At 34.7% G+C, this 72,089-nt stretch overlaps 3 protein-coding genes across 3 annotated transcripts; 2 read left to right on the plus strand and 1 right to left on the minus strand.

The window, feature by feature from the left end:
• The first annotated feature begins 2,398 nt into the window (after nucleotides 1-2,398).
• LOC120079549 (NHP2-like protein 1) lies at nucleotides 2,399-4,439 on the plus strand. The gene is made up of 5 exons (XM_039033770.1): nucleotides 2,399-2,557; nucleotides 2,650-2,770; nucleotides 2,904-3,007; nucleotides 3,950-4,081; nucleotides 4,183-4,439. The coding sequence occupies exons 1-5, from the start codon at nucleotides 2,555-2,557 to the stop codon at nucleotides 4,207-4,209; spliced, it is 387 nt and encodes a 128-aa protein (XP_038889698.1). The 5' UTR covers nucleotides 2,399-2,554; the 3' UTR covers nucleotides 4,210-4,439.
• Nucleotides 4,440-10,051: 5,612 nt separating this feature from the next.
• On the plus strand, nucleotides 10,052-14,369 carry LOC120079945 (protein NRT1/ PTR FAMILY 6.2). Its single transcript, XM_039034418.1, has 6 exons — nucleotides 10,052-10,202; nucleotides 10,294-10,396; nucleotides 11,312-11,529; nucleotides 11,621-12,165; nucleotides 12,341-12,681; nucleotides 12,918-14,369. The coding sequence occupies exons 1-6, from the start codon at nucleotides 10,200-10,202 to the stop codon at nucleotides 13,448-13,450; spliced, it is 1,743 nt and encodes a 580-aa protein (XP_038890346.1). The 5' UTR covers nucleotides 10,052-10,199; the 3' UTR covers nucleotides 13,451-14,369.
• Nucleotides 13,990-15,443, minus strand: LOC120079946 (probable sugar phosphate/phosphate translocator At2g25520). The gene has a single exon (XM_039034419.1). It carries the CDS (start codon nucleotides 15,353-15,355, stop codon nucleotides 14,309-14,311), a length of 1,047 nt encoding a protein of 348 aa, XP_038890347.1. The 5' UTR covers nucleotides 15,356-15,443; the 3' UTR covers nucleotides 13,990-14,308.
• Nucleotides 15,444-72,089: the final 56,646 nt, after the last annotated feature.

Raw genomic sequence — 72,089 nt, forward strand, 5'->3', positions numbered from 1 at the left:
ACTTCTCACGAACAAGGCAACAATGAAGACACAACAACTTGGAAACCTTGGTATTCTCGAAGTGAGAATCCAGGAGGTGTGGGCTCTGTTGGATTTGGAAGAAGGGAGGAGGAAACAACGACCGTTTAACACAACCAATCACGTAGAAGATATTTAAAGTCTATCGAATAGACGTGTGCTTTTGATGTTTTAGTAAAAAGTGCATGATCGTGTAGTAAAAAGGTCCTAATCGTTTAGACGATCGTTTAGTAAAATCGCTCAGACGTGCGATCGTTTAGTAAAGACTATGCGATCGTTTAGGTAAAACACACGTGTACACGATCGTTTAGTAAACTTTGAGCTATCGTGTATGCTCTCGTTTGCTAGGCAATGGGCAGTGTACTCAATCATGAAGCGATTATCTGATCTCTTTTCAAAATGAAAACCATTTTCATTTTATCCTTTAGTTACGAAAACTGATTACAACATCCCACTATCTCATTCGATTACGGAGAAAAAACCGCCACTAATTATCTTATAATTGTTTAATTATAAATAAATATAATCATATTATATTTATAACTATAGTTTAATATCACATCATATACAACATATAATCCATATTCCTTTTCTCTTCCACTAGATATAAACCATATTTATATATTTTTTCTCCAATTAATGTATCTCATACATCATGTCAACTATATCATATATATTTGACCCATTTAATTATATCGTATATAATCAAACTCCATCTTGTCAGTTTGAACACTCAAGCTGACCCAAAAACTGATTCTCAACTTGAATCCATTGAGCTACCAAGGGAACCTTATGAACCTGTGGCTCGAAGCTCCAACAGTATGTGAATAACCGACTAAACTCTTTAGCCACGAGATCCACCATCCGTTAACTGCCAAGCATTCTACTAAAGACCGACAGCTACACTTTTCTCACCACAGATATATTCCTGTGTCTATCGGATATACCAATCAACAACACGATAATCTTTCATTAATTACACTACGGATACGACCCATTTATAATTGCTCGTAAGTACAAATAATATGAACCATATTGTTCATGTAAAGACATGTGAGTGGAGATATCATGTATAAAGGAGTTTATACCCAAAATCATACTACACTGTAATTAATGATTGTTTGAAAATTGTGTGATTCATTAGTTAATTGCATTCTAATTTTAAAATGTCGTTGAAGAAAAATGGGTAACAATAAAAGAAAGAAGCAAGTAGTGACTATTTACTAGATAGTTGATTATTATGTGACATAAGGGACTAGAATTGCCGATAATAAAAAAAAAAAAAATTATCCTTTCATTATTTATCTTCCTTTTCATCTTCTGGCTTTAAATTCACAATCTCTATTTCGCCCCATCAAACCTCCATTATGCTATGTTCCTCGATGAGCCTGTTTAGAAAATATATGTTACTTCCTCTAAAACTCTCGATGGTCAGGATTAACGAGTTCAAAGTGATACGGTACTCATACGACTGAAGAATCACAACAACCATAACTCTAATCCTAATTTACAAAAGTTGATTAAGAAGGGAAAATACCACTATGGAGATTTTCTTTAGTGTTTAGAAATAAAGAAAAAAACTAACAAAATATCGAGTGTTCGTGAAATCAACATAGTTTTTTATCACTTGGATGAGGAAAATGAAACTCATAACAAACTCTAAACATAGTTTTTATATCTTCAACCAAATAAATCTTAAATCTTGCAATATATTGATATATGCGTAGCATATCAACTTACCTCTCCAATAAATATCAATATTAGTATCAAATTTTACCTTGTTTGATGTATACTCGTAACCATGAATCTAATTTGTGGGTTCGTTGCAACTATTCGTTTGCAAATGGCTTCGACAAATTTTCCCCCCTTAAACGTTGACATGGGTTTTCTCCATAAATTCTGAATAGGACATAACTAGAAAGATAGTATTAAAATTAAAAATTTGAATATTAGACCTAGATTTGATATTTGAAAAAGAAGATTGCATCTATTATTTTAATTTCATTTTAATTTCAAAACAATGTCGAGAAAAAACTTAGAAGAAAATGGACATATATGCTAAAAATTTGGCAGAACTAAATTAGTTACATGTTTGGTTGAGGCCATTTTGGATAATATGAAAGATCAACGTCACGTGCAGGAGGGTTTCTATATTTTTAAAAAGATTTAGTTCCTACCATATATCCAAAGGAAAGTTAAAATGATGCTTCATGTCCTAATTTCCCCATTCATAACCAAATGAGAATACATGGTGAACTTTACAATGATCTATTGGGCCGAGTGAGTCCAAACGTACAAATATATGGTCCAAGCCCATGTGTTGGGCCAGATCTAGGGCCAGCTTTTGTTAGATAATCTGGGCCTGGGCCGAATATAGACGTCAACGTCCAAGGGCCTCGGCCCGATGACCTTGAGTCTTCTCTATATCTTCCATACATATATCGTCGACAATTTACCAGTAGCTCTTAAACCCTAATTTTTTCCTTCAATTTTTGCAGTCGTTGCATTAAAACCCTACCTTTCTTTTTCATCTAAAATGGTACTGTGTGAAATTGATTTCGTTTGAAGAACTTATGATGATTTTGGTTTTATACGTTTGCATGAATTTTAATGGTGGTTGTGTTTTTGCAGACAGGAGAAGCTGTGAATCCTAAAGCCTATCCTTTAGCCGATGCGCAGCTTACAATTACCATTCTTGATCTTGTTCAGCAAGCTGCTAACTACAAGCAGCTCAAGAAGGGTGCAAATGAAGGTACCGTGCTTTGTTTTGTGTTGATGTCTTTCGTTTGAAAACGGTTTTAGCTTTTAAGAAGTATTGGCTTAGGATTTTGTATGGTGTTATTTGTTTCCCTTGGCTAATAGCTTTCTTTTGATGGATTTTTCAGCCACTAAGACGCTGAATAGAGGGATTTCCGAGTTTGTAGTGATGGCTGCGGACACTGAGCCACTTGAAATTCTTCTCCATCTTCCCTTGTTGGCTGAAGATAAGGTAACACTATTAATTTTTTGAACTTCAGATTGAAAATCATGGTTTTCTGCTGATACTTGTTAAGATAGATAGTTTGGCAAAAGGAGGAATGTACTCCCCTGCTATCTATTGTACTATTTTTTTTAACTAATGAAATCTTGGTGTAAACAATGTTAGGAATTAGCTTTTATACAGACGTGATAGTTAGCAGCACTATCTCTTATTTGTTTCTTCCTTATGGGACACTCTCAATGTGCAAGCCCCCGATGCTTTATTCTCTACAGCTCTAGTTACCATTTTAGCTTAGATATATCATATTTGTGTCGTGAAAACCTGATGTTATTTATTGGAAATAATCATAATGAGGTTGCAGAAGAGCTTCCAAAATTTTTATTTTAGCATATAGAGGATTAAATAGAAGTGGTAGGAGGCACACTCTCATAATGGTGGGCCAAAGTGAGCATAGGTTAGCAGCAAGTGGCATGTACGTACTACTTTCCATGAGTTTGGAGGTTCAAGTCTCATCTTCACATTTGTTGGGCTAAAAGAAATCAACTCATGACGGTGTCATAATGTCACATCACCATTCTTGTTGGATATTTATTAGATTGAGCAAATCCACAATTTCAGTTATATTCCTCCATTTCATCGTTCTGTCTGGTTTACTTCAAGCCAATGATCCCTATATTACGATTTTGCAGTTTGCTTTAACTTTAGTTGTATCCTTCTTCAGCTGCTTGATTCTACAATGCGAAAGATGAAATTCATCCTTTAGCATTGTGATCAAGTCTAGTTTTGGATGGAGATAGAACTGCCTGCTGATAATTATTCGATTGCATCTTTTGTTTGTAAAGATTTTGATTACATCTTTTCCAGACTTCAATGTAATAAAATCATGTGCCCTATAATGGCAACTAGTGCTTAATGCTATATAATATAACGGTTTTATGCTCGAACTTGCAGAATGTGCCTTATGTATTTGTCCCTTCAAAGCAAGCTCTTGGCCGAGCATGTGGAGTCACGAGACCTGTAATTGCATGTTCTGTAACAACAAATGAGGGAAGCCAATTGAAATCTCAAATACAACAACTGAAGGTAAAAAAAAAAAATTACTACCACCTCCTTTTGGGGTATAATCTTTCTAGAAGTATCATCAATTTCTCCTCTTGATACATTGTTCTTTCTTCTAAATGCAGGATGCCATTGAGAAGCTGTTGATCTGAAATGTTATATTCTATAATATGGCATTCGGTATGATGGGCTTCTTTGATCGTCATGGTCACTGCTCTGGAGGCTTTGACTGAAGTTGTTGTGCAATTAGGGAAAAAATGTCTTGGTATTAACCTATATATGGAGCTTCTTCTTTTTAATTTTGTTTCCATTAAGAGTGGGACAAAACACTCGTACAATTTAATGACAGTTTAAGCTAATGTTTCTTTATGAGTTTGCCTATATATGGTTCTTTTGCCTTTGCCCTTTCTGCACCATTCTGATAATACTTGATAGATGTGAAAACAAGGTTCAATTATTGACTTTGTCTCATGACATGAAAAAGTAGGCATTAGATCGATCAAGTCTACATTGTCTGCCCAATTATATAATAATTAGAATTTAACTAAATTCGTTTACTTATCTATTACAAAATCGTCATTAATGATTTTGTAACTAACTAACGTAGTTAATTAAAAAACTTAATGCGACAGGGTGAGAGGCTGTTTGAATTCCAACTTCATTGTGGGTGGATTGGGCCATATGCTACGAATGGGATTTCCAATTATAATAGTTGTGGGTGGTTTGAATCATTATAACCTACCGTTAATTTTAATAATACTATTTTGTTACAGTTTATAATACTCAATTTTGATGTTCACAAAGTACAATAATACTCGTAGTTTACCATTAGTTTATAATACTCAATTCAGGATGTATTGTAGCCACCTAGTGAGTAGAGGTAAAGTGCTATCATTTTAAAAAAGAGTTCAAGCTTTGATGTTCACAAAGTACAATAATTGTATTGTAACAAATTTAAGAAAAGAGTTCAAGTTATGATGTTCATCTATTTGAGCATTTAGGGGGCGTTTGACCCTTCAAGTTAGGTTAGGTTGTGTGAGTAAAAAACTCACCCACCGTTTGATTCACCAATAATTAAAGAGGTTTATTATCTCGTTATTCGTAACTCATGTTTCTCACTTCAGTATTCACCATCAACTTTCAATTACTCCCTTCTTCTAATAATTATCAACTCAACTCAATTCTTTAATATTTTACGAGCATACAAGTGACCTATGAATTCAAATAGATGAGTAATAATGTAGTAGAAGATCTCTCTTTTCTTCACTAACTTCTTTCTAGGATCTTCCCTTGATAAAGTTTTACTGATGTGGTCTTCGCATTTAGGGTTCAAAATCCTCTCATTTCAATGTTATATATCAAAGTATTCTCATCCAGCTCATATAACGATGTTGACATGAATACATAAATGACACATTTAAAAATGTTTTATGCGGAATCTCGTTCATGCTACCAATTTTTGGTTTTCTTTTTCTCTCACTTGATAATTGAAAAAAAAAAAAAAGTGAAGAAAAAAAACTCCTTTTGCTTGGATTCTTCTTCTAACTTCTTCCTCTCGTTCATTGGTCTCACGGCCGCTTCTTCCTCTCACTCTTTAGTTTCATTCTCGCTTTTTTCTCTTGTTAATTGATTTAAATGAGAGAGGGATTGGAAAAAATTGCATAACGAAGAAGGAAGGAGGAAAAATGTGGAGTGAAGAAGAAGAATATGAAATTGCAGAAGATCAAAAGCGAGACTAAACGTGAAAATGCAAAGAGAAGGAGAAAGAATCACGATAATTTTAGTTATTTCACCTAGGGTGATGTAAGCAAAAAGTAAAAAAAAAATGTTTGTTTTCAAAACCTAAGTTAAATTTCATTTAGACCTTTCATTTTGGGTCAATCATACTATTTTCTCATCAAAATTTGAAGTTTGTATGGATTGATTTTTCAAGTGTTTAAAAACATTTGTTTTGTAATTGAAAGCACTTTTGTAAGTATTTAGATTGTCGTTTTTTTAATAATTTTATAATCACTTTCAAACATATATTTAAATATTACAAAAATTAAATAGAAAACTCTTAGCTGGACAGATATTTTATTAGATACTAAAGGGCAAGGAAAAGGAACTAAGAAGTGTCCTTGCTTTGATTGTCTTGTTATGAACTTTGTCCGATTATTTCACGTTACATGTTTCTCTAATGGCATGAAGCTGTACGATGTTTCCATTTTTTCTGGTCTGTTGGTAATATACAAAGTGCACTGCACATTCAAAAGCTAAAGGTAAAATATTTGCACTGTGCAACTAAATAATTTTCCTTTTACTTTTCTTAATACAATAAACGAAATTTAAACCTTCAACCTCAAACAAAGAAAACATGTAAAAAAAATCTTGAAGGAGGTAATGAGAGGATAATATAAAATAATTTACAAGGTTAATTACATATTATATGGTGTGGTGTTAGTGAATTCTACCTACACTACTCTTTGTAGAGCAAGAGATTTGTATATTAATACCCTTAGGTTAAATTGTAATGTTATTATGATTTTCTTTTTAAATATCAATCAATACTCCTAAATTACTCTAGAAGTTTTATCAATTTAAACTTTCAACTAATAATAGAATTAATTTAAATCCTAAACTTTTGTAATCGTATAAATTTATACTCTCCTTCATGTTCTTTTTTTAAAAAAAACCTTGTGTAGATATTGAACCCATGAATTTTTATAAATGAATCAATTTAGACTCTTAGACAAAATTTTCTTTGATGTCTGTGCATTTATTCTAGTTGTCCATTTTGTCAAACCAATATTTGAAGAAGTTGAGAACTAATTTATAGATGATTTTCAAAGGTAATTATAATGAATTGGCTAGATTGGTTGGCTTATGATTAGAAGTTTAATTTACTTAAATTAAGTTTCGCACCATATTGGTCGGAGGATATAAATTGATACAATTATAAAAGTTTAAGGTTTAAATTGATACAATTATTAGTTTAGAATTTTAATTGATACAACCTCCAAAATTCAAGGATATAATTCTTTCCCAAGTTAGTTTATTAAAAAAAAAAAGAAAAAAAAAAAAAGAAAAAAAAAAGTCTCATAGCCGTAGGTCAAGATACCAAATAAACGTCTTGTTGCCAATTAAAAAAATAAAAATCTAGAGGAAGTATCTAACAACCATGTTTGTAATAGTTGTCACACACACAGACATAAATATATCACACATACATATATATCTTTGGATAGGTGTCATGTATATTGAGGTTTATAATGAGTGTCACATGCTAAACCTGTGAGGTATTTAAGGGTTTTGTAAACTTTATGAGTTTTTAATTACATTTTAAAAGGATGAGAGCATCTAAAAAGAAGATAGCCAAATCTTTCCCTTCTAATCATTGAGCCCAAATATTGTATATTTATTTTGCAATTGCCTCCATTTTATATCACATAACTATCAAGGATGTAGCAATTTCCTCAAGTAATTTTCTTTAGCATGTCATTACCTCCCTAACACTTTTCTAGGCTTAATTACAAAAACTTCCTTAAATTTTATCATTTATTTTAAAATATCATATTTGTTCAAAAATTTACAGTACATATTATTACACCCTCAACTTAACCATTTCGAAATCATCATTTAAATAGAAATCCATTAGAATGTTTGACCAAAAAAGAGACTTAAAACGGTGATTAATCTGTAACAAAAATTGAAACCTAAAGTCACACTATTCTAGATCATTGGTACACATTTTTCAAGTCTAAAATTCTAAAGGATTAACATTTATGAAAAATTAAGAACGGCAATATTAACAACTTATGAAAGAATACGGGTATTTTTTTTAAGCAAATGATAAGGTTTTTTTTTAAAACATATTAGTCCATTTTTCTTCGTCTTTTTATTGGTATCATGGTGTGTGCTTTCTTTTATTAATGAGAAAAAAAAACCAACAAGAGAATAAATTGAAATTCTTTCTTACCAAAAGAATAGTTAGAAAAAAAAAACATTAATACAGTAAAAAATTATAAAACCATTTTTCTATCACAGACAAAGCGAATTCCAAAACATCTTAACCTTCATTCATACAAATTAGAATGTCTCGAGATATATGATTTTTTTTTCTTTTTTAATACAATAACTATGAAAATGAAGGATTAAGCCGACCTTAAGAAAAAAAAAGTCATTTCAATTAAGTTTAGCTCAAAATATATATATATCAAAAGATAAGGATTTGTTGCTAATATATATATATATATATATATATATATATAACAAGACATTATCTATATATAAAAAAAAAAGATTGAGCAAATTATCTGTTTGGAAGAGGACTCCTAATTCCACTAACATGTTATGTTTGGAGAGAATTTCATCATTATGTGGCTGACTTAAAATGATATATATGATCTGATTCTCACATGGCCATAACAAACAATGCTTCCAACTGTCATGAAAAGATATACTTGTATACCTTGATATGTCCCTACATATATTTCTCGTTCTCATCACATACAACTTTTGAACTTTCCCTCTCTCTTCATATTTTATGTCATCAAAATAAAACATTCTACTACCTAAAGAAGTAAGACAAACAGTGTGAGCAGTAAACCTTTTCAAATGTGTAAGGAAAACAAAAACATCTATATATATGCATGTCCTCAATTATAGGGAGATTTGTATAGATGCCATGAAAAATTGCATCAAAATCAAAATTAAGTAGATAACATTTTGTTGACATTTGTAAATATTATTTCTTGTTCTCTCTCCTTTCTCTTTGGTCTGTTTTTCTCGATCTAGTTCTTTGCTCTCGCTTGTTTTTTTCTGCTACTAATCGTCCCAACATGGACAAGGGAACCTTCCAATTTTGAAAATTTTCCAAATCTCAATTTCCTTTTATACCAATGTCAAATCTGAAGTAAAGGGAGAAGAGTCATTGAGGGAGAAAATGAGGAAGATGACAAACTTTTTTTCTTTTTTTTTTGGAAGGAATTGATGAGCAAGTGAGGCTAAGAGGGATGGAGGAGAAATAATAAAAACAAATTATTTACTTATGCATGCAAAACCGTCATATAGCCTAGCCTTAAATACAAAAGTTGGGTAAAATCTCATTTTGACCTAATATTTTGGGTAAAAAATACAGTTCACTCTTGAATTATATGGTAGTCAATGAGGTGCTTCTAGCTATTTGATTTTTTTAACCTACTAACCATAGAGATATATGTTACATGAACTCAAGACTTATAAAACTTACACCGGTAACACGAACATTTCTATATAATTCAATTTTGAATTTTCCAACTCCATGCTATAGATTCGGTCTTACTAAGAAGATGTTTGAATTAATTTTTGGACAGATTGCAAAAACCATCCCTAATGTATGACAATAGTTGCAAGTGATTTTTGTAATTTGTCCTTTAAATTTGATCATTTCTAAATCAAGTACCCTAATGGCAAACTAAGGAAATCATTTTCAATCATGTAAAAAAACTTTGGAAGTTCATTGGCCCAAGAAACATGGGAATCAAATCAATATCAAGATTTTTGACACATTTTCCATGGGCAATAAATACTTGGTGGTAATAATTTCAATCAAGCTCAAGTCATAACCACTTGAGTGATCATTTTTACCTGCCGATGATTATTTGCTCGGCTCAGACAACAGAAGAAGAAAGCCAAAAGGATTTGGCTAGTGAGTGGGGTAGCAAGAGCACTCAAAGGAAGGCTTGATTGTCGTTGATTTCACAATCTGCAAAATCAAACCCAATCTTACCCGATAGAACAAACAGAGAAGGAAAAAGCTATGGGTTTTTCGTGTTAAGATTCCCATTGTCCTGTCCTCTAGCCTTTGCAATTAATCTCTCCTTTGCACATTCCCCTTGATCCTTTTTTATTTATTATTTTTTTTTTTGACAAAGATCATTCTTAAAAGAAACAAAGTTTAAACAAGCAATATGACGAAACTGACCTCCAACTTCATCATGACCAAATATGACCTGTCTCAATCTAGCAATAGAGGTTCATACTTTCAGTGATTATCTAATTTGCTAAGAAATGTCTATATAATAGGAAGTTCCAAACAATGCCTAAACAAACCGAATTGGAGAATAGCTGAAGCAGCAGCACCATAAGGCTCACTTCTTACCTTACATTCTCTACCAAAAGAATGGTTAGTTCTTTCCAATTTATTGTAGTATTCAAAATAAAATCGATAAGATTCAAATATTTCTCTTTCTAAGTAACTATCTCAACGGCTACAGGATGGCAAGCGGAGTTTGACAGTTGCTGATGCTGTGGACTACAAAGGGTGTCCAGCAAACCGGTCTAAAACCGGTGGTTGGGTCCCGGCTGCTCTTATCGTAGGTACTGCATTTTGTCTTACTCTGATACACCCTCCTTGAAGTGCTTCTGGGCTGAAACCAAAACCAGCTTCAAGAATGTAAATAAAAGGTTGTCTTAGAGAAGAGTTGGACATGTTCCCATATCTCACCTATCTATCTAGTTTGGACTAAAGGTAGTCTTAGATCATCAAGAACTACAAATTCTTCGTTTGTCTGAAACTGAAATACATAGCTAATCTAGTTGTGAGAAGAGTTCGAATGAGTTTCATGATCAATATAACTATTACGGACAGCTACATTTGCGGGTTCAAATCATGGTCATGGTACTTATGAGATGTTTTAGATGGATGACCCACCACGGTCAAGTTTCATAGAGAATCAGAGAAAAAAATGATGATTTTTTTTTTTTTTTGAAATTAAAAGAAAAAATGATGATCTTAATAATGAAAGATAATATTTTAGGTTTTATTAAGTTTTGATCAGTATACATCTTTAGAACATTCAGCATTCAGAGCCTTCTCAATCTCAGTTCAAATCAATATTTTTCCACCTCTTGAAGTGAGACGATAGGACCCTAAAGAGCAACCAAAGCCATAGACAACTTCAAATAATTCTGTTCGTAACATTATTATTCAGACAGCCGATAATGGGAAAAGGACAAATGCTCAAGCTGGATCTTTCACACATAATTAAATGTAACTGCCTTTACCCATCTTCAATTATACTCCACTTTCTACAAAAGAAAGAATATTCAATTCCTACGCACATTTCCCAGCTAAATAAAAAAATCTCCTTCTGGTGTGAAATTTGATTCTTGTTTCTCCAAGAAAACTCTTTAAAAAAAATTTAATCATAGCGGTACAAGAGATGAAATCTTTAAAAAGAGCAGATGGAAATTTTGCTACAGAATGAATCGAGTTCATTAAATCTTGGACAGGGATTGAACTATGTGAAAGACTTTCAACAATGGGAATAGCTGTAAATCTGGTGACTTACTTGGTGGGAACATTGCATCTGCCTAGTGCAACTTCAGCCAACATTGTCACAGATTTCATGGGTACATGTTTCCTCCTTTCCATGCTTGGAGGTTTTTTGGCAGATTCTTTCCTTGGAAGATATAAGACAATAGCAATCTTTGCCTCAATACAGACACTGGTAATGATAGATTTTCTTCCGTCAATTTGACATTTGACGACCTTATATTTTCTCTTTTCATAACTCAACCATGATTACTCAAATGAATTAGGGAACTGGAACTCTAGCAGTAATAACAAAGTTACCACAACTACATCCACCTCCTTGCCATCCTAGTGCCAGCAAGAACTGCAAGCAAGCAAATGGGTTTCAACTGGGAATGATTTATTTGCCTCTGTATCTAATTGCTCTAGGAACTGGGGGTATCAAATCCAGTGTTTCGGGATTCGGGACTGACCAATTCGATGAGAAAGATGACAAGGAGAAGGCTCAAATGGCATATTTCTTCAACAGATTTTTTTTGTTTGTCAGCAGTGGGACTTTGTTAGCAGTGACGGTGCTTGTTTACTTGCAAGATGAAGTGGGCCGCAGTTGGGCTTATGGAATTTGTTCAGTTTCAATGTTCACAGCAATTTTAACATTCCTGTGTGGTACTAAGAGATACAGATACAAGAAAAGCATGGGAAGTCCAATAGTTCATATCTTCCAGGTCATTGTTGCAGCAATAAACAAGAGGAAGATGGAACAACTCAATGCTACTTTGCTATATGAAGATTCTGCTGCAACCTCAAGAATAGATCACACAAATCAATTCCAGTAAGTGGTTTTTTGGCCTAACTAAACATACTTGAATCAACCTTTACACGTACATTCAAATGGAAATGTAATCTGTGACAACATGTAATAAGTTATTGATTTAAAAGGGGAACATTCTATAAATCAGACCTTGGACAAGAGTTTTCAGAGGCTATTAATTTGTTTTACTTTCTAGATTTCTGGACAAGGCTGCCATTGTTGCAGAGGGAGATTTTGAGAAATCTGTATGCTCAGCTCCCAATCCCTGGAAGCTCTGCACAGTAACAAGGGTAGAGGAGGTAAAGATGATGATGAGACTGCTACCAATATGGGCCACAACCATAATCTTCTGGACTACATATGCTCAGATGATCACTTTCTCAGTGGTGCAGGCATCCACCATGGAAAGATCATTGGGGGATTTTCAAATCCCTGCAGGCTCTCTAACTGTTTTCTTTGTGGCAGCCATATTGATCACACTGGCTTTTTATGACCTTCTTATCATGCCTCTTTGGAAGAAATGGAAAGGGCAACCAGGTAAATATGGAATCTTCATATTACATTATTATCCTCCATTCCCATTCTCGAAATTAAATCGGAGAAAAACTTTATTGAACTTCCATTGAATTATCAAAACTTTATTGAAGGTTGCAAAGTTTAAGAACCTATGCAATGACGAGGAAAAAGAAAACATTATATTAACTTCGGTTTAGGAAGCAGTTTATTTACCCATTAGAATTTTCGAGAACATGATTCATCCATTTCTTTCACAGGTTTTACAAACCTACAGAGGATTGCCATAGGTCTTATCCTGTCAACTTTTGGAATGGCAACTGCAGCTTTAGCCGAGATGAAACGGCTCTCAGTGGCTAAAGCTGTGGGTAGGTCCACCGCAACTTTGCCTTTAAGTGTGTTCCTACTGATTCCTCAATTCTTCTTGGTGGGTTCTGGAGAAGCTTTCATCTATACTGGCCAGCTTGATTTCTTCATAACACAATCCCCAAAGGGAATGAAAACTATGAGCACTGGCCTCTTCCTCACAACTTTATCGCTAGGGTTTTTTGTTAGTAGTTTTCTGGTTGCAGTTGTGAAGAGGATGACGGGAAGCAAGGATGGACAGGGATGGCTGGCAGACAACATAAATTATGCTAGGCTCGATTGTTTCTATGGACTTCTTGCCATACTAAGTGGCATAGATTTTGTAGCATTTTTAATTTGTGCAATATGGTATATGCCACAGAAACCCAAACAAGTTTTAGAGATGGAAACTAGTACAAATGGGGGATCTGCAGCTGAGAAATGCTAGTAAACTAAGCTTGGATTTTGGGTTTGTTTATTTTGTTTCTTGTATCCCACATTACTCCATAGTGTGGATTGATAAGGATGGGCAGAGGAAAGGGTGGGACATTAATAAGTACTCTTGAGTCTTGATTGACAAGGGATCATTTTATAAGGATAAGCAGATCCCAATTTCAATGGATACTTTCATATTGAATAAGCTAAAGCTGAACTCTTGATCACTTTTAAATCACCATTCCCCAATTTGAAATAAAGAGAGCGAAAAAACAAATGTAAGAGTTCAAAACGCTATAGTAGCAGAAAACAAAACTTGCAAATTAAAGCTCATTTTCACGTAACAGAAAACTGAAGACCAACGCAATTATGAGACGTCCCTCTTGATGAGTTTGAATTCCCCTCCTCCTTTGAATGTTCTATATAAGCATGGGTCTAAACACATAAATGTGTAATATATGAACTTCGCAGATTGCATCGAATATCAGCATGGTGCCTTGGGGTGGGGGGTGTTATGCTAAAAATGGGTATCTAAACAAAACCAAAAGAAGATCGTGAATAATAGTACATATTAGTTAAACACTCTGGACAGCTTCCTCCTAGAAGCTCAGTCCCATATAGATCCACAACAGTTCATTCTCCAGTCATAGAAATAGATTCTGTACTACAACATTAGGCAACTAAAATCAACCCCATAAACCCCACAATAAATAGATGAACCCAAAAAAATAATATATCTAAGAACGCATACCTAACTCAAAACTCCAAAACTTTGCCGAGATATGAATTCGATTCTTGCAGCTACTGTTAAACATCATCAATCTGTTCTCTTCTGCATGTCTCCTCGTACAAGCTCATGCATTTCAGTAGCCTAATTTTGACTATCATTCTTCCTATCATTCCCTTCTTCTCTCTCCTCCAACAACCTACCAGCTTCCTCGTCTGCCTGCTGAGCCTTTTTCTGGCCCTCTGCGGCTTTGAGTGCCTGCAACTTAGAATGGTTGTAATACGCAACTCCTAAAAAGGCAAGCCCATAACCGAACAAATTAATGGGCGTGACCGTATCCTTAATCACAGACCAGGAGAATGCAATCAATAGCCAATCCTTCACTACCCCAGCAACATTCATTGTCAAAGCAGATGTCTTGCCCACCAGTAAAAACACCGCAAGATTCAAAGCAAAAGCACAGAATGAATTGGTACCAAAAATCACGAAATCCAAATGGAAGCTCGAATTATCCCTCAACAAAGGGTATTCCATTATTAACCATGGTACAGATAAGAAAACCAAGCAACAGGGAGCCACATAGTAAAGCGACGTGATGGGATTCAACGAAATACCCTTGGAATTCAACAAAATCTGAATCATGACCAATCGTGTCGCCTCGAACGCGACCGCCAAAAGCTGCAAAGTCACACCCTTTGAATTGAATTTCGCTTCTCCATACGCAGCGACTGCAACACCAAGCGAGATCGAAACCATATTAGCCATAGTATCAGACTTAAACTTCTCCTTCTTAAGCGAAACTCCGATCGAGTACACAGCGACGGGCATCAAAGCCTTAAGCATCTGTATAAAAGAAACCGATAGATAGATATACGCGGAATTAGAAAACCAGAGGGAAAGCGAATACAGAGCTCCGATCGGAACCACAGATTTGAAGTAGAGCTCACGGGACATGGAGACTGGCTCCACAACTTTGAAGACGCTAACGAGAAGGTAAGCGATCGAGGAACAGAAGGCCATATGGATCATGGTGAGAGAGATCGGAAAGGGCCAATTGTACATCTTCTGATCTAGAATGTACTTGTTGTAGACGATGACGGAGAAGCTGAGGAAGATCCATATCGCGACGTAGGCATAAGAAAGGAGAACTTTCTTCAGGACACTCTCGGAGATGGCTCCGCCTTTCCCCATTTCCGATCAAACTGAAGATTTCAGATCGAAAACTGAAAACGGAACTTGAGGAAGAAAATGATGAAACCGATGGGATTTTGACGAGAATCTCATTGGATGGGTTTGGCCGGAAAAAAAGACAGTTACGGGCCGAGTCAAATGGGCTTTTGTTCTTCATTTTGTTCTTCTTTTGAACGTCATATTGGGCCTAGTGAAGCCTATTATGATGAGAGAAAATGTGAATTGGAATTTTGTTGGGCTTTGGATTCTAAACTTGATTGGGAAATTGTAAGTTGGGCTGACTAGACAAATAGCAAAATTTAAGTTTTCATTTAGATATATAGTAAAAACCTTTTAAGATTGTAAAAATAGTAAAACAGATTATAAAAATAGAAAATAATTATTAACAATTGCCAAAACTACCCCCACATAGAATTCTAAAGATGTGAGAGTTTCAAAACTGTTTGAAAACAACAAATACACTCTACCTAAACAACTATCACACACTAAGCAATGTATTCGTAAAAAGTGTGTCCGATCCACGTGTACAATAAATAAGCAGTTTTCTTCAATACAGGCTTCCTCCTAAAAAGTAAACATGCTCTGATGGGAATACAACATCAAAAGGAATCGAAATCTTGAAAATCAACGATTTCGGTGTTGTCCTCATAAGGTTGGGAAGAATGATCAATCTCTGCTAATTCATTATTCAAATACATTGTATTTCCAGTGTTCGGGACAATGGATGAGACATGGTCAACCACTAAACATAAATCAATTTGGGGGACTATGATAGAACTGACATCAACCACAAAATATCTTTATCTTCAACAATCCTAATAAGATTCAAATTGACATAACCAATCCAATACATTATCAAATTAGATATAATTAACTCATCAAAGAGGAGTCTAATCCGTTGTAAATCCATAGCAAAAACAATAGCTTATTAAAGAAACCACAACAAAACCTAAATTGATGAACACTTTGTGTGAATAACAAAAGTTACGACCATTTTTTTAGAAAATGATTTATTTTTTCCAAATCGTTAAAATAATAGCTAAAACAGTATATAAAACTAATTCATTAAGAATATGAGAATATATCGCTAATTTATTAAGAATTGATGTATAAAATTATGAAAAACAATTCAAAGATTTGAATAAAATTAAATACGTATAAATTAATGAAAAACCATTCAAAGATTTGAATAAAATATATGGATAAAATAAAATTTAACAACATATGGATATTTAAAATGTAATTTTGGTAGAAAAATATGGATATTTAATTAATATGAGATTAATTCGAAAAGTGGTTAAATATAATATAAAATAATAATAAAATAGGGAGATTATATTAACTACAAGTTGTCCTTAAGAATATCAGCGTTGTGTACATATCTCGACCCTGTTTTTTATTTACAACTACCTATATTTGTAATTTCATTAATTTGGGGGACTCTGATAAAACTGACATCAACTACAAAATATCTCTATTTTCAACAATTCTAATAAGATTCGAATTGGCAGAACCAATCTGGTACATTGTCAAACGAGATATAATTAACTCATCGGAGTGAAAAAGTTTACCTTTGATATATTCCAAAAATTGTTGGAACCATGAATTTGATGGAATACGCGCCTCAACATTTTGAAAATCATGGTAGTGAGAATTATCATCTCATCGACCATCAAAGAGGAGCCTAATTCGTTGTAAAGTCATAACAAAAACAGTAGCTTGTTAAAGAAACCACAACAAAACTTAAATCGATAACACTTTGTGTGAGTAACAAAAGTTATGACCATTTTTTTACAAAGTGATATTTATTTTTTCTAAACCGTTAAAATAATAGCAAAAACAGTATATAAAACTAATTTATTAAGAATATGAGAAATATACGGCTAATTTATTAAGAATGTATGTAAAAAATTATGAAAAACAATTCAAATATTTGAATAAAATATATGATAAGATAATTGCTAGTAATATATGTATATTTACAATATAAATTTGATAGAAAAATCTAGATATTTGATTAAGGTGAGATTAATTCGAAGAGTGGTTAACTAGAATCTAAAATAATAATAAAATATAGAGATCGTGTTAACTACGTGAGCAAAAATATGAGAGCAGTTATTCTTGAAGAATTATAGAATTATCTGGTTTTGTAGTTTCATCAACAACAATTACTACGAACCAGACAAGGGCAAATCAGGAATTTAGGAAATTGTGGCCATGTGCATGTCACATGAGTTGCCATAAATCTTATTAAATTTTATCATATGCTCCAATTTCCACGGTATGTTCGATCTGATTCTTATTTTAAAAAAAATAAAAAATTACACCTATAAATACTCATTTTGTTTCTAATTTTTTTGTTTTGTTATCTACTTTGTTACACTTTAATGTTGGCAATATTTATTTAAGTCAAGTTGATGTCATTAAGATTATCTCTGCATTTAATCTTGTTGGTTTAAGGTTGTCACATGGAAATGAAGTCTCTACAAAATAATTTCTTTATGTAGAATATACTGTTTACAATATTTTTTCGGATCTTTTTCTTCTCTGTGTGCAAGTTTTTTTGGAAGTTAGAGTTGGTCTTGCTTGCATCCGCTATATGTATATAAAGACACTTAGTTTTTGTTTGAGGGTTGGTCATTCCCACAAGAGATTTGGAGCCCCTGTTTATCTTGTGAAACTCTAATCACAAGTGTGTTCTTTGTCAATCTTTTCGAGTCGTGAAGATTGTATTGCTGTGAGGTTGGAGATATATCTGAGCCGTTTATGTGCTTCATCAATAGCCTTATTGAGAAGGGATTCAAAAGCTTAGGGAGAGCCTAAGCTAATTAAGTGAAATGATCTTTACTTGAATGGAAAAATAACCTGCAAGTGAGAGAGAGTCTCACGACTTAAGTGAAACTTAAGTCTTGCCAAGAGGGAGTTACTGTCTTAGGAGGAGCCTGGGACGTTCATCACCAATATCATTATTTAGAGAGAGCCTAAGTATTCGTGAGAGTGAGTATCTCATATAGGGGAGCCTAAGTGCAGGATTAAGTGGTTGAGCTCTATAGTGGTTACTAGGTTAAAGTTGTTAATACATATAAGTACTATGTTGTAATTACTTAACATTTGTATTAGTGAAGTTATTTTTCCACGGGCACATTGCCCCCAGATGTAAGTGTTAATCACCAAACTGAGTTAACAATCTCTAGTATTATTTTTTGTCATATTTAAGTTTGTTAATTGTTTTGTGAATTGTCGTGACACTGTTCGTAACATCCTTTATTGTGTGATAGGTACTTCCATATTAGTTTTCATACTTTTTATCAATATTTTAAAAACCAAGTCAATTTTTTTTACATCGATTTGAGCACATTGATTGAATTCTTAGTCAAATTCCAAAAACGAAAACAACTTTTAAAAGCTATTTTTTTTTACTATTAGTAAAAAAATAATAATAACAAAGTAAGAAATTTAAAGGTAGAACTAGTGTCAATGGTCTTAATTTTAAAAAACAAAAACCAACAAAAAAATATTTTTTTCTTATAAAGAATATGCAAATCATAGTAAAAAAGTGAGAGTAAATAAACCTGATTTTAAAAGACTAAAAATTTAAAACGAAATATCTATCAAACATGCGTCAAAAATTAAATCTCAAAAGCGAATCTATGCTAAATATTCGTCAAAATTTAAATCTCAAAAGCGAATCTATGCTAAATATTCGTCTCTCCTCGAATTTGAATTTTAAAAATCCACTGTATCGTTTTTTCGATTGTTCTATATATTTTTTCACTTAATCTTTTTTCCCCCGAATTTTCATATGTTTTTGTTCTTATTTAAATATACTTGTTTAAAAACAATCCAATATTATACGTGTTTTTTCAATTTCAGTTATATATTTATTATTATTTTATACCTTTTAATATATTTTTTAAGGAGGTATACCTTTTAAAATCCAGCTGGCGATACATTTTGGCTCTTAATAATGCTGGGGTCCTCTTTTCCAAACCATCAATATATTAAAGTATTGTTTATGCTAAAATAAGTATCAAATATCCGTTAATTTGTTTTTATCTTAAGTTTTGTTGTTACTTGGATAATTCAGCGAGTAAGACATTTGTTTAATGATGGATTGGATGAAAATTCTTATTATTTTGATTTTTGATTTCTTGATACTTCTATTCTAATAAAATTTATCATTTCAATCATGCGTGCATTATGATTAAAGTAAGCTCTCTCTATCACATAATTTCTCATTTGACCATGTATCACGATAGTTCTAACAAATTTGATTTGTTAGGATTTGAAAACGTTTTTTTGGATAAATGTGTTATTTATATCTTACATGTATTTTAGTCATCTGTTAATTATTAATTATGTATATTACACGGGATGGTTGGAAAGAATTATTTGAATAATATATTAGAAAAATTATGTATGTATGTATGTATAAAATACGTTATTGGCAAAGTGATTAAATAGAGATGGATGAATGGAATTTTGACACATGAATATATTATAAAATTGAGAATTGAAGAAATAAAATAATGTAAGCAATAGAAAAATTGACATAAATATTTACGCACTAACAGTTGTAATTTTATTATTAGAGGAAATGGGTGCCTGTAGGGATATAAAATTATACATAGGTACATCTTGTGATTGGTTATTCGTAGTGCCAAGTAATTGATCTAAGACATCAAATAGAATATATGGTGCATATTATGTAAATGAATATAAAAATAAGGAGATGTAATACATGAATTTTATAGTTTGAAATAGTGGATCTATACTCGGATATATTTTTTTATAATCCTAAACAGATATATATTTTTATAATCTAAATAGTTTACTCATGAAATTAGATGGCGATTAATTCTTTAATTCAAATACTTTATATGAATGGGATGGTGTTTAATTAATATAAATTGATCAATTGTTTGTAATATATATATATATATGTAAAAATGCATAATATATATTGATAAACATCAATACATTAGTTACTGAAGTCCATACCTTTATTGATATATTGCAAAGCACCTTATATCATTTAAAGTCTAGTAATCATTTTCACGGCAATAAAAATAAAATGAAAATTAAATTTAGAATGAAAAAAAAAAAGAGTGTTTATAACAAAGTTGATACTATAATTCATAATACCTCTCTTATAAAAGTATTTATTTGTAAATAATATATTTTTCTAAAGTTTTAGTTCTAGTAGGAATTTATGATTTGATGAGTACTTTTGTTGTTGACGACATTGAAATGCCTCTAGATGATGCTACATATAATTGTTCACGAGAGAAAACACGATCTGACAAATATATCCCAATATTTAGTATGGTTTGGACTTGTGCCTTATTTATTATCATCTTTTCCAACCTATTTGATATTGAATAAACATATATTGATTTAAGATAACACTTATGTGAGGAAAATACATGTATGTTGTATCACATATAAACATATTGAATGCTTAAAACAAAAGTTCATACCTTGAGTTGATCAAAATAGTCTTCCTCTTTTTAATGTTTCGGGCACCATTTCTTTACTTTTTATATTAATGTTCGGCTTCACAACAGTCACAATTCCAATGACATCTATAATTTACAGATTATTATTAAATATTAAATACAAAAAAATCATCTAGATAAAATAAATAAAGGAAACATGCCCATGTCTTTTTACCGTCCAACAATTTGATTGTCCTTAAAATTGATGAAATTTTACGTAAGTAATTTGATTGAAATCTATGGCAAAAATCTCCACGAATCCAGATGAAAAATTCTCGATTTGATCGAGGACGAGGAACATATCCCCACTCCGTCTTGATCCCGCATTATATATATATATATGAAATAAATTTAAAAAAATAAAAACAGTTACTTAAACTTAGTTACTGTTTATTTATATATTGTTTTTATTTTTTTTTTTAATTTTTAAAATTTTGTTTCATAATATAATTAACTTTTGACTTTTTATTAAATTTTAAAATAAAGAAATGTTAAAATATTTTTTTTTGTTATTAAGTTAAATAAATCAATCAATAATAGTAATAACTTGTTACCTAAAAAGTGTATCGTTTTAATAGAAATACAAAAAAATATTGATCTTAAATAAAAAATAAATAAAAAGAAAAACTAATGGGCGGGAAATTTTTCCCGACGGGGATTCTCCGGCCTCGACTTCGACTCCTCAAAACAGGGAATGAGGTGAGGATGAGGATTAAAAACCCCCGCAGGGACGAGGATGGGGAATACAATCCTGACCTCTCCCTGTTGCCAATCCTATTGGAATCACTTCACTGAATTCTCAAATTTCAGTAGTAGCTGATAAAGATAACTCTATATCTTAGTTGACATTTAGAGACATATTATCAACCGGTTTCACATTTCTCTTAATAATGTTTTTTTTTTTTTTTTTTTTTTTTTTTTTTTTTTTAAGTTTGGTCCAAGATTGAAAGGGGTTCGTAGAATATTAGAACAAAGTTAATTATTCTATACAAAAGCACTAAATTCTAATAAACTTCAACACTTGTGGACCTCTTTGGTTGGAATATGTTTCCACGGTTCCTTTTCGAATAACCTTAATCTTTATCGTCCATTCTTTTTTAAAAGGTTCCAAATTTTTTAGTAACATATAATTTTCTAAATACGTGTTGATGTGATGATTGAAAATTGGATAAAGGGGAAAAAATTGTTTGTGTCAATGGAGAATAGAAAATGGTGGAAAATGGTGAATGTTACTTTCAATTTTGGAACCATTGATATGTATGGTGGTAAGATGGGGATGGTGAAAAGTTTGAGAAAGATCATAAATTTCTGTAACGTTTGAAATATGTATTAATTAGGTATGTTTTAACTTAAATATATTGGGCTTATTAAAATTTATGTTAGAGTTTTAATTTTCTTTTTTTAAAAGAAATGGTATGTTTTGATAGATGGTGGGCTTAGTGGGGTTTTAATGATAGCGAGGAGAGTGAGCTAAAATCTAAAATAACCTTTTGAACACCTACACTCGGGAGAACTGAAAATAAAGGGGTGTTTGGATGGATGGAAATTGGATGTAAATAAGGACGAACATGAGTAAGGGATACAAATCCTCTTGTTTTGTACAAGTTTTGAAGTTTTAGGTATGAAAATAAACTATTCTAATGAATTTCTTATACTCATGGATGATACCTATCCAAAAGGATGGGTTTTCTCGATGTCCACCCTCCCTCCCCGTCCAATACATGAATTTATTCTTTTATTTTATAATATTAAAATTAATTAATATATGAATATTAAATTTATAATTTAGATACTTATATTAAATTTTAAATTATAATATTTGAATTTAACTATTCCATATTTATAAATAAATTAATTAATTATATAATAAACCATAAAGAACCGATGTATTAATACTATAAATTCATTAATAAATTATATATGTAGTTAACTAATTGTCATTATGATCCATATTTTATGAGATTATTTTTTAATAATTATAATTAGTTTATATTGATTAATTATAATTCATTTTTCTTATTCATAAAATGTTATATTTAATTTTTAAACTGATTTTGATTGTGTTATTAATTAATACATCATGTTTATATAAATTCATCAAATTGATACGTCAAATTATGTAATCAAGTAACTTTAATTCTAAATTACTCATTTTACAAATATTTGAAATTAATAATTTAATTAATATTATTATTTGATAGTTAAATAATTAATTTTGGTCAAAATCTTGAATTAAATTTATTGTTTATCAATTATCCATCAAAATTTTATAGAGGTTTCCATGATTAATTTTATAAATAAAATACAAAACTAATTAATTTGTTACCATAAATTTTTGATAATTCCTATTATGTACAATCAAATATCTTTAAAATCTTAAACCAGACGCACCTTAAAAGAGGTTAGTGAGCTTAAAATAAATAATAATAATAATTATTATGGATCTCAGTTTAGGAAGTGTTAGTGGGTGTGGGATTTTCAATGAGAGAGAGAGTGAGCTTATATATATATATAATTAAGAAAAAGAGCAAAATATTGTAGCGTAAGAAGTAGAGGGAAGTTTATGGATGTGACTTTAGTGGGGTTTTAATGAGAGAGAGTGAGCTTTAAATAAAGATAAATAAGAATAAGAAGTAGAGGAAAAAGTTGATCTTAACGTGAAGGTTAAATTAGGTATTTAAGAAAAATGCAAAGGTAAAATTGTCTAAGAAAGTTTCTTCCCACGTATATCATAGATGAAGCATTAAAATTTGTCATTTTCCTTGTCTTGCATTGGGTTTGATTTATTTTTTCTCTCGTCTTCCAAAACTTATTATTTTATTCTAAATTTTCCAAAATATATATTTTAGTGTTTAACTTTAATTCTTTTCATGGTTGTTATCATTATCGTGCTATAAATATCTATTTTTCAATACAAAAACAGCACAAAAAACACAAAACTATGAAAGTAGAATGTCCCTACGTAAAACATCAATGACCTAGAGTGGGTGGTCATCAATCAAAATTTTTAACGGTTGATGTCAAATTTTGACTAAGCTAGTGTAACTAATCGTCATTGGGCAACTACGGCAAATTTGTATTTTAGGGAAAAAGAGCTCACTTACAAGAAAGAGAAATCTGACATCGGTGTGGTGTAAACCACAGTCACTCTGATGTTTAAGTCAGAAGGTTGGAAGGAAAAGAGAGTATTTGATATTGGTCGGAGTACTTACTTGTCCATTTGTGTTGTGCTTTGCCTTATTTATAGGCTTTGACCATTATGCCATTCCTTATCTGATTAGGATTTTCAACTGAGCCGACTGTTCATGGATTTCCTTTAGGCCGAGATCGATCAGCACTACATTTTTACCTAGCTCTTTTAAGGTTTCATCCCTTTTTGGCTAAGCTTATGTTGGGCTCATCGTTCTCGGGCCATCATTGATGGGCTTAACCTCAGCCTCTCTTTTGTGCTTGCTCTTCCATCCTTTCTTTGTTGTTCGTTGACCATTATATCATTGATTCCAGAATCTACCCAAAACATTAGTCCCCACTCCCAAGTTAGGGTTCGTGGTTTTCGGGCCTTGTTTCACAAATTTTAATTCTCGAAACCTATCTTGGGAGCACAATCTCCCTTTTAAACTCCATGCACCCCATTGCAAAACTTAATTCAGACTTGCTAGGGGCTGTTGGGCCTATCAAGCCAAACTCTTTTGAGGTCCACCTAATTTCCCAATGCACTTCTCCAACACATGACGAAGTTATGTACCAAATCGTGCCAAGTTCACCTCTAGGATAGGCCCTAACAACAGGATATAACTCAACTGATCCTGAGTGGTCTTAAATCAGGCGTTGGCCTGTAATACTACCCAATTAAACGCTGGCTTCCTGACATTCCTTTTTTCCATAGCTTGCTAACTCTCATCTCTTTTCTGTTGCTTTTCTTGACTTGTTGTCGCTCCTTGTCTCAATCCGTTATGAAGATCTTCTTTCACTCGATTTTCATTGTTTGATTCAACCATCTTAAAGCCCCCTATGACTTTTATTTATGGGTTTTCTTTGGTCGGCCCAAACTATGAGCCATTATTTTCTTGAATGCAGTCATGTTGATTCATTACGTAGCTCTTTCTTTACCCGATTGTTGCTGTTTGATCTTGGTTCTTTTTTATTCCAATTTTCCATGTAGTTTCATCTCTCTAGTGTCATTTTGTTTATCTACGCTAACCATGTAGCTTTCACTTGCCATTTTTCTAGGGTCGTCCTCGACCAAGGCCGAGCGTTTTTTTTAGCTTAGGATGTCAAGTTATGAACTTTTTGAGCTCAATCCTAACCTTAGCTAGGATCGAGTGTGCTAGCTCGGGCCAGGATTTGGGCAAGCCTCATTTCCAGACTATTCTTGATTTAAACGTCTTGTTCTTTCCTTGAAATAGTGCTGAAAGATAAGACAAATTACTTTTAACAACTTGTCTGGTAGCCATTTTATTTACACTTATAGATATCTTTAACGATAATAAATTTTCAAGTGCTTGGCATTCCATGAGTGAGGGAGAGCCTTTTCATACTGATCTGCCAATGTGATGTGTCGGGTTTAACCACTTTAATCACTTGCATTTAAATCTTTGGTGTTTTGCATCACTTTCTTCAATACTAGATCTCCTTCTTTAAAGCATCGCACTCTCACTGTGGTGTTGTAGTATCTAGTGATCCTATTCTTGTACTCTGCTACACATAAATGTATTGTCTCACGGTATTCCTCCAATAGAAATAAGCTTAACCTCATTAAAGGTTCATTTTCTTGAGGATCAAACTGCTCTAGTCTTGGTGATGATATTCCAATCTCTACCGAGATTACTGATTCAACCCAAAAGAAAGAGAAAAATGGGTTTCTCTGGTAGAAGTTCTTATTGTCATTCGACATGCCCATAATATGTCTGGTAGTTCTTCTGCCCATAATCTTTTCAATCCTTCAAGTTTTGTCTTTAAATTTTCTTTGATGATTTTATTTACCGCTTCTACCTATCCATTTGCTTGGGGATGAGTTAGGGAGGAACCTCGATGTGTGATGTTGAGATCTAAGTAAAATCTTCTAAATGTTGAATTATCGAATTGTTCTTCATTGTCTGTAGTAATAGTGTTGGAGATCCCAAATCGACATATAAGGTTTCTCCAAATAAAGTTTGTAACATTCTTTTTGTTGGGGTTGATGCCCTAAATCTCGTAGGGTCCTATAGTTTGTAAACCTTGCATTAACAAACTTGTATGTGATTAATAATATTTGATATTTTATTCACTTTGTCTATAAAATATGTGATATTTTAGTTGCATTAATCACAAACCAATAAACTAACATCCAAGGTTATCGTTGTAACTTAAACATGTATGTAGAGACATATAGGTGGATCATGTTTAAGTGATAACCTAAATGGTATGTAGTATATGGATAAGGCTAGATACCTTATCCTGGTAACACTACGAGTATGACCCACTTTGTAGATGTTATAAATGTTGTAAAGTGCTACAAATGATTTGATCCTAATCATTCATGAATTAGACATGCGATCAGGGATATTCTATACAAAGGAGTTTGTATAAGACCGGACCACGAAATGCTTAGTCTTATTATATAACACTGTTCATAATAAAGACTTTCATTTCACTAGAATGACCATAGGTAACATGATTTTAATCCTGAGTGAGTTGTGAACTCCTGCATATGAGGACAGTCATTTAATTTATATGGGTGAGAGTGGCCAGATCGTCGACTCAACAAGCATACCATTTTGGGGATTCGTATGATTGGGGAACTGGGAACTCAGCTACACAAGATGGAATTCACTCATTCCTCGAAGCAGGGGTAAGTAGATAAATTGCTCCCTTAAGGGTTGATTCTGGGTCTTGAACAATGTGGCGCCACACCCTCTCCTTGCTCGATAGGGGTTTAGTCATAGTCGGAATATGATCTATTGTTCATTAGAAGGATTAGTGGTACTTAAGGAGTTAGAGGTAACTATAGGGACAAAACGGTAATTTTGTCCAACTGTACTTATGAGCAATTTGTGAAGGGTCATCATACTGTTGATTGGTTATATCCAATGTGTAGGATTGTATCAGCACGCAGCGGAAGGAACAAGGATCATTAAGCACTCTAATTCATTAATTTAGGCAAAAACTAAAGCATGCCCTTACAAAAACAAATGGGTTTCAAGTCATACCTTTGTAAAACTCTTGAAATCTCGATTTTCAGCTGCAAATTTCTCCAAATCTCATTGTAGACCACCCCAAGATCTTACCCACTATTCTTCTGATGCTCTATATTAGTTATGAGACTCAAAATAAGCTTGAATTAAGGGAACTTGGAGAAGAATTCACAGTAACAATCCACTTGAAGAACATCTTTTTCAACCCGAACTTTTCAGCAAAAATTCTACAGATTACATGCCTCAAATTTACTTCAATCTTCTCAATATATTACAGACAATCATGCAAAGAAGATGGATGCATGAGATGCAACTCATGCTTGGAGTAATTGAAGCCTCAAGTAATAAGTTTTGTGTGAGCAACTATGAAGGTGTAATGGAAAAAACTGAATTTCCATTTATGTGTTTTTTAACTTTTCCAATTTGATTTTAAAATCACATTTGATTTCAAAAATCAAAATTTGTTAATTCTACAAATAATTTTCTAATAAAATTAATAAATAATTATTTAAACAATTTAATCAATTCTAATTAATTTAATATCAAATATTAAATTAATTTTACACAAATCCACCTTCATATATTTAAATCATATTTAAATATTAATTCTCCTATTCCGTTTAATTCTTAAAATTAAATATGTAATTATATCTCATATAATTACTAATTTCTTTAATTCTAATTTGAACATTTCAAGTTAACTTATCACGCTACTCTAAAGCTAATCCATTTACGAGGTAGTAGGGGGACCTCGCGGACCTACAGATCATGGGCTCCAACGATCCGAGATTAATTAGCTAAACTCATTAGACCGAATTAACCCCTATTTTTTAACTAATGGGTCACTCCACTAAAGCTCATAGTTGCACTCCCCTCACTGTAGATATATTATGTCTACATGATTTAATCATGATTAGTAAGTCGACCATTCACAGGTTGTTCATAATAACGGTTAGGTCAAATGTCTGTTTTACCCCCGATATTACATCTTCTTCCTCCAGTTCCTACTGATCCTCTAATGAACAACTGGTTTGTGATCCAGTCACTAAACCAAAACTCTCTTAGCCCAGTGAGAGGGTGGGGCCCTTTGTTCAAAACCTGGATTTAGTACTTGAGAGAACAACTTTTCTCCTATCCCTAAATCGGTAGGCGTGAATTCCGTCTTGCACCCTATGTTCCCAGCTATCTATTAGGTCTTACCCCTGAAATGGGAGGCTTATTGAGCCCGTGCTATTGAGCCAACCCTCACCTATGCAAATCTAAGGATAATCCCGAATAAACAGTAGTTCATAGTTAGCTCAGGATTAAGATTGAGTTACCTAGGTCATCTAAGTGAAATAGTCAGTCTTATACAGTAAACAACGTTATAAAGTAAGAGTGACTTATTTCTTGGTCCGATCTTATGCAAACTCATTGCATGGGACGCCCACTTCTCATGTCATAACATGTACGAATTAGGATCACTTCGTTTGTGTCACTTTACAACTCTTTGTAACAACTATAGAGTAGGCCGCATCCCATAGTGTTACCAAAATAAGGCACCTAATCTTATTCATATACTATAGATCATTTTGACTATTTACTCGAACCTGATCCACGTTTATGTCTCCACATAAAGTTCAAGTACTCATGTAATAGTCATTGGTCTTAGTTTATTAGATTTAGACTTTTATGTATATAATTTATAAAATCAATAATAAGTTTATTGACTATAGAAAATGTTTATCTTTTTACAAACTACGATTTTTTGGACATAAAACCCAACAATACTCCCACTTGGACTAAAAACTGCAGTAGATCAATATATACAAATATATACAATGTTGAGTTTACACGGAGAGAACAAAACGTACAAATACAATAAACTAGGGCATTTTAATACCCATAAATTCTCCCACTTGCCCTAGTGATGAAAAACTTGTAGACCTAGTCTTACTAGGTGATTCTTGAACACTTTAGTTGAGAGGGCCTTTGTAAATGGATCAGCTAAGTTGTCTTGTGAAACTATCCGGGTGACAATTACGTCTCCTATGTGTACAATCTCTCGGATGAGATGGTACTTTTGCTCGATATGCTTTCCTCTTTTATGACTTTGTGGTTCTTTTGAATTTGTAACTGCTTCACTATTGTCACAGTAAAGAATGATAGATAGGTGCCTAAAGATACTTGAGAATGTTCTTAACAGAAGTCCAATGATCATATCCAGGATTGGATTGAAATCGACTTACTATTCCTACGACATAGCATATATCAGGATGAGTACACAACATTGAATACACTAAACTCCCTACTGCTGATGCATATGGAATTCGTTTGATGTCCTCAACCTCTTGAGATATCTTAGGACTTTGTTCCTTAGATAGGTGAATTCCATGTCTGGAAGGCAACAATCATTTCTTAGAATTTTACATTTTATACCCAGACAACATCTTATCTATATAAGATGCTTAAGATAATGCTAATGTTTGGTTCTTGCGATTCCAAACTATTTGGATCCCAAGAACATACTGTGTTTCTCCCAAATCTTTCATTTGGAATTGCGAAGCCAACCATCTCTTAACGTCAGCTAGAAATTCTACTTCATTCCCTACGAGTAGAATATCATCAACATACAATACCAGCAAAGCGAAGTTTTGCTAACGATTTTATTGTATACACAGGGTTTGTCAACATTTTGTTCAAAGTCATAAGATTTGATTGCAGTGTCAAATCTTATATTCCAGGATCTAGATGCTTGTTTTAACCCATAAATAGATCGATTAAGTTTGCAAATCTTTTACTCTTGATCCTATTGAATAAACCCTTCTGGTTGAGACATATAAATACTCTCTTCAAGATAGCCATTTAGAAAAACTTTCTTGACATATATTTGCCATATTTCATAATCATAAAATGTTGCTATGGACAAGAGTATCCTAATTGACTTTATCATGACAATTGGAGAGAAAGTTTCTTCATAGTCTACCCTCTCTCTTTGGGTAAACCCTTTTGCCATAAGTCTTGCTTTGTAGGTCTGTACCTTATCAACTTGGTCTCATTTTCTCTTATAGATCCATTTGCAACCAATGAGTTTTACCCCTTCAGATTGATCTACAAGATCCTGGACAGAATTAAAATACATAGATTCCATTTCAAGGTCTATGACTTTAATCCATTGGCCTTTATCCACATCATTCATTGTTTGGTTGAAAGAAATGGATCCTCTAAGCCATCATCTGGTATGATGACTTGAGCTTCAGTCAAACCCATGTATCGGTCAGGCCGTTGCACAATTGTTTCACTACGACGAGGCATTCTCAACTTTTGAGAAGGATGTGAAGTACCAGTTTCATCAACAACTCTTGTTGATGGACTTGCTCTATCAACAGCTCTTATTGATACATTTGTCGTTTCTCTGGACATTTCTTCTATTACTAACTTACTGCGAGGTTGATGATTCTTCATATGATAGGTTACATTTGTCGATACAAATACCTTGTCTTTCTCAGGATCGTAAACGAAACCACCTTTCATTTCTTTTCGGTAGCCTACAAATAGGTATACTTTTGAACGGTGTTCCAACTTTTTAGGATTTTGTACTAACACATGTGCTGGGCAACCTCAAGTTCTGAAGTGATGTAAATTTTCTTTATGTCCTCTCCAGAGCTCGTAAGACATTTCAAAAACACTTTTCAAGGGAACCATGTTCAAAATATACACTACAGTTTAAACTGCGTGTCCCAAAAAATAATTTGGTAACTGGGCATAACTCATCATGGATCGAACTATGTCCAACAAGGTTCTATTTCTCCTTTCTGCCACACCGTTTTGCTGAGGTGTGCCAGGGGCTGTGAGTTGAAACTGGATTCCATGTTCTATCAAGTAGTTATGGAATTCTAAGTCCATATACTCACCACCTCGATCTGATTGAAGTGTTTTAATCTTTTTACCTAATTGGTTTTCAACCTCGGCCTTATACTCTTTGAACTTTTCAAAAGTTTCAGACTTTTGGTGCATTAGGTAAATATGCCCATACTTAGAATAATCATCTATAAAGTTGATGAAATATTCATACCCTCCTCTAGCTCTAACATTTAGAGGGCCACAAAGGTGTGAGTGTATCAGTTCTAAGGGTTCTTTGGCTCTAAGACCTTTTCCAGAAAATGATCTTTTTGTCATTTTACCCTTAAGAAAGGATTCACAAGGTGGTAATGAACTATCTTCTAACTTATTTAGATGACTGTTCTTAACGAGTCTCTCAATCTTGTTGAGTTTTATGTGACCCAGTCTTGAGTGCTAAAGATAGGCATTTGGAGAAATTTTCCTTTTCTTATGAGTCTCAACAGTTTTAAACATCTCTATGTTCAATACGGCTTTAACCTCAGTCAATTTTAACATATACAAGTTATTTTCTAATTTTACAAAACAAATTTGTTTACTTCTAGTATTGATGAACACTTCATCATTTTCGAAATAAACTTTATAATGTTATTCTAGCAAACAAGAGATAGATATTAGATTCCTTTTCATAGAAGGATTGAAATACACATTTTTTAAATAAATGTACTTATCTCTTATAAATAACTTCATATCTTTCACTGCTTTAGTTGAAACAACCTCCCCGGTCCCTACCTTAAAGATTGTTTCACCCTCTGTCAACTGTCTCTAGGAACTTATTTCCTGTGAGAAAGTACAAACATGATTAGCGGCACCTGAATCAATTGTCTAAATTTTATCGTTTTTCACTAAACATGCTTCGATAACAAGTAAATCATATTTGTCTTGTTGTTCGAATTTTGCATTCTCATCTATATTATTCAAAATTTTAGATGAATTGGGAGATAGAGGACAATCCTCTATTAAAACTCTTTTGATGTTATCAACTGTTAGTAATTTGTTTAATGATTTGATTTTACAGTTATCTAATTCGGAAGTGAGTATTCTAAAAGAATTCGACATGTTGATAAAATTTAAACAAATTCTAATTAGTAAATTGTAACTAAATTCAAAATCAAGTTTTAGCAAAAATAGTAATAATGTACCTATAACCAATATTTATTTGCAACGATACTATAGTGAGTCAGAATACGTGCTACCGAGTGGCAGTCAGATACTCTTTCACTAAAGCAAACAATTTTGACCAAACACTATCTTCAGAATAACTCTTATTCCTATAGTCGTTTAGTTACCTTTTTCGGTCAGAAATTACTAACACTCTTAATAAGTTTGTAAGTGTAACCCTCCATTTTCAGACGCCAGAGGTCGGCCCCAACTATGCTACCGAAATGGAGAGTCAAGTTTGGGAATGGACCTAAGAAATCCTATCCATTTCTGGAGTTTGAGTTGTTTCGAATCCTATGTTACAACCTTCCGAGGGAATAGCCGTCGTTAAACGACTAGCAAGGGCCGCCTAAAGCAAACCAACAGGCGCAACATAGGAATCTCACGGTCCAAACTAACGGAAGAGACCGCAGGATATGTTGACACATATCCTTCACCCACTTACTATAAACAACTTCCTCCAGTCACCTTGTTATTGACTCATACAAACACTTTCCGAATGGAGGTCACTTTTAGGGTGACATAAAGCGTCATATGAATCTCACGGTGTGAACTATATGGAGACGTGACAGTTGAAATCTATATATCATATAATAGACTTATGTTTGAATCACTTCCTCTTCTTCACCGAAATATAGATTTATACTAAAAAATACTTTCCTAATAGGGATCACTTCCAGGGTGACACGAAGTACCACTTAAATATGGATTGTGAACTCTTAAGGATGTGAGAGCTAAAAATAACGTATCGTATATGTTATTAATCTCCCACTGAAGTGTTTTAATAACTTTATCATATAAAAGTTATTAAATTCCCACTGAAGTGTTCTATTAATTAGGTAAATTTATACTTAGGTCCATTTTGGCTAAACAAACTACCCTAAGTCTATGTGGTTTATCCAAGTATAACTGTTGGGATTGGTGTCCTAATTCTCTTGGAGTCTCGTTGTTTTATAAAGATACACATTGTTCAATGAATAAAATAAGTGTTATTTAATTCTAACATTTACTCATATCCAATAAACAAAGCTCCTTGGTTATCTTATGTGAACTTAAGCATGTGTTTGTGATATACAAGTGGATCATTCCTCGAGTGATAACCTAAATAGGTCTGTAGTATAAGGGTTAAGGTGGGATACCTGATCTTGGTGACACTACGGATGCGGCCCGCTTTTTCGAGGTTTGCAAGTGTGTAAACTACTACATTTGGTCGATCCTAACCATTCATGTGGAGACGTGCGAGCGAGGGTGTCCTATACAAAGAGTTGTATAAGACCTGGACCACGAGATGACTAGACTCTGTATATAACGCCGTTGATACTAAAGACTTACATCTCACCTAAACGACCATAGATGACACGACCTTAATCCTGAGTGTTTTGGGAACTCTTGTCATTGAAGGTGGTCCTTTGATTAGTTTAGTGAGAGTGACTAGATTGTCAACTCAACATGCCTACCTTTTTGGGGATTTGTCTGATCTGGGAGCTGGGAACTTAATCCACAAGAAGGAATTCACTCATTTCTCGAAGCAAGGATAAGTAGAGAGATTGTTCCCTTAACGGCTGATTTCAGGGCTTGAACATAGTGGCCACTGCTTATCTTTGGAAAAGAAGACTCAGTCATAGTGGACTATGACTTATGTTCATTAGAGGGATCAGTGGTACTTAAGGAGATAGATGCAACTACAGGGGCATAATGGTTATTGGCCCAGCTGTACTTTTGAGCGATCTGTGAAGGGTTGTCGCACTGCTGATTGGTTAAAATGGAAACATAATATATCTGTGGTAAGGGGAGTTCAGTTGTCGGTCTTTAGTGGAGTGCCTAGCAGTTAACGGATAGTGGATCCCGTGACTAAAGAGTTTAGTTAGTTATTCACGTACCGTTGGAGCTTCGAGCTACAAGTCCATAAGGTCCCTTTGAACAGTTATTCACGTACCCTTGATTCCAGAATCTACCCAAAACATTAGTCCCCATTCTGAAGTTTGGGTTAGTAGTTTTTAGGCCTTTTTTCACAAATTTTAATTCTTAAAACCTATCTTGGGAGTACAATCTCCCTTTTAAACTCCATGCACCCCATCGCAAAACTTAATTTGGACTTGCTAGGGGCCGTTGGGCCTATCAAGCCAAACTCTTTTGAGGTCCACCTAATTTCCCAATGCGCTTCTCCAACACATGACGAAGTTATGCACCAAATCGTGCCAAGTCCACCTCTAGGATTGGCCCCAACAACAGGATATTGCTCAATTGATCCTGAGTGGTCCTTAAACTAGGCGTTGGCCTATAATACTACCTAATTAAACTCTGGTTTCCAGACATTCCTTTTTTTTTTTTTTTCCGTAGCTTGCTAACTCTCATCTCTTTTCTGTTGCTTTTCTCGACTTGTTATCGCTCCTTGTCTCAATCCGTTATGAAGTTCTTCCTTCACTCAATTTTCATTGTTTGATCCAACCATCTTAAAGCCCCCTATGACTTTTATTTATGGGTTTTCTTTGGTTGGCCCTTGAACCGAGGTAAACCATGAGCCATTATTTTCTTGAATGTAGTCATGTTGATTCATTACGTAGCTCTTTCTTTACTTGATTATTGCTGTATGATCTTGGTTCTTTTTTATTCCAATTTTCCCTGTAGTTTCGTCTCTCTAGTGTTGCTTTGTTCATCTACACTAACCATGTAGCTTTTTCTTGCCATTCTTCTAGGGTCGTCCTCAGCCGAGGCTGAGCATTTTTTTTTTTTAGCTCAAAGTTATGAACTTTTTTAGGCTCAATCCTAACCTTAGCTAGGACCGAGCGTGCTGGCTCGGGCCAGGATTTGGGCAAGCCTTCTTTCCAAACTATTCTTGATTTAAACATCTTGTTCTTTCCTTGAGATAGTGATGAAAGACAAATTACATATAACAACTTGTCTAGTAGCCATTTTATTTACACTCATAGATATCTTTAACGATAATAAATTTTTAGGTGCTTGAAATTCCATGAGTGAGGGAGAGCCTTTTCATCCTGATCTGCCAATGTGATGTGTTGAGTCTAACCACTTTAATCACTTGATACGGTCCTTCTCGTGTTGGCTCTAGTGCTTCTAGATTTAAATCTTAGGTGTTCTGCATCACTTTCTTTAATAGTAGATCTCCTTCTTTAAAGCATCGCACTCTCACTGTGGTGTTGTAGTATCTAGTGATCCTACTTTTGTACTCTGTTAAAGATAAATGTGTTGTCTCACGGTGCTCCTCCAATAAAAATAAGTTTCACCTCATTGACTGTTCATTTTCTTGAGGATCAAACAACTCTACTCTTGGTGATGATATTCCAATCTCTACTGAGATTACTGCTTCAATCCAAAAGAAAGAGAAAAAGGGGTTTCTCTTGTAGAAGTTCTTATTGTCGTTCGACATGCCCACAATATGCCTGGTAGTTCTTCCGCCCATAATCTTTTGAATCCTTCAAGTTTTTTCTTTAAATTTTCTTTGATGATTTTATTTACCGCTTCTACCTATCCATTTGCTTGGGGATGAGCTGGGGAGGAACCTCGATGTGTGATGTTGATCTAAGTAAAATCTTTTAAATGTTGAATTATTGAATTGTTCTTCATTGTCTGTAGTAATTGTGTTGGAGATCCCAAATCGACATACACGGTTTCTCCAAATAAAGTTTGTAACATTCTTTTTGTTGGGGTTGATGCCTTAAATCTTATAGGGTCCTATAGTTTGTAATTCTTGTATGAACAAACTTGTATGTGATTAATAATATTCGATATTTTATTCACTTTGTCTATAAAATATGTGATATTTTAGTTGCATTAACCACAAACCAATAAACTAACATCCAAGGTTATCGTTGTAACTTAAATATGTATGTGGAGGCATACAGGTGGATCACGTTTAAGTGATAACCTAAATAGTCTGTAGTATATGGATAAAGCTGGATACCTTATCCTGGTAACACTACGAGTATGACCCGCTTTGTAGATGTTACAAATGTTGTAAAGTGCTACAAATGATCTGATCCTGATCATTCATGTATTAGACATGCGAGCGAGAATATTCTATACAAAGGTAAGATCAGACCACAAAATGCTTAGTCTCATTATATAACACCGTTCATAATAGAGACTTTCATTTCACTAGGATAACCATAGGTAACATGACCTTAATCCTAATTGAGTTGTATACTCCTGCTTATGAGGGCGGTCATTTGATTTATATGGATGAGAGTAACCAGATCGCCGACTCAACAAGCCTACCATTTTGGGGATTCGTTTAATTAGGGAGCTGGGAACTCAGCTACACAAGATGGAATTTACTCATTCCCCGAATTAAGGGTAAGTAGATAAATTACTCCCTTAAGGGTTGATTTTGGGTCTTGAACAATGTAGCGCCACACGCTCTCTTGGCCCGAGAGGGGTTTAGTCATAGTGGGAATATGATCTATTGTTCATTAGAGGGATCAGTGGTACGTAAGGAGTTAGAGATAGCTATACTTACGAGCAATTTGTGAAGGGTCATCGTATTGTTGATTGGTTATATCCAATGTGTAGGATTGTATCAGCACGGAACGGAAGCAACAAGGATCATTAAGCACTCTAATTCATTATTTTTGGCAAAAATTAAAGCATGCTCTTATAGAAACAAATGGGTTTTAAGTCATACATTTGTAGAACTCTTGAATCTCGATTTTTAGCTGCAAATTTCTCCAAATCTCGTTGTAGACCACCCTAAGATCTTCCCTACTATTCTCTTGATGCTCTAGATTGAGTTGTGCTGCTCAAAATAAGCTTAAATTAACGGAAGTTGGATAAGAACTCACAGAAACAACCCACTTGAAAAACACATTCTTCAACCCGAATTTTTTAGCAAAAATTCTACAGATTGCATACCTTAAATTCACTCTAATCTTCTCAATATATTACAGACAATTATGCAAAGAAGATGACTGCATGAGATACAACTCATGCTTGGAGTAATTCAAGCCACAAGTAATGGGTTTTGTGTGAGAACCTATTAAGGTGTAATGGAAAAAACCGAATTTCCATTTATGTGTTTTTTAACTTTTCCAATTTGATTTTAAAATCACATTTGATTTCATAAATCAAAATTTATTAATTTTACAAATTAATTTCATAAATTAATTTTCTAATAAAATTAACAAATTATTATTTAAATAATTTAATTAATTCTAATTAATTTAATATCAAATATTAAATTAATTTTACACAAATCCACCTTCATATATTTAAATCATATTTAAATATTAATTCTTCTATTCCGTTTAATTCCTAAAATTAAACTTGTAATTATATCTCATATAATTATTAATTCCTTTAATTCTAATTTGAACGTTTCTAATTAACTTGTCACGCTACTCTAAAGCTAATCCATTTACGAGCTAGTAAGGAGACCTCATGGACCTACAGATCATAGGCTCCAATGATCCGAGATTAATTTACTAAACTCATTAGACCGAACTAACCCTCATTCGTTAACTAATGGATCACTCACTAAAGCCCATAGTTGCAATCCCCTCACTGTAGATATATTATGTCCACATAATTTAACCATGATTAGTAAGTCGACTCTTCACAGGTTGTTCGTAATAATGGCTGGGTCAAATGTCTGTTTTACTCTCGAGATTACATCTTGTTCCTCAAGTTCTTACTGATTCTCTAATGAACAACTGGTTTGTGATCTAGTCACTAAACCAAAACTCTCTCGGCCTAGTGAGAGGGTGGGGCCCCTTGTTCAAGACCCGGATTCAGTATTTGAGAGAACAACCTTTCTCCTATCCCTAAATCGGGTAGGCGTGAATTCTGTCTTGGACCTTATGTCCCCATCTATCTATTAGATCTTATCCTTGAAATGGGAGGCTTATTGAGCCGGTGCTGTTGAGCTAACCTTCACCTATGCAAATCTAAGGATAATCCCGAATAAACAAGAGTTTATGGTTAGCTCAGGATTAAGATCGAGTTATCTAGGTCATCTAAGTGAAATAGCCAGTCTTATACAGTAAACAGTAAAGTAAGATTGACTTATTTCTTGATCCGATCTAATGCACACTCATTGCATGGACGCCCCCACTTCTCATGTCATAACATGTAGGAATTAGGATCACTTCGTTTCTAGAACTTTACAACTCTTTGTAACAACTACAGAGTAGGTCGCATCCCATAGTATTACCAGAATATGACATCCAACCTTATTCATATACTATAGATCATTTTGACTATTTACTCGAACCTGATCCACTTTTATGTCTCCACATAAAGTTCAAGTACTCATGTAATAGTCATGAGTCTTAGTTTATTGGATTTAGATTTTTATGTATACAATTTATAAAATCAATAATAAGTTTATTAACTATAGAATATGTTTATCTTTTTACAAACTGCGAGTTTTAGGACATAAAACCCAATACAATGGACACAGAAATATATCTGTAGTGCGAAGAGTGCAATTGTCGGTCTTTAGTAGAGTGCCCAACATTTAATGGATGGTGGATAATGTAATTAAAGATTTTAATTAATTATTCACGTACCGTTGGAGCTTTAAGCTACAGGTTCATAAGGTCTCCTTGGTAGCTCAAAAGAATTTAGTTGAGAATAAGTTTTTGGGTTAATTTGAACTGTTCAAATTAATAAGAGGGAATTTAATTATATATGATATAATTAAATTGATTCAATTATATATGATATAATTGACATAATGTATTTGATACATTATAATTTAATTGGAGGAAATAAATCTATGAATGAGAATTAAAGTTGTTAAATTTAATATAAATGTGATTTATATAAATGCCATAAAATAGAGAAAAAGAACTATAGTTTATATTGTATATGATGCAATATTAAAACCATAGGTTATAAATATAATATGATAAGTTGGTTATCATATTTATATATATTATTAATTATTTGGATAATTAATCCCTTTCTCTCTAACCACCTTAGTGGGAGGTTAGTTGGTTTTTTATGGAAAATGGAATAAATAAAATATGATTTTATTATTCCAAGTCTAACTTACACAACTTGTGAGAATCTACACGACAAACAAACAGAGCCTATACGATAGACTTTAAGACTGCACAATTTGAAGAACTTGGCTATACAATAGAGTGTGTTCTTCTTCAATCGTCGTCCTCCTCCAATCTCACAAATTCCTTCCTAACCAAAATAGCCAGAGCCCACCACTTCTTGGTTCTCACCCTGAGAATACTAAGGATACCAAGTGGTAGTGTCTTCACCTTTTGGTTTGATTCTTATTGCTGTTCATGGAGTTCATGACTGTTTGAGGAGTTTGTGATAGTTCGAGGGATTTACATGAAGAAGTGTTCTTCAAAGGTATAATCTCTGAACTTTATTTCTTGTTCAAAAGCATCTCTAATTTTTGTTAAGATGCATAATATGTATATTCATTGTAAATGTTTGTTTTCAATCTAAATGGAATTTGGACGATTCGTTTCCGCTCACGAAGCTCTTATAAATCGAGTTCCTTCACTTTTCTGTTATAGTTGCACGTGTTTTGGCCTCGTTGCCCATTTTGTATGGTGATCCATTGCTACCACGAAAAACTTTATCTTGAGGGAATGCCCCAATAAGGTCTATTCCCTATTGTGCAAAAGGCCACATGTGGTTGTCTTAGGATTGGTGTGTACTATTAGCATTGGTCACATGTTCTCACAAATTCTTGTGCATCTCAAAGCATGGTTGGCCGATAGTATCCATACCTAACAATTTTGTGACATATAGATCTTGTTCTATAATGATTTTCACATATCCCTTTGTGAATTTCTCTCATCATATATTCTGCCTCACTAGATGTGAGGCATTTTAGTGTGGGTAATGAATAACTTCGTTTATAGAGCTTGTTTTCCCTTAGAATGTAATATGATGCTTGCCTCTGATATCGCTTGGCCTATGCTTTTTTTTAAGGTAACTCTCTATTTTTTTAAATATTTGATTATCAGATCCATTCAAGTTAAACTTCTTTCAGTTTTATCATCATCTCTTTTTTTTAAGGTAACTCTCTGTTTTTTTAAATATTTGCTCTGCTAAACTATGTCTCATATGTTGCTGCTAACTGTGTTAATGAATCGACGTTTGCATTCTACAACCTTAAAACTTGCTTGATCTCATGTTTTCGGGAATGGAGCAAGTAACTCCTTAACCTTGGTTAAATAAGTTGCCATCCTTTGTTCTTTGGCATAGTACTGTGCTGTTACTTGCTTTACCACTAATTTTGAATCACTCAATTTCAAAAGGTTAGAAAAACCTCTCTCTCAGGCAACTTTTAATCCTATAATGAGTGCTTTATATTATACCTTATTATTTGATGTCAAAAAATTGAATCTAAAGGTGTATTCGTGTTATTTACCATCAAAGGATTCCGACAAATCCCCACACCACAACCTTTCATGTTGGATGATCCATCGACCATTAAGGGTCTAAGCCCATCATAGTCCAAAGCTACGTGATCGTTACTACACGATCGTTTATAATCGACGCTCGTTGTTTAACGATCAGGAGATTTGCTACACGATCAAGCTGTAAAGCTTCAAGGCAAGTGGTTCAAGACCCGGTTCACCTGTTTCGAACCAGAGGACTCAACTTTTGTAATAGTTTAGCCTTTTCTTTTCCGGTTTTAAGATTTACTATCTCGGTCTATCAACTTTATTTAAATATGCATGTGATGTATGTCTATTATATATGCCATAATGTATGTCATATAGTTTTAAAACCCACCATAGATATATGTATTTATATTCATGCATCATTTATATTATAAGTGTTATAATATATTAGTATGCATGTTTAAATTACATTAAGCATGCTCATACATCATATAATATAAGAGTTATAATATATGCATGCATTATAGTATATCCATGCATCATTTATATTATAAATGTTATGATATAAGGTTGTATGTTTGTATGGATTGTGTGCTATAGTTTAATTTATTACTTGTTTATATAAAAGTTATATATTAGTAATGAATGAACATTGTATGAAGCATGACACCACCTTAGGTTAATTTATAATTGTTATAAATAACTTATATATGTCTAGCTTGCAATGTTGTTTAGTTTTAATTGTTTCATTTTTTATAAGTGTAATAATTAATGAAATTAGAATTAAAATCAATAGTAAAGAGTTACATGCAAACCTTAGGCTTTAATCATTTTTTAAAAGTGTTTTAAAATTTGATTGAGATAGACCTAAAATCACATTTCTAATAAGATTAGAAATCTAAGTTTAATCTTTTAAATCGGTTTAATAGAATGAAATTGATTCCTAATAAAAGATTAAATATGTAACAAATGTATCTATAAGGGATCTTTTGACTAAGGTTGGTTCTAGGTAGGCTGGGGTACTTAAGTCGATGGAAACATCGGCACCCTTACCTAGAAACCTACCTGAAAAGGTGAATTAGATAGATTTGTTACATGCATGTGAGTTTGATGAAAGTCTGTTAAAGAGTTTAATAAGACTTGAATCAAAGTTGTTTAATCATCAAAAGCAAGTGTTATTTTTTAGCAAATTAAACAGATCACTTAGATAAAATTAGTAGCCAGATTTTCTAAGTTAATGAACCCTAGGTAGAACATTCAGTGGGAGGAAAATGGAGTATATGATACTTCACTTTTACCTCTACACGTTTCTCCCTAAAAGTTCACACCGTGAGATCTATCCTCGGCCTCGAGGCACCATGGGTGTCCCACTATGGTAGGTTAATACTATGGTGAAGGAGAGAGTGTTCATAGTATGTGGGAGCGGGACGTGTGACAACATATCCCTTGGTCTTTCTCATTAGGTTGGATAAAGTTTTTGTGCATTGCCTCGTGGCATCGTGGGTGTCCCCCATCCCCCTAAAGGATGACAGTTTTCCACAACTCTTTATTTGAACTCCAGAAATGGATTGGGTTACTTTAGTCTCTTGTCCTAATCGGCTTTTTCCTAAGGTTGACTCATTAGGGCAGGACTCTAGGACTTAAAATGAGGGGTTACACTTACACAAAATTGTTAAGGATGTTAACAAATTATGGACCGAACAATGGTAACTATTAGATTCAGTTACAAGGAGTTGTGTTCTGTCTAATGATTGAGAATATCTCATTTCAGTGAAAGGGCACTTGATCACCCTACGGTGACTTTTGTCCTGCCTCATTGAAGCATCATTGCAAAATAGATGTCACTTAGGATACACTAGATTATTTTGCTAAAACTTGATTAGTTTTCTAAAACTGGTTTAATGCAAGTAGACTTAATTAAGTTTGTTCATATTTCAAGAATTTAATTATGCCTACCGCGACTTAAAGCTGACTTGTTTTCGATAAGTTAACTGAAGAAAATTACACTAGTTGGAAAAACACCATAAATACAATTTTAATCATCGATGATCTTTGCTTCGTCCTTACGGAGGTATGTCCTCCTATTCCACCTCCTACTCCTGCTCGAAATTTCGAAAAGCATATGAGTGATAGACACAGGCGAACGAGAAGGCCCGAGCATACATCTTGCTCATGATTTGTAGGTCCACTAAGTCTTTCTACTAGCTCACAAACGAATTAGCCTTAGAGTAGTGTGATAAGTTGATTTGAAACGTTCAAACTAGAATTAAGGGAATTAGTAATTATATGTGATATAATCACATGTTTAATTTTGGAATTAAAAAGAATTGGAGAATCGTTTAATATTTAAATATGATTTAAATATTAAATTCATGAATAAAGATTCATAATGATGGAATTTGTGACGAATTAATTTAATATTTGATATTAAATTAATAAAATTATTTAATTAATTTATTAATTTTATTATAAAATTAATTAATTATTTAATTAATTTTGTAAAATTAATTATAATTTTTTATTAATATGTTTATTTTGGTTTCGGAAATGGAAATTGTGGGATATTCCCACTAAGGAAGCAAGTTTCTTAGTCATATTTGCATTTCCAAATCCACCTCAAATTGCAAGTAGGTGTTGGATCTCATGCAACAAATAAGTTTGCATGATGATCATGCAATATAAACTTGAAATATGAGTGGAAATGAGGAATGTGTTGGGTTTTATGTCCTAAAACTCATGGTTTGTAAACAATAAAACTTATTCTAAAAATTCAATAAGTTGTTATTGAATATATGAATTTCGATAAACCTAAAAAACCCATAACTATTACATGAATATTTGAACTTTATGTGGAGACATAAAAGTGGATCAAGTTCGAGTAAATAGTTAAAACGATTTATAGTATATGAATAAGGTTGGATGCCTTATTCTGGTAACATTATTGGATGCGACCTACTCTTTAGTTGTTACAAAGAGTTGTAAAGTGCTAAAAACGAAGTGATCCTAATTCATACATATCATGACATGAGGAGTGGAGGCATCCTGTGCAAATGGGTTTGTACAAGACCGGGACACGAAATCAGTCACTCTTACTTTATACGTTGTTTACTGTTTAAGACTGAATATTTCAAAGCAATGACCTAGGTAACTGGACCTTAATTCTAAGCTAACTATGAACTCCTGTTTATTCGGGATTATCCTTAGATTTTCATAGATCAAGGTTGTCTCAACAACGCCGGCTCAATAAACCTCCATTTCAGGGGTAAGATCGGGTAGATAGGTGGGGACATAGGGTGCAAGAAAGAATTCACTCCTACCCGCTTTTAGGATAGTAGAGAGGTTTTTCCTTCAAGTGCTAATTCTGGTTCTCGAACAAGGGGCCTCATTCTCTCATTGGATCGAGAGGGACTCAGTTTGTTGATTGGATCACAAAACAATTGTTCATTAGAGGATCAGTGGGACTTATGAAATAAGAGGTAATCTCGGGGGTAAAACAGATATTTGACCCAGTCGTTATTGCGAACAACCTTTGAAGGGTTAACTTACTAATTATGATTATATTTAGTGGACATAATATATCTACAGTGAAGGGAGTTCAACTATGGACTTTAGTAGAGTGACCCATTAGTTAATGAATGGGGGTTAATTCGGTTCTCAGATCATTGGAGCCCATGATCTGTAGACCCATTAGTTAATTTGAAACGTTCAAATTAAAATTAAAGGAGTTAGTAATTATATGAGATATAATTATACGTTTAATTTTAAGAATTAAACGAAATAGGAGAATTAATATTTAAATATGATTTAAATATATGAAGGTGAATTTGTATAAAATTAATTTAATATTTGATATCAAATTAATTAAAATTAATTAAATTGTTTAAATAATTATTTATTAATTTAGAAAATTAATTTATGAAATTAATTTTGCAAAATTAATAAAAATTTTCATTTTTTTGAAGTCAAATTGATTTTTGAAATCATTTGGAAAAATTGAAAAATTTAGAAAAACACAAAAATGGAATTTTGGTTTTTTCGAATAACAACTTCAACTTGCTCACACAAAACCCATTTCATTTGGCTTCAATAACTCCAAGCATGAGCTCATCTCATGCACCCATCTTCTTTGCATGAAAGATGTAACAAATAAAGAAGTTTGGAGTGGAATTGAGGCATGCATCTATAGAATTTTTGTTAAAAAATTCGTGTTGAAGATGTGGTTCTTTAAGTGGGTTATACCAGTGAAATCTTCTCCAAGTTTCCTTCATTCAAGCTTATTTTGAGTCCCACAACTCAATCTAAAGCTCCAAGAGAATAGTGGGGAAGATTTTGAGGTGGTCTACAGCAAGATTTGGAGAAGTTTGCAGCTGATAATCAAGATTTCAACAAGTTCTACAAAGGTATGGCTTAAAACCTTCTTGTTTTTGTATGAGCATGCTTTAGTTACTGCCAAAATAATGAATTAGAGTGCTTATTGATCATAGTTGCTTCTGCTGCTTGCTGATATATTTCAACAATTGGTATCAGAGCATCATTTAAGCACTCAATTTGGTTTAATTTTGGTGTGGTGGGTGTTTTTTACGAGTTATATGAACATGGTGCGCTGATATAGTTTTCTGAGATTTGACATTTTATTCCTCTTTGATTTCTCGATTAAACTTATAATTGGCTCTTGATTGATGAGCTTATATGTGTTCTCAAGAGTCTGTAATTTATTTGGAGTCATTAGAGTAGAAATTAAGTTGTAATTGAAGAAACAAGTGAAGAAGGCCGAGCTGCAGATTCTAGTTTTTCAGCCTCTGATCAAATATCATTGTTGAGGTATAAACGCTAGACGATCGTGTAGCTATGGGTGTTGAATGATGTGAAGAAATGCTAGACAATCGTGTAGCTACGGTCACTGAGCGTTGAAATGTTGTGCGTTAGGCGATCGTGTAGCTATAGGCGTTAAGTGACATGAATAGGTGCTATACGATAGCACTACACGATCGTGTAGCTTTGTCTAACGCTAGACGATGGCAATACATGATAGTTGGAAGACACTAGGTGATCGTGTAGCCTTGTCCGGTGCTAGACGATGGCGATACACAATAGTTGGAACACACTAGGCAATTGTGTAGCTTTGTCCAGCGCTAGACGATGGTGATGAACGATAGTTGGAAGATGCAAGATGATGATGCTACACGATCAGGCAAACATTAATCGATCGCGCTAGACGATAGTCGTCAGCGCTACACGATTAACCTCAAAGAGATTTTGAGCATAGAGCGAGAGCAGCCAGTACGACCGGTTTTCTTGAGGTCCCGTCTGGTTCGGCTTTTGTTTGCTATTACTTGTTGTTTTATAATAATTAGGCTTTTGTTTGCTTGTTTATGCCAAAACTAAAACCATATCAGTTTGTGTTTAATTATTTATGCATTTGATGTATGTTATAATTAAATAAATCTTATATGAGCATACAATATGCCATGTAGATTTAAAATCCCACCATAGGAAGTATGTTACATGCATTGAAAGTATGTTATAAAATGTTATAGTATATTGTATGCATGTTAGGGTTTCTTTTATTTAATATAATTGTTATATTATATATTGAATACCTTTGATGTATGTTGTGGATGTTTAGCATGTTTAAAGTTTTGTAAGTTGTTATAAAATTGTGTTAGACGTTTAAAATCCATAATAAAGAACAACATCATGCTCACGTAGGTTAATCACTCGTTTTAATAGTTAAAATAGATCGTTAAACTTATAAAACTCGGATTACAAACTCAACAGGTATATAATCCTATCTAAGGCTGGAGGTACTTAAGTTGACGTTCTATAGAACACCTCCTGCCTGGGGATTATGGCCAAATTATTGAGTATTGTTAACCTGTTTTATGAGCAATGCGTGAGCGATGTGAGGTAATAACACAGTTCATCACCTAGACATTGTAGGTTTAAATCCATTTATAAGTGTTATACTTGGATAAACCACATAGACTTAGAGTAGTTTGTTTAGCCAAAATGAACCTAAGTATACATTTACTCAGTTAATAGAACACTTCAGTGGGAGTTTAATAATTCCTATATGATAAAGCTATTAGAACACTTCAATGGGAGATTAATAACATATATGATATGTTATTTTTAGATCCCACGTCCCTAAGAGTTCACAATCTAGATTTATGCGGTAGTTCATGGTTCCCTGGGAATGACCTCCATAAAGAAAGTATTTTTTAGCATAAATCTAGATTTCAGTGAATAAGGGGAAGTTTTTTAAACGTAAATCAATTATATGATATATAGATTTCAACTGCCACGTCTCCAAACCATGAGATTCATATGACGTTTCGTGTCACTCTGGGAGTGACCTCCACGGAAAGTGTTTGTATGAGTCAATAACAAGGTAAACCGGGGAAGTTGTTTATAGTAAGTGGATGAAGGATATGTGTCAGCATATCCTCAGTCTCTTCCGTTAGTTTGGACCATTAGATTCCTATGTTGCACCTGCTGGTTTGCTTTAAGCCGCCCTTGCTAGTTTTTTAACAATGGCTTTCCCTACGAAGGATTGTAACATAGGATTCGGAACAACTCAAACTCCAGAAATGGATAGGATTTCTTAGGTTCATTCCCAAATTTGACTCTCCATTTCGGTAGCATAGTTGGGGCTGACCTCTAACGTCTGAAAACGGAGGGTTACAGTTGTAGAATTATAAAGTGTTAGTAATTTCTGACCAAACGCGATAGCTAAATGACTATCGGAGTATGAGTTATTCTGGAGATAGTATTTAGTTAAGAATGTCTTGCTGTAATATCATTGCAAAAATAATTTTGGGTATATTATTACTTTGCTAAAACTTGATTAGATTTAAAAAGCAATTCATTTATATAATTTGTTTATATTTTTAGAATGACGAGTTCACTAGTACAATTATTGGCGTCTGATAAACTGATAGGGGATAATTATGCAACCTGGAAATCAAATTTGAGTACTATACTGGTGATAGACGATTTATGGTTCGTATTAATAGAAGATTGTCCTCGTGTTCCGAGCTCTAACACAAACTGAACTGTTCAGGATGCGTATGATAGATGGATCAGGGCAAATGATAGAGCTCGTGCTTATGTCCTCGCTAGCATATTTGATGTTTTTGGCGAAGAAACATGAGGATATAGGTATTGCCAAAGGATTATAGAATCTCTACGGGGGATGTTTGGGTAACTGTTCTTCTCCCTAAGGCATGATGCTATAAAGTACGTTTACAACTGTCGCATGAAAGAGGGGGCCTCTGTTCGTGAACATGTCCTGGACATAATGCTCCACTTTAATGTGGCAAAAATAAACGATGTTGTTTGACGCGAGAAGTCAAGTCGGTTTTATTCTAGAATCTCTTCCGAAGAGTTTTCTGCAGTTCTGCACGAATGCACGAATGAATAAAATTGAATACAGTTTGACTACTTTGCTGAATGAGCTACAAGCTTACTAGACTGTTGAGAACTAAAGGTCTGGAATCAGAAGTAAACGTTACTACCATTGAGAACGTCCTCTAAAAAGCCCAATATTTCTTTTTTTTCACAAAGTAAGAGTATTCCTACTAAGAAGAGCAAAGGGAAAGAGAAGAAGAAACTAGTTGGAAAGAAAGGCAAGAACAACGTTGCAGACAAAGAAAAGTGTTTCCACTGCAACGAAGAAGGGCACTGGAAGAGAGATTGTCCTCAGTACCTTGCTGAGAAGAGAGTAGAGAAAGCAAAACAGGAAAACTAGTTCCTGAGGACCGCTTGCTCTGCTTAATCAGTGTGAGATGTTGATGTCTGATGATAATCTTACTTGCTTTTGTTATTTTGTAAAGAACAAAATTTATATATTTTTGTTGTAAATGAAATGTCCATTTTCGAAAATTATGCTTGTTCTATCTCATAGCAATTTCTGTTAAGAATCAAACTAGTTAAAAGCCATTTATAAATATTAAGATATTTAAAATGACTACAAATCAATTAGATCAAAGTATACAAAGTTTAAAGATTTCTAGATCTATTTAATTAACACTGTTAAGAAGAGTTGTTAAGACAGGTCAATTGCGTCTTACTCAAAGAGTTGAGAGTTCCTCGATGTAGTGGGAGGAAAGTATGACTTCTGCGTCATTATCGAGAATAAGATGCATTCTCTATATAGTTTAATAAAAAGTCTATTATACACTAACATGTTTACATTGATTCTCTCGGCTAAAGCGTTTAAGAATCACCTAGTAAGACTAGGAATACTAGGTAAATAACCTAGGGTAAGTGGGAAAAATATCGGGTATGGGATACCAAATAGTAAACCATGGATATGTGATGCCCTACTTTATTGTATTTCTCTATCAAATTTAGAAACTTAGTCTTATATATTCGTATATATGAGTTGCCACTGAAGTTTTAGTCTAAGTGAGAGTTTGTTGGGTTTATGTCCAAAAACTCGTGGTTTGTAAACAATAAAACTTATTCTGAAAATTCAATAAGTTGTTATTGAATATATGAGATCCAGTAAACCTAAAAGACCCATAACTATTACATGAGTACTTGAACTTTATGTGAAGACATAAAAGTGGATCAGGTTCGAGTAAATAGTTAAAATGATCTATAGTATATGAATAAGGTTGGATGCCTTATTCTGGTAACACTATTGGATGTGGCTTACTCTGTAGTTGTTACAAAGAGTTGTAAAATGTTACAAACGAAGTGACCCTAATTTGTACATGACATGACATGGGAAGTGGGGCATCCTGTGCAAATGGGTTTGTACAAGATTGGACCACGAAATCAGTCACTCTTACTTTATAACATTGTTTACTGTTTAAGATTGACTATTTCAAAGTGATGTCCTAGCTAACTTGACCTTAATCCTGAGCTAACTATGAACTCCTGTTTATTCGGGATTATCCTTATATTTGCATAGGTAAGGGTCGGCTCAACAACGCCAGCTCAATAAACTTCCATTTCAGGGGTAAGACCGGGTAGATAGCTCGAGACATAGGGTGCAAGAAGGAATTCACTCCTACCCGCTTTTAGAGATAGTAGAGAGGTTATTCTCTTAAGTGTTGATTCCGGGTCTTGAACAAGGGACCCCACTCTCTCATTGGTCCGAGAGGGACTTGGTTTGTTGGTTGGATCACAAAATAATTGTTCATTAGAGGATCAGCGGGACTTAAGGAACAAGAGGTAATATCGGGGGTAAAACAGACATTTGACCTTACTAATTATGGTTGAGTGGACATAATATATTTACAGTGGGGGGAGTTCAACCATGGACTTTAGTAGACTGGCCCATTAGTTAACAAATGAAAGTTAATTCGGTGTAATGAGTTTAGCCAATTAATCTTGGATCGTTGGAGCCCATGATCTATAGGTCTGCGAGGTCCCCCTACTTGCTCGTAAATGGATTAGCTTTATAGTAACGTGATAAGTTAATTTGAAACATTCAAATTAGAATTAAAGGAATTAGTAATTATATGAGATATAATTACACGTTTAGTTTTAAGAATTAAACAGAATAGAAGAATTAATATTTAAATATGATTTAAATATATGAAGGTAAATTTGTGCAAAATTAATTTAATATTTGATATTAAATTTAAATTATTTATTAACTTATGAAATTAATTTTGCAAAATTAATAAAAATTTTCAATTTTTTGAAATCAAATTGATTTTATAAATCATTTGGAAAAATTGAAAAAGTTAGAAAAAACACAAAAATGGAATTTTAGTTTTTTCCAATAACACCTTCAACTTGCTCACACAAAACCCATTTTATTTTGCTTCAATAACTCCAAGTATGAAATGCATCTCATGCAGCCATCTTCTTTGCATGAAAGACCTGTAATAAATAAAGAAGATTGAAGTGGAATTGAGGCGTGCATCTATAGAATTTTTGCTGAAAAATTCGTGTTAAATAAGTGGTTCTTCAAGTCGGTTATAGCATTGAGTTCTTCTCTAAGTTCCCTTCATTCAAGCTTATTTTGAGTCCCACGACTCAATCTAAAGCTCCAAGAGAATAGTGGGAAAGATCTTGAGATGGTCTACTCCAAGATTTGGAGAAGTTTGCAGTTGAGAATCATGATTTCAAGAAGTTCTACAAAGGTATGGCTTTAAACACTCTTGTTTTTGTATGAGCATGTTTTAGTTACTGCCAGAATTAATGAATTAGAGTTCTTACTGATCCTTATTACTTTAGTTGCTTGTTGATATATTCCAACAAGATGCAATCAGTTGCAATTTGTTGGAAAAAAAAAGTGATTGAAGAATTGTTCTTCATATTGTCAAAACCAGGAACTTTCTTTCCTTATTCCCTTAATCCAAGCTTATTTTGAGTCTCAAAACTCAATCCAAGGCATCAAGAGGATAGTAGGGAAGGCTTTGTGGTAGTTCACGAGTATAAATTAAGGAGATTGCAGCTGAAGATCGTGAATCAAAGGTACTTCGAATGTTAGTGTTGAAATTCTGGTTTTAGTTTATGAGCATGCTTAGTTTGAAGCCAAAATTAGTGATTTAGAATGTTTAATGATCATGTCTCGCTTCCACTGTTTGCTTCCGGGATCCAACTACAAGTGGATCATGTCTTAAGTGATAACCAAAATGGCCTGTAGTATATGGATATGGGAGGGAAACCTTATCCTAGTAACGTTACGGATGCGGCCCGCTTTGTGGAATGGTCACAAGTGTTGTGATTTGTTACATATGGTCTGATCCTGATCATTCGTATAGGGGACATGCGAGCGAGGGCATCCTATACATAGAGTTTGTATAAGACCCGACCACAAAGTGTTAACGTCTCGTTATATAACACCATTCAAGACCGAGACTTCACTTCACTAGGATGACCATAGGTAACATGACCTCAATCTTGAGTGAGTTGGGAATTCTTACCATTGAGAGTGGTCCTTTGATTTGCATGGGTGCAAGTGGCTAGGTCGTTGACTCAAACCTACCATTCTGAGGGTTCGTTTGATTTGGGAGCTGGGAACTCAGCTACAAAAGACGGAATTCACTCCTTCCTTGAAGCAGGAGCAAATAGATAGATAGCTCCGTTAAGGGCTGATTCCAAGGCTTGAACGATGTGGCGCCACACAGCTTCTCTTGGCCCGAGAAGTGTTCATACATAGAAGGACTATGTTGTATTATTCATTAGAGGAATCAGTGATACTTAAGGAGTGAGATATAACTACAGAGGCAAAATGGTAAATTGGCCCAATTGTACTTATGAGCATCTGTGAAGGGTCATCGTACTCATGATTGGTTATATCCGATGGACATAGAAATATATATGTGGTAAGAAGATTTCAGTTATTGGCCTTTAGTGGAATTCCTTGCAGTTAATGGATGGTGGATCTCATGGCTAGAGAGTTTAGTCAACTATTCACGTACCATTGGAGCTTCAAGCCACAAGTCTATAAGGACCCCTTGGTAGCTTGGATGAAGTCGAGAATCAGTTTTTGGGTCAGTTTGAAATGTTCAAATTGACAAGAGGGAGTTTGATTATATATGATATAATTGAACTAGTTAATTATATAAGATATAATTGACTAAATGTATGAGATACATTATTTTGGAGAAAATTAGATATAAATATGATTTATATAAAGTAGAGGAGAAATTACTAAAGTAGATATATGATATCAAACTATAGGTTAAGAATATAATATGATTATATTCATTAATTATTTAAATAGGCGGTTATAATATAATTGGCTGAGAATTTCTCCTAAATCGTGCGATAGTGGGAAGATTGATTTCGGTTATTGTAACTGAAGAATAAAATGGAAAATATTTTCATTTTGTAAAGAGTTCGAAAAATTTAGCTCACGGTGTGAAAACTTCACGATTGCTTAGTTGAGAGCCTATACAATAGTGTCCATCGCCTAAACAATCACACACCCGCGCACTAAACGATCGCCTGTGTTCTTTAAACGATCGCTCACCTTCTCTAAATGATCGCTTAGCGCGCCAAACTTTCCTAAACGATCGCTTAATATTTACTAGACGATCGCTTAGTAAAACCTACCCGATCATGTACCTTTCTCTAAGCGACAAGCACTCGACTATACGATAGTCACCTACTATCTCCCACTTGCTTGTCATTCTACACGATTGTCCTTTCCTCCTCCCATTACTAATTCCATCAAAATCCACTCTTTGGATTCTCACTCCAAGAATACCAAGGGCTTCAAGTGGTGGTGTCATACCCGATTGTTGCTTGCTCATGTGTTGTCGTTCGTGTAGACGATTGTGGTGCTGTTAGGTGACCATTTGTTGGGTGATAAGGACCGTAGAGGAGTCGCTTCCGCTAGATTGCATTCGAGTGAAGATAGTCTTCAATTGGTACGTTTACTCAATCTGTTGTTTTTTTTTTTTTTTTGTCAAAGCATGCCTATAATTAGTGTTAAAATGCATACCTGTTTGTTAGAATGTGTGTGTGGTAATTCGGTCACAATGAAATAGGAAATATCCAAACCCGCTCATGGATACTCTTGTTTAAGAGTTCCTTTACCAACAATCTTAATCTGGTTGTACCTTGAATATGCATCCATGAAACTCAACATCTCGTGGCTAGTTGTTGCATCTACTAACTAATCTATCATGGGAAAAGGAAGAAAGTCTTTTGGACAATCTTTATTGAGATTATTGAAGTCTATATGCATTCGCCACTTACAGTTCGCTTTTTTCACCAAAACTACACTAGACAATCATTGAGGGTAATGGACCTCTCTAATGAATTTGGTTTTCAACAAATCATCTACCTAACTTGCTATGATCTCATTTCACTCTTGATTAAACATTTGTTGCTTTTGCTTTACTGGTTTGAAATCTCTATCCACATTAAGGTAATATATTATTATACCGTGATCAATTCCAGGTATATCCTCATGTTACCAAGCAAATATGTAAACATTCTTCCTAAAAATCTGATCAAGCTTTCTCTTTTCTGTACTTCCATTTTGGTTCTAATATTTACCCTCTTATCCTCTGTGGTGGGTGAGATTGATTCTAAAGTTTCTGCTGGCTGGCTTCCTTGGTTGGCCTCAACGTCGACCTTGACCTTTACCCTTTGGTTGGGGATTTAATCGTATGATTATAATATCTACTTATAACTGATGCAAGTCATTTATGCATATTATTTTCGCACACAAGTCACGAAAGAATGTACATAATTCGACAATAGTAGTTGATACATCCTTTCGTAAGCATGCTCAAATGCCTATAGGAAGAAGTCTTTGAAGTAAAATATGAGAGTCATGAACCTTCGTATTTTTCCATCTTTCTCACTCACACAAACCCATTAGGAAATTTTACTGATTTCAAGAACTTACAAAATTCAACTATTTCATTGTAGCACGTGGCTTTACAAATTTAAATTCTTCTTGTCACAAATGTAAATATTTTCATATCTTTAAATCTTGTAAATCCAACCATGTATTGGTCGTGTCTTTTTTCTTTCATTCGATACTTAACAATGTGCCGATCAAGTTGTCGCAAATGTTTTTTTCCAAAATGCACCACGTCTAATTTATGTCATAACAACAGTTATGAGCAATACGAAAGTTGGAAAAAGATACTTTCTTTAGTTCAATTTAGACTTTGTTTCCTTTTCTTATGTTGTTTTGTTGGAGGTTTGCAAAGCATAGAGAGGTTTATCGTACTTAATTGTTCTAACATCTCTTCTTCATTCATTGTAACTCGTTGAGGTCTATGTTCAACGTCTCCATCATGTTGCTTACTTCTATACCAACTGTGATTTTAAGGAAGATAACATCGATGCCCCCCATAAAAGAAATATTTCCTCTTATCCGAAACGATGATGCATCTTCCTTACAAATGGGGCATGTTTGATAACCCTTAGTACTCCACCCATATAAATCACCATATATGGGGAAATCATTAATAGTCCATAACAAACTTACACGTAGTTGAAAGTACTCACCACTAACACAATCATAATTGCGAACACCATTATTCCACAATTATTTCAACTCATCTATCAATGGTTGTGAGTAAATGTCTGAAGGTTTGTGAAAATTGTGAGGAAGCAAGAGCATACCCCAATTTTAATTTTTTTACATAAACATAAAATTACAGAGATGAAAAACATTATGCATTCAAGAAAAAGGAAAAAAAATAAAGAAAGAAAAACAACATGCTTAAACAAAAGAGAAGAGGAAATTAGGGTTAGAAGACACTTACCCTTGGAGTCATAATTTCTTCTTGATTTCCTCTCCAAATGGTCATAAATTGTCATTTGCAAATGATGACTAAAGCACAATACCTTAAATGGCCAATTGGTTAGATTCTACAAGAATGGAAACCACGGTATTCTTCGCAAGGTTGAAAAAGCACAGAAGTTATGGGGTCTGTGATAATTTTTGGGAGGAGGAATTAAGAATTTTTTAGATGAATTCTTTTCTTGCAGAGAGATTGATTGGGAGAGCAAAAAAATTCACAACAGACATTCTGTGTTCACAAGCAAAAACGTAACTTCCCTTCATCCCACGATTTAATGGAGAGAAATAGGAGGAGGGAGTTATGTGAATTAAAATTAATTTTAATTTAATTAATAATATATAATTATATAATAACCACCTTACTATATAATATATATTATATTATATGTTATATCTGATTTAACATATAACCTATAGTTTATATTATAATAAATATAATATAACCTATAGTTTGTAATTCTCTCATTGAACCTATAGTATCTAATATAAATCAAATTCATATTAAATTTAATCTATAGTTTTCATATGAATCCAATTCATATATTTAATATTTGAATAACATTCAAATACTTATTCCTCTCAAAATAAACTTTATATTATAATGCATCAAATACATTATATTAATTATATCACATATAATTAATTTATATGAACTATATCATATATAATTAATTTCATAAATTAATTTAAATAATTCAAATTAACCCAAAATTAATTTGATTCTCAATAATCCCAGTTGAGCTACAGAATGGACCTTATGGGCCTATAGATTGAAGTTCAATGGAACTTGGATAATTAATTAAACTCTTTAATTGAATTACCCAACTTCCATTAACTGTCGATCACTCTACTAAAGACCGACAACTGCACTCTTCGCACTATAGATATATTTCTGTGTCCATTGAATATAACCAATCAACAGTCCGTTGACCCTTCATAAATTGCTCGTAAGTACAGTCGGGCCAAAATTACCATTTTGCTTCTATAGTTACATCTAACTCCTTAAGTATCACTAATCTCTCTAATGAATAATAAGTCATAGTCCAACTATGATCAAACCTCTCTCGAGTCAGGAGAGAGTGTGGCTCCACATTGTTCAAGCCCCAGAACCAGCCCTTAATGGAGCAATTTCTCTACTTTTTCTAACTATAGAGAATGAGTGAATTCTTTTTGTGTAGCCCCGTTCCCAACTCCCCAATCAGACGAATCCTCAAAATAGTACGCATATTGAGTCGGTGACATTGGCCATTCTCACCCATGCAAATAAAAGGACCATCTTCATAAATAGAAGTTTACAACTCACTCAGGATTCAGGTCAAGTCACCTATAGTCATCCTGGTGAAATGCAAGTCTATTCTATCAACAATAATGGTATATAGTGAGACTAGTCATTTCATGATTCGGTCTTATACAAAGTCTTTGTATAAAACACCCCTGCTCACATGTTGCCACATGAATGATTAGGATCACATCATTTGTACCACTTTACAACAATTGTAACATCTACAATGCAGACCGTATTCATAGTGTCACCAGGATAAGATACTTAACCTTATCCATTTACTACAGACCATTAAGGTTGTCTTCTAAACATGATTCACATGTATGTCTCCACATACATGTTTTAAGTTATAGAAAGTAACCTTGGATCTTAGTTTATCGATTTTGTGGGTTAATGCTACTAAATGTCAAATAAAATACTAGATATTTTATTAAATAAATAAATTATTTGTACATTATAATTACAAACTACTGGACCCACGAGATTTAGGGCATCAACCCCAACAATGTCAATTTCCTTTACATGAAATTTTGAACCTGATATAAAGACATAAAGAAATTAGTTTCTTTCATGCATTTTCATTGTGGCAAATTATAAGAAATTAATACAATAGGCCACATACTATAATAAGTACTTATATTTCAAATGGATCAAATCCATCTGAAGCTAATCCTAAACGAACACTTTGTGAGTTTAAAGCAAACCGCAAATATTCACGATGAAAATGTTTGCACCCTTCTCCATCAGCCGGATGTCGTGATATACCATCTGTTACAACACACTTTTCTTTATGCCACCTCATTTTAGATGCAACACGACGCGATGTAAACAATCGTTTCAATCTTGGAATCAATGGAAAGTGGCGTAAGACTTTATATGGGATCTTCTTACCTTTTCCATCATTAATTTTATACCGAGACTCATCGCATACTGGACATTTTTGTCAATGAGAAAGTTTTTTCCAATATAATATGCAATCAAACTTGCACGCATGAATTAAGTCACGGTATAGCCCTAAATCACGTAACTTCTTCTTAGCTTAATAATATGAACTAGGTATAGATGCACCCGTCGAAAATTTGTTCTTTAACAATTTAAGTAGCATATCAAAAGACTAGTTACTCCAACCATTAAGAACTTTAATTTGCATCAATCTTTCTAAAAAGTTCAATGAAGAGTATTTTGTACAACCAAAGTACAATCCATTGCTTGCTTCATCTAGTAAATCCTCATATAGGTTTGAATTATCACTCTTGTGGACATTAGTGGGTATCTCGGTCTCAATATCTTATTCATATAAATCTTCCTTGATAGTTCGAACTTGTAAATCGTTTAGAATATTGAACATCTCATTTTCTTCAGTTAGCACATAATTAAACTCTGTATTACTCAATCATTCATCATGTACTGAATGAGATGTCTGATTTAATTCTCTTGATAAATTAACTGCTTCCCCACGATATACCCATTGACTAAACGAGGGAGACATTCCATATGTGAACAAATGTCACTCAACCCCATCTAGTGATTCCCACACTGTATTTATACAGTTTTTGCATTGACACATTGTTTTTCCCAAGTTATTAACTTGAAACTTTGCTTTCTCAAGGAACTGGGTCACTCCTTTCATAAAAGCCATTGAGAACTTATCTCAAGTTGAATCCAATCTTTATTTATTTTTAATGATATTATTTCCTAAACTCTGGTTTCCTAGGGTCTTAAAGTCTTAAACATATAGGAATTACACAAAAGATCAAAGTTAGTTTTAACTAACATATGAAGTCGAGGCTAGTGTTAGAAATAAATATTGAGGAGTTTCAATGTCATATGAACTTACATTCTTTTTCTTTTTCATTCTTATTTCAATTACTTTTGGCTTAACTTTTGATTCCTAAAGTATTAAATTTATTGCTTTTGGTGAATATTAAAGGGAAGAAATGAGAATCTCTCTTTCTAATTATACAAATTAGGAACGCTTCATTCATATTATTTCTCCAACATTATTAAAAAGAATTAGTGTATTTATACGAAGTATGCACTTAATTCATTAAGATCATTTATTCCCTTTTTACAATTCCAAATATAAACCTAATACAATAAAAAAAATCAACTCCAACATACACAATAATAATATTTAACCACAAACAAACAACAAAAAATGTAATTCAAACCAACAATAAAATCATAATTAAAATCAACCAATAAAATATTCATACTCAAAGTCTTTATGAACCATAATCATAATCATATATAATAATTAAAATAAAAAATCAAACCAACTATAACCATACAACAATAAAACTTAAATCACATCCCCAAATCTTTAGCAAATAAATAAATAACAAAAATAACCAAAAAGGTACAAATTAATCTCAACAACTACAACATGTAAATCACACCCGTGATTGGAAAATCTCAACAATCATATTAAGTGTTTCCAAATAATTTAACTACAAAAAATTGAAATCACACTAACAATGCAAATATCAACAACAATTAATGAAAATCATACTAAAATTTTCTAAAAAATGTAATAACAAAGAACAAATCACACCAAAATTTGAACAGAAATATAAATCTCAACAACAATTCCAAAAAATTCAAAATAAAAATTGAAAATGCAAAAATAGTTAAGACTTACAGAGAGAGGGGTCACGGTGGGGTTAGACGGATGGGGTAGGGTTAGAGGTGTAGGGTTTTATGTCCTGAAACTCGCAGTTTGTAAAAGATAAACATATTCCATAGTCAATAAACTTATTATTGATTCTATTAAATTGTATACGTAAAAGTCTAAATCCAATAAACTAAGATCCACGGCTATTATGTAAATACTTGAACTTTATGTAGAGAAATAGAGATGAATCAAGTTCAAGTAAATAGCTAAAATGATCTATAGTACATGATTAAGGTTGGGTACCTTATTCTGGTAACACTATTGGATGCGGCCTACTCTGTAACTGTTACAAGTTGTTGTAAAGATACTACAAACGAAGTGATCCAGATTCGTTTATGTACTGACATAAGGAGTGGGGACATCCTATGCAATGAGTTTGCATAAGATCGGACCAAGAAATAAGTCACTCTTATAAGAAATAAGTCATTCTTACTTTATAACGTTGTTTACTATATAAGACTGACTATTTCACTTAGATGACCTAAGTAACTCGATCTTAATCTTGAACTAACTATGAACTCCTGTTTATTCGGGATTATCCTTAGATTTGCATAGGTGAGGATTGGCTCAACAGCGTCGACTCAATTTAGGGATAGGTGGAGACATAGGGTGCAAGACGGAATTCACGCCTACCCGATTTAGGGATAGGAGAAAAGTTGTTCTCTCAAGTACTGAATCCAGGTCTTGAACAAGGGGCCTCACCCCTCTCACTGGGCCGAGAAAGTTTTGGTTTAGTGACTGAATCACAAACTAGTTGTTCATTAGAGAATCAATAGAAACTTGAGAAATAAGATGTAATCTCGGGAGTAAAACAGACATTTAACCCAATCGTTATTACGAACAACCTGTGAAGGGTCGACTTACTAATCATGGTTAAATCAAGTGGACGTAATATATCTATAGTGAGGGGATTGCAACTATGGACTTTAGTGGAGTGACCCATTAGTTAACGAATGAGGGTTAATTCGATCTAATGAGTTTAGCCAATTAATCTCGGATCGTTGGAGCCCATGGTCTATAGGTCCACGAGATCCCTCTACTAGCTCGTAAATGGATTAACTTTAAAGTAGCGTGATAAGTTTGTTTGAAACGTTCAAATTAGAATTAAACGGAATAGAAGAATTAATTAATATTTAAATATGATTTAAATATTAAATTTATGAAGGTGGATTTGTGTAAAATCAATTTAATATTTGATATTAAATTAATTAGAATTAATTAAATTATTTAAATAATTATTTATTAATTTTATTAGATAATTAATTTATGAAATTAATTTTGTAAAATAATAATATTTTTAATTTTTGAAATCATTTGGTAAAATTGAAAAGTTTGAAAAACACAAAATGCAATTATGGATTTTTCCATTAACACCTTCAACTAACTCACACTAAACCCACTTAAGTTTGGTTTCAATAACTCCAAGCATGAGTTGCATCTCATGCAGTCATCTTCTTTGCATGAAAGTTCTGTAATAAATAGAGAAGACTGGAGTGAAATTGAGACATGCATCAATAGAGTTTTTGCTGAAAAATTCGAGTTGAAGAAGTTGTTCTTCAAGTGGATTGTTGCAGTGAGTTCTTCTCCAAATTCCCTTTCATTCAAGCTTATCTTGAGTCCTACAACTCAATCTAAAGCTCCTAGAGAATAGTGGGGAAGATCTTGAGGTGGTTCACAACGAGATTTATAGAAATTTTGTAGCTGAGAATCAAAATTCAAGAAATTATACAAAGGTGTTACATGAAACCCTCTTGTTATTGTATGAACATGCTTCATTCATAACTAAAATTAATGAATTAGAATACTTAATGAACATTGTTACTTCTGCTGCATGATGATATACTCCTTTAAGAGGGGGTTGAGTAGCAGTGAAATTGACGAGGAAGAGTGGGCTTGGCTAGGTGGACGAGCAGGGTGAGGTTAGAGGGGGCTAGGTTGCGGAGAAATCGAGAGAGAGGGAGTTGGGTGGCGGTGAAATGTATGGGAAGGGAGGGTTAGGCTAGGCAGACGAAGAGAGATTTTGAGAGAAGGGAGGTGTTAGACATATTTAAATAATAATATGTTTATCACATTGGGTTATTTTATTAGATTGAGCCCTATTATGTGATCTAATTAATTAAGGCTTTAGATTCCTAATTGAGTATGAACTTAATGGGTAGAAGCCAATTCCTAGTTAATTAGGGTTTAATAGAAACATTCGCTACAAAAAAAAAAAAAAAAAAAAAAAAAAACTACCTTTCTTTGACGCTTGCAATTTTAAATACTTGACGTTTTTATGAAAAAAAAAATCAAGAAATAGGTGATTTTAAAGAAAAAAGTCAAAAATTGATTTTAAAAAGCAGGGTTGTGCATTTTTCTTAGAAATACAGTACTTGACGTATTAAAAATGTCAAGTTCAATTGATGATTCTAAAACGTCAAGAATTTTGGAATATACAGGGTAGCGTTTGTAAACGTATTTTGACGAAAAAAATGAAAAATGTGTGCGCCTCACGCATGCAGCGTTGCAACACTACGGGTTTTGACGGGAAAATTATGCGCCTCTTGTCCTCTTTGGCTCAATTTTAATTCGTGTACAAAAACTTGTAGAAGAAATGGAAGAAAGTTCTCTCTCGAGCTTAACTTTCTCCATTCCTTGATCGGCGGTAGTGGTGGTTCTCTTCCCTCTCATGTTCTTCTTGTCACCACAATGCAACTCTAAAGTCTCAAAATTTCAGAATTATACAATGAGCTAAAGATCTCTTCATCTGGTGGGATTTCTTCTATTTATAAGCGTCGGTCTTCTCCAACTTGATGATGGGGCAGCATTAAATTCCATACCCTGGTCAGCCGCCTAACACTCAGATGCTTTTCAGACGCCGCCAGCTACAGATGCTCATGCTGGCAAGTGGTGATTTGACACAAACAACCTAAATCAATGAATCTTTCTTGCGATGAATCCCTCCAACGCATGCCCATGCGTTTGACATTGCCTGCGACACTTAGAATCTATTGAAATCCTGCAATATCATGCGTTAGCACCGTAGTATTTTAGCAATAAACATTCTTTTGCATGAGTTTGATAATGTTCGAGTAATTCCATGCAGTTTCTCTAAAAATGATGAGATTTTATCATTAAAGACCCTAATTATTCCAACTTTTGAGTCACAATAACTTGTATTTCTACAAGTTACCACACCTCCAAATTTGAACAATACTTTTCCTCGAGCATTCCACAAATAACTCTTTGTTATCTCCATTGTCTTAAGTGTGTAGGGTTCACCTCTCATCATATTCATTTATAAGCTTAAGACTAGAGTGGAAAATGTAACGCAGGTTGATTCTTTTCTAAAAGGAAGAATGTTTTATTTCAGGTGCAGCAAGCCTTTTGTCAACAACTCCTTTTGTTTTTCAAAACATTCTCGTTTTTTCTAAACCAGCAATGCGTTAGATGCTTTTCTTTTTAAAACAATATGCTGGTAAAAAAAAAAAAAAAGTATGAATTCTGGGTTACCCATGCGTTATTCCAGGTATCCCACTTTCATTATGACTTGCCCCCACGGGAGTCATGCGAGCATCTAACTACGGGTGAGAGCTCTTCACAACTAAACTCATATCTAGCATATATGCGTTTCAAGATAAAGCTTCTGTAAACTAGATAGTGGAGTTTTGGGACGCATTGGTCTGAGAGACTTAACTTCACTTTTACTTGCCCTCATGGGTGTCGTGCGAGCATCAAACTATGGCTAAGTGCCTGTTCCAATTTTTTTAACTCATGCCATTTTGAGGTTTTCTTTTATAGAGTATTGACAGAGGAGTTTGCATTTAACATCTTTCTATTTTGTTTCCTCTCTTTTTGATGAACTTACTCGATAAATGCGTCTTAATCGAATTTCCTTTACCCCCAAATTTTGGAGATTAGCTAAATCCTCATTGCTAAAAGAGAAACAAAATTTTGAAAAGGCTTTGAGAATTTCGAAAGGAGTTTTGATTTAGAGCTTGCATGTGTTAGAAAGAAAACATGTAGAATTTTTAGAAAAGTTCAGGCTTTGTTGATTTTCTTAACGTCTACTCTGTACTTATAAGTTTCATATATACTAATATTATTATGGTAAAACAACGCACAAGACAAGAAAAATAGCTAAAGAAAAAAAAAGGTATGCTAAGGACAAACTCAAAGATGAAAAATGATGGAAATCTCATTCATTTCATTGGATAACTCAGTGATGGAATAAAACAAACACAACAAACAAATACAAAAGATCAATAAATAAAACAAAGTAACCAACACCCCAAAATTTATTGTGCTGGCACGTCATCCCTGCGTTCTTCCGCGAGGTCTTCATCCATGAAGCGTAGAGGGTTCCTTAGGTGGGCAGGTAGCGGTGGCAAGGCAAATATCCCAATCAAGACCTGGTTGATATATTGTGTTGTATAGATGAACTAGTTCTACATTCTTCCGGTTTGCTATCGCATGTAGTCCTTTATAACCCTATTTTGCTGTTAAAGTGTTTCAATGGATGTAGCCAGTGGTCTGAGTTGATCGCTAATGAGAGTTTTCAACTCGTCAAGATCAGTGCTTGGTTACGGCGGTGCTGGCTTTTCGGCTCTTTCAACTGGGTCTTTAGAATGTCTTGTGTTGCTTGTCCCTAACCCAGTGGGTTCAAAAATAATTTAAGGGATAAAAGTTAAAATTGGAGTTAGTAAGAGGGAAGAAGGGGGACTAAGGATTTCTTAATCTAGGTCGGTGTTATCGTGCTGCGTTGGATCAAGAATCTCTTCTTGCGAGGCCAAATGTGAGTTTGGGAAAGGGATGTTTAAATCTAGTCACGTTTCTTTATCAGTAAACCCATGCTCCGCTTCGTATTCTTGTTCATTTTTCGAAGCATCATCACTGTGTTCAATTATCCAGACGCGTCTTCTTTTAGGGGCGCATTGGGAGGATCGAGGTCTTGCTGCCGCATTCTTGCGAGGTAAGGCAGACTGGTGTGGCGAACCGTGAAGCAGACGCCTGATTAATTTGATGTCCATCAGACCATCGATTTCCTCATAATCATCCCCCAGACAGATGCCCCCGCGTTCACACAGCGCACAGATCAGCCAAGGAAAGTAAAGTTGTCCTCATGGTTTTGCTTTGATGGCTTTGATCTGGTCCATGATTATCCTCCCTACATCTAGAGGAATGCGCTGCATGATGCAATAAGTGGCCAGGACGCGTTCTCTCGAGACTATTTCATCATGCGTTGTAGGCATGATACTTTTCTTAATCAAGTATAACCATAAGTTTGCGTCCGGTTTCAGATTCCTGGAAGCCAAGATCATTACTCCACTTCTTGATATTTGCCATGTGCTTCCAGGTTTGGCCACCACTCTTAACGCATCTTCTATCTAGCTTGAAGTTGGATGTTCTAAGATGTGATTTCCTTCTGCATTCAGGTTGTTTTCAATATTGAACACTTTATTAATTTTGTTGGCGAAGAAGCACACCAAAACGTCATCAACAAGCGCCGTATTTTTCTCCTTATCAAACTCACTGCTATAGAATTGGCGGACAAGATTAGGCCAAATCCTCGTGTGCCTAACGCATAGCTGACTCTAGCCCATTGCATCCACAGTTTCAGTTATATATGGAGGCAATAGGTTGCATTCGGGAAAGAAGCCCTTCTCGGTAAGGATGCCACTGAATTGGCGCTTCCACCCTTTGGTCTTTTTAAGTAACGTGGCAGTCACCTTGCGTTTGTCCGCCTCATGTGCTTTGGCTTCTCGAGCAAGTTCCTTTAATTCATTTTCCAATTCCTTTTGGAGAGCAGACTTCCTTCGCCCCTGTCGGGCAGGCTTGTACCTTTTCAATCCCTTTTCTAATACTATCGACTCTGAGCAGCTCCTGTCTCTTATACACATCTAGATGTGTATAAGAGACAGCCCGTGCAAGTGCCCTTAATTCATTTTCCAATTCCTTTTAGAGGGTAGACTTCTTTCCTGTCTCTTATACACATCTAGATGTGTATAAGAGACAGGGCTTGTGCCTTTTCAATCCCTTTTCTAATACTATCGACTCTGAGCAGCTCTCAGCGTCGCACCCTCAGGACCAGATGCAAATTGCTCTTCTTCATCCTCTAAAATTAATTTTCTTTTTCTCATCACTCCCTTCCCTTTTACCGTCCCTTCATCCGCTCAGATTTGTGAGGTTGCGATGCGTCCGGGCCAACGTCCCTTTCCCTCTCTTCTTCTTCTCTAATTCAGCTTCAAGCATCATCGCATAATGCTCCGCTTCATCAATTTCAAGTGATGCGTTGGTTGGGTTGGGACGCATCTTTTGTTCCTCTTCGATTTGTCCTTGATTCAAGCTTACCAAAATTGCTCCAAAAACTTCTTGCTCTTCTCTTTGAGCTAACTCCACAAGCTCTGCGCTATTTTACTCTAACGCAGGACTATCAGAGCTTGGTTTTGGGTGGGTGATTAGTGGCATGCCAGATGGCGTATGCGGCGACCCGGGAGATGAGATGATCATAGGTGAGGGCAGTTGAAGGGATTGGCTGGCTTCTTTTGCTTCAATGAGGAATATTGTGGCTAAGGTTTGGATGGATAGAGGGGCAAGGGGACGCACGACGAGCGATGGTGTGGTGTGGAGATGGGCTGGAATAGGGTCATACGTCGCACCCACTAGTGTAATATTCGGAATAAATGGTGGTAGAGCAGGCTGTTTGTAGGGCTTTTTGGCAGCTGCGGAGCTAGAAGGCTTGGTCGGAAAGGGTCTTTTTGAGGTTCGGCGAGGGGATGAGGGGGGCGACATTGAAGCGAAAGAAGAAGAAAAAAAGCTGACCGACGAGCCGCCTCCATAGCTTTGTGATTGGTTTTGGCTGTTGGAAGCTGAAGACATTGCTGCTGAAGGGTTGACTGAAATATCGACTTTGTTCGAAGGGACGACGAGGGTTTGGGAGCTAGAACTTCGCGAGGTAGGTTGAAGGAGATGAAAGAACAGAGAAAGTCGAGAGGGAGCCTTTTATAGACCTGTTAGAGAGGGCGAGGTGACGTCAGGCGGCGCCTGACATCATTATTTATTATGCAGACGAAAGGACGTGCCTAAGGTTTCTAGGCAATCAAGTGCTTTGCGTTTTTTAGGTGCGTCCTTCGGTTTGGGCCATGCGTTGGCTTAAGTCCAACGCATTAGTCTTATTCCCATCCTAAGCTTCTTCTGGTTGTACACATACTTTTTTTTAATGAATTAAATTTCTTAAATAAGAAAAGCAATAACAATCATCAATCACTTAAAACGTAACTCAAAGACAAGATAACAATCAGAGTAAACACAAATGCAGACATAAAATACATAATGCAAAAAAAAAAAAAAAAAGGTAGAAGAAGCGTCCCTAGAGTATGTGTCGATTTGAACGCAGGGAGGCTTCGACGCAAGCCTCAGTTGGCTTCACGTAATACGAGGGATGACTTCTGTCGTTCTACACCATCTTCAAAGTAGGGCTTCACTCTTTGCCCATTTACCTTGAATGTATTTGTGTCATCTTCTCGCGTCAACTCTACTGCTCCATGAGGAAAGTTTGTTTTGAAAATGAATGATCCTGACCATCTTGACTTTAATTTTTCTGGGAACAAATGCAATCGTGAATTAATAATAAAACTTTTTGCCCAAAAACAAACTCTTTCTTACTGATGCATTGGTCGTACCAACGTTTGGTCTTCTCCTTGTAGAGTTTGCTATTCTCGTATGCGTTCAACCGCCATTTCTCAAGCTCATTAAGTTGAAGCTTGCGTTGATAGCCCGCAGCTTCCAAGTTTAAATTCAGCTTCTTCACTGCTTAGAAAGCTTTGTACTCCAATTTCAGGGGTAAGTGACAGGCTTTTCCGAATACCAAGGAGTATGGAGACATACCTATGGGAGCCTTGTAGGCAATTCTGAAGGCCTAAAGTGCTTCATCCAACCTCTGCGCCCAATCTTTCCGTGATGCGTTGACGACTTTTTCCAATATTGATTTTATTTCCGATTAAATACCTTAGCTTGACCGTTGGTTTTGCGAGTGGTATGCGGTAGCGATTTTGTGCCTGACATTGTATTTGGCAAGAAATTTTAAAATGATGCGATTAATGAAATGCGTACCTTCGTCACTCACTAGTGCTCTTGGTGTTCCAAAGCGTGTGAAAATGTTCCTGGTGAGAAACTTAGAAATAGTCGCCGCATCATTTTTGGCACAAGCCACAACTTCCACCCACTTTGATACGTAATGTACTGCCAGCAGGATATATTGTCGACCGTAGGACAGAGGAAAAGGCCCATAAAATCGATGCCTCATACGTCAAATAATTCGACTTCAAGAATATTGTTCAGAGGCATTGCATCCCTTGATGATATATTTCCTGTGCGTTGGCAAGGGTCACACTTGAGAGCATAATCCTTTGCGTCCTTGAAGAGGGTAGGCTAGAAATATCCACTTTGAAGAACCTTTACAGCGGTTCTTTGCCCTCTAAAATACCCTCCATAAGGAGTCATGACACTCAACAATGATGCATTTTGTTTCCTGGAACGCACCGACGCATGATGGAGGCAGGACCTTGTTTGTAAAGAAACGGTTCATCCTAAAAATAGAATTTGCTATCATGAACTAGTCGTTTCTTTTATTGAGAGTTGAATTGTTCAGGGAATTGTTTGGTAGTTAAGTAGTTAACAATGTCTGTGTACCAAGGTTCTCTGCCTTCAACTCTGAATAAGCCTTCATCAGGAAATACATCTCTGATTTCATCTTTTTGGTCTTGTATTTCCTGATTTTCTAATCTGGACAGGTGATCAGCCACCTGATTTTCAGTCCCCTTTCTGTCCTTAATATCAATGTCGAATTCCTGCAATAGCAGCACCCATCTAATTAATCTTGGTTTCGCATCCTTCTTACTCATCAGGAATTTAATGGTTGTGTGGTCCATATAGATGGTTTCTGAAGCACCAATTAAATAAGATCTAAACTTTTGATGTCGAACACTACAATAAGCATTTCTTTCTCCATAGTTGTGTGATGTTCCTGAGAGTCATTCAGAGTCTTCGATGCATAAGAGATGAGGTGTATCAAATTCCCCTTTTTCTGCCCCAACATCGTTCCTACTATACATCACTTGCGTCGCACATCAAAATGAAACATTACGTCCAATCTGGTGCTATTACTACCGAAGCTGTAGTCAACGCATGCTTCAGTGTTTCAAATGCGTCGCAGCAGTTGTCATTGAATTCGTAGGGCCGGTTCGCTTCTAATATTGCACTCAGAGGTCGTGCAATTTGAGAGAATCCTTTTACAAACCTTCGGTAGAAGTTTGTGTGTCCTAGAAAACTTCTTAGAGCTTTTACATTTGATGGCGGAAGAAGTTTAGCTATGACATCTACTTTGGCCTCATCAACTTCCAACCCGGCTTTAGATGCCTTGTGGCCCAAAACAATGCCTTCAGTCACCATGAAGTGACATTTTTTCCAATTTAATACAAGATTTGATTCCTCGCATCGAGCGAGGACGACCTCCAGGTTATCTAAGCACAATTGAAATAAGTCTGCAAAAACTAAAAAATCATCCATAAAAACTTCAACGGTCTGTTCCAAGAAGTCAGATAAAATTGCCATCATGCATCTTTGGAATGTTCTAGGTGCGTTGCATAGTTCAAAAGGCATGCGTCTGAACGCGAACATTCCAAAAGGGCAAGTGAGTGTCATCTTTTCGATTAAAATTTAGTTATAGCCGGAGTATCCATCTAGAAAACAATAAAATTCTTTTCCAGCCAATCAGTCAAGCATCTGGTCAATGAAGGGAAGTGGGAAGTGGTCCTTCTTGGTTGCGGCATTGAGTTTCCTATAGTCCATACAGATGTGCCAACCCGTGACAGTCCTTGAAGGAATGAGCTCATTGTTACTATTGACTATCACTGTTATTCCTCCTTTTTTAGGGACGCATTGAACTGGGCTTACCCAGCTGCTATCGGATATAGGGTAAATTCCTCCTTCGTTGAGGCTCAATTGATCCGGTCTTCCCCTCTTCTAGCCTAATTTTGTGCATGCAGTAAGATGGGTTGATGCCACGGATGTCAGCCAGCGTCCATCCTATTGCCCACATGTGTTTTTGCAACATCTGCAAAAGAGAATATTTGTTAGGCTCGAAAAGCATATTTAAGGTGGTTAGGTAAAGGTAAGGTGTTGTTTGTTCCAAGAAAAGCATATTTAAGGTGGTTAGGTAAAGGTTTCAGTTCTAGTTCTGGTGGTTCTTCCAATGATGGACGTGTTGGCTTCGTCTACCGCTCACTCAGACTTGGCGACTCGAGTTTCTTCATGCTTTCTTCCAACACAAGGACCTCACAAACTTGGGTCCTTCTTCTTCAGGCAACTCTATTTTGTTAAGTTGACATTCTTCATTGTCCAGGAACTTTAATGCATTTAACACATTAAATTTCACTTCCTGATTGTCTACGCGCATGGTCAGTTCTCCCTTGTGCACGTCTATTAATACTTTCCCAGTGGCGAGAAAGGGTCGTCCAAGAATGATTGGTATATCCTTGTCTGCTTCATAATCAAGGATGATAAACTCCGCTGGGAATATGAATTTGTCAACTTTCACCAGAACACCCTCAATCTTTCCTTCAGAGTATGTGATCATTCTATCAGCGAGTTGAAGCGTTACAGAAGTGGGTTGTGCTTCACCAATTCCCAATTTTTTTAAGATTGGGAGTGGCATGATGTTGATGCTTGCTCCTAGATCACACAATGCAAGCCCTACGTCCAGTCCTCTGATTGAGCACGGGATTGTGAACCTTTATGGGTCCTTTTGTTTCTTTGGTAATCTGTTGTTGACTAAACGCATTGCACTCCTGCGTTAGCGCAATTACCTCTGTCTCGCTGATTCTCCTCTTCTTTTTCAGAATATCCTTCAAGAATTTGACGTACTTCGGCATTTTTTCTAAGGCTTCTACAAGTGGAATATTAATGTGCAATTGCCTCGGGAGATCAAGAAAATGGTTAAATTGCTACTCATCATTCTTATTCATCAAGCGTCTTGGAAATGATGTGTTCAGCTGCACCACAGGTTCTCCGGCGTTAGACGTGCTTGGCTTCGAATGGTTTGTGGATTCAGGCGTCCGTTCTTCTTGATCTTCCAATGCCGTTGGGCGTGTGTTGAGCTCTTTTGAAGAATTGTTGGTTCTTGGGTTCATGGTTCTTTCTACAAGAGGTTTGCCACTTCACAATGTCACCACATGACATTGCTCTTTTCCGTTGTTATTTCCTGGGGCTTTTGTATTCCTAGGCAAGACTCCTTATTGTCGATTCTTCAACTCACTGGCAATCTGCCCCACTTGTATCTCCAGATTTCTGATGGATAACGCTTGGCTTTTTAACAATGTGTCATTCTGGGCAATATATTCCTTTAAGAGGTTTTCAAGCGGAGACGCTGAATTTGACGCATGACTTCCTCTATTAAAGGATTGTTGATGCGGCTGCTGCGATAGCTGGAATCCAGGCGGCGGTCCTTGTCTTTACTGCTGATTTGCCCATGGTTGGTGTTACTCCTATTGATGACCTGCCCAAGAGAAACTTGGATGGTTCCTCCATCTGGGATTATATGTGTTTGAAAATAGGTTATTCTTAATAAAGCATACCAGTTGCGAATTTTGTGGGCAATCAATGTAGGAATGAGGGTCTCCAAAGCCCACACAGCTGACCATGGGTTGTACGAATGCTTCCACCTGATTTACCTTTTGCGAGTGTGATGCGTTCCCTAGTAACATATTTTGCAAAATGTTTTTCATAGTAGCCACTTGTGCAGAGAGCATGGCTATTGCGTTAGAGTCAATAGAATTCACATTTTGAGATCGCCTCTTCCTATCTGCTCTTGCGTTGTAAGTGTCATCTACCCATTCCATATTATGCTTAGCTATACGATCCAGTATTTCCTTAGCTTCATTATAAGATTTGTCCATGATACCGTTGGCTGCCATTTGAGATGCTCTGTTTAATCCACCATAAAAGGTCTCCATCTGGATGGTTAACAGTAATCCGTGATTGGGGCAATTCTTAACTAGTCCTTTAAAGCGCTCCCATGCGGCACTCAAGGTTTCGAATTCTTCTTGCTCGAAGTTCATTATCTCTCTCCGCCTCCTTGCGTTTGTGGTGGGTGGGAAATATTTCTGCATGAATTTGTCCACCAACTTTTCCCAGGTTGTGATCTCTCCAGACTCCAAAGAACTTACCCATTGCTTTGCGTCGTCGCGCAAAGAATATGGGAATAAAGATAGTCTGATAGCTTCTGAAGTGATCCCAAAAATCACAAACAAGTTGTACATCTCCAGGAAATGTTTCATATGGGCGTGAGGGTCTTCTCCCCGAGCACCCCAAAATTGTCTAGTTCAGAAGTGCATTTGTAACATCATAGAAGTGCATTTGTAACATCATAGATTTTGCACCCCAAAATTATCTATGAGCATTTGTAACATCATAGATTTCATCTCAAATCTTGTCCCATCTGGCGTTGGATATATGATCCCTGGTGAGAAATCATACAACACAGAAGAAGCATACTCCCGCATGGGACGCGTACTACTGTTTGCCATTATGATAAGATTTTGCGCGGCGTAGGCTAGCTGTTAAGCTAAGTTATGATTTGCTTGCTCGTCCGCCATTTGTTGTTGCCTGGTTTGCTGCCTGAGTAGTTGTTGCCTTAACCTACGACGACGATTAGATCGATTTCTTCGTCAGAAGGTCTTTTTAACTTTGGGGTTGTATACGAGTTCAGAAGTGCTTTCCTTACTCATAAACGTTTACAAGCTTCGGCTTAGCTCGTAATACTCCCTCAGCTGTAGTTTTCCTACAACAGATACAAGCAAAATTTCTAGTTATTTTGTTGCTGAATCCCCGGCAACGATGCCAAAAACTTGTTCGTTGAATTCATGATGCGAGCTTAGAAGTGTATTGTGTAAAGTAATTGGAAAAATAAGTGCAAATGTGAATGATGCATTGATGCGTTTGTGATGCGTTAGTGATGTGCAACGGGATGACAAAAATGATAAGTCAGATGAAATGAAAGGAGTCAAGCCGCAGAGTACAATTTCTTGTCCTCTTTGGCTCAATTCTAATTCGTGTACAACCACTTGTAGAAGAAATGGAAGAAAGTTCTCTCTTGAGCTCAGCTTTCTCCACTTCTTGATCGACGGTGGTGGTGGTTCTCTTCCCTCTCGTGTTCTTCTCGTTAACACAACACAACTCTAAAGTCTCAAAATTTTAGAATTATACAATGAGCTAAAGATCTCTTCATCTGGTGGGATTTCTTCTTTTTATAGGTGTCAGTCTTCTCCAACTTGATGATGGGACAGCATTAAATTCCATACCCTGGTTAGTTGTCTATCACTCAGATGCTTTTCAGACGCCGCTAGCTGCAGATGCCCATGCTTGCAAGTGGTGATTTGACACAAACAGCCTGAATCAATGAATCTTCCTTGCGTTGAATCCCTCCAACGCATGCCCATGCGTTTGATATTGC

The sequence above is a fragment of the Benincasa hispida genome, chromosome 6 (genome assembly GCF_009727055.1).
Source record: "Benincasa hispida cultivar B227 chromosome 6, ASM972705v1, whole genome shotgun sequence".
Taxonomy (NCBI): domain Eukaryota; kingdom Viridiplantae; phylum Streptophyta; class Magnoliopsida; order Cucurbitales; family Cucurbitaceae; genus Benincasa; species Benincasa hispida.

Bases quoted from the DNA above. Each gene is read 5' to 3' on its own strand.
- LOC120079549 (XM_039033770.1), top strand. The intron at 2,771-2,903 runs GTACCGTGCTTT...TGGATTTTTCAG, and splicing joins CAAGAAGGGTGCAAATGAAG to CCACTAAGACGCTGAATAGA. The intron at 4,082-4,182 runs GTAAAAAAAAAA...TTCTAAATGCAG, and splicing joins CTCAAATACAACAACTGAAG to GATGCCATTGAGAAGCTGTT.
- LOC120079945 (XM_039034418.1), top strand. The intron at 10,397-11,311 runs GTACTGCATTTT...AATCTTGGACAG, and splicing joins CCCGGCTGCTCTTATCGTAG to GGATTGAACTATGTGAAAGA. The intron at 12,166-12,340 runs GTAAGTGGTTTT...TTTACTTTCTAG, and splicing joins GATCACACAAATCAATTCCA to ATTTCTGGACAAGGCTGCCA.
- LOC120079946 (XM_039034419.1), bottom strand. From the start codon at position 15,355: ATGGGGAAAGGCGGAGCCATCTCCGAGAGTGTCCTGAAGAAAGTTCTC.